This window comes from Trachurus japonicus, chromosome 3 (assembly GCF_045865225.1).
Source record: "Trachurus japonicus isolate A0001 chromosome 3, Traja_1.0".
NCBI lineage: Eukaryota > Metazoa > Chordata > Actinopteri > Carangiformes > Carangidae > Trachurus > Trachurus japonicus.
In genome coordinates this window covers 27007749-27076615 of record NC_140909.1, presented here as the reverse complement: position 1 = coordinate 27076615, position 68867 = coordinate 27007749, and the positions used below count along the sequence as shown (strand labels likewise).

Sequence of the window (68867 nt, the reverse complement as noted above, 5' to 3'; positions counted from 1 at the left end):
GAGACACTGGGAGCTTCTGCTACAAACAAGCTTAAAATATAGACTTATTTAATTTTTTTTCGGAACAGTTTCTCATGTCGGGGCTTCAATACAGGGACATTACAGACGAGCAGTATGGAGGTATTTGGATGTTTTTTGGTGTGTTTTTTTGGACGAAGAAAAGTGAGCACCATTCACAACCATTATATGGACAAATACTGCTGCGCGGACCCCCCTGTAACTCCGAGAAGGCACGGAGGACTCTGAAAATTCTCCCAGCCCTTAGTCGGCACGAGGGTGAGTAGATAATGTGTGAAATTTCAATTTTGGGTGAACTATCCCTTTAACTAATTCATCAGATTTCATTCCTGTTTATTTAGTGTGTTGTGACGCTGACGTTGACCTTTGACCTGATTCCACCAAAACCTAATTACCGGTATTCATAGTTGTAATTTAGATATCATGTCCATGAGAGTGAGGTGGATTGACAGATGACCTGGAAATATTATTACTCTGTGATAGGAAGGAGCAGCACCATCATTAACCCATTAGAAGTGGGTGGGGGCGTCGCGTGGCGTAGTGGTTAGAGCGGGCGCACCACGCAATTCTCGCTGCAGTCGGCCCTGGTTCGAGTCCCGCGTCGGGCGCCATTTACTGCATGTCATTCCCCCTCTCTCTGCCTCCCCGTTTCCTGTCTGTCTCAACTGTACTATCCATAAAAATATACTTAAAAAAAAAAAAAGAGAAGTGGGTGGAGTCGCCCTGTTACAGACAGGTGACCGCTGGAAAATAACCATGAACTTCTGATTCCACAGTTATTTTTTATGTAACAAAAAATGAAGGTTTTACAGTGTTTTTATTTTCTTCAAATTTTTACATTTTCAAAATAATGCCACTAGATGGCAGCAACAGATCAAACAGTAATAATTTTCCTTGTCTTTAAGTTCTCCCTCTGCTTCTTCTTAGAGTATTTTCTTCATCTCTGCTTAGCTGGGACTCCCAGTATGTTGCTGCTTTTACAGTTTTTTCAGTTGCTGACAAGCATTGGTCAATACTGAAGCTACCTTTTCAAGTGTCATACAAACCTGGACTACATGAGGTGCACTGTCTGTCCCAGAGTTCAGCTTCAGATTTAGGCCCTGGTCCAGGTCCAGGTCCAGGTCCAGGTCCAGGTCCAGGTCCAGGTCCAGATTCAGGTTCAGTTTCGGTTTCAGTTTCAGGTTCAGTTTCAGGTTCAGGTTCAGGTCCAGGTAAAGTTCCAGAATCAGGTCCAGGTTCAGGTTCAGTTCCAGTTTCAGTTTCAGGTCCAGGTCTAGGTCCAGATTCAGGTTCAGTTTCGGTTTCAGTTTCAGGTTCAGTTTCAGGTTCAGGTTCAGGTCCAGGTAAAGTTCCAGAATCAGGTCCAGGTTCAGGTTCAGTTCCAGTTTCAGTTTCAGGTTCAGGTTCAGGTTCAGGTTCAGTGTCTGTTTCAGTTTCCGTTTCCATTTCTGGAGGAAACAGCTGCTGCTGTCACAGCGCTCTGTGTGATGGATGTGTCTCTCTCTGTTGTAAACGATGGTTTGTTAATGAACAGATCTGTTTAGCCAGCCACTCCTTTGACCTTTGACCACACTCAGCAAATAGAACAGGAGGGATGGAAAAACACAATTTAATTCAGAGAAATGATTAAAAATGATGCATGAATTCAAGGTGGAATTAAGAGAGTGGGTGAAGTGTTCCATATTCAGTCTGAATCAGGAAGATGATGATGGATTCACTTGTTCATTTGGTTTTGTGTGCGTGTGTGTGTGTTTTCCAGACCCTCTATCCATCGGATAGAGACTCTCCAAGTCCAGACCTTTAAAAGTCGGAGTCAAGACCCTTAAAACCGCCAATACCCAGACTCTCCAATTCCAAACCCTCAAAATAAATTGTTTTTATCTACAGCTTTAAGTTTACATCGTTAACATTATAATCATCCTGTTACCTAATACTTACCATTATTAGATTATAATGTAGGCTACACAGGATTTTCCTGAAACCTCGGTCATCATGAAACATGAGATTCTTCGTCCAGAGTCTGAAGTGAAGCAGTAACAGTAGCTGGCGTCACAATCTAAGCTTCTCATATAAAAACCTGAGTGAAACATGGTCCTGGCTCAGACCTGTGATGGATTGTTAACAGTTAAGTGTTTAATTGTTGAGTATTTATCTGTATGTGGGTGTGTATGGGGTTAAACAGCTGATTAATAGGAGGCTGAAGCCTGCCGCTCTGCTCCATCTCTCACTGTTATGATAACGAGCTCATTCAATATGCAGATTGTGTCCTCAGAGGCCGCACACTATTAATTGTTCTCGTTGACTCGAGTAATTATTTGTTTGCAGATTTAATTTGGAGATTTAGACAATGTGTCGATGCCATATGATTTGTGTGAGCTGCCTGTGTGTGTGTGTGTGTGTGTGTGTTAGACATTATGTAATCCAGATCTGCTGCAGGCGTAATAGGACTTGATTATGTATGTTTTATACTGACCCCCTCCCTCACAGTGAACACTGCCCTAAAAATCAAAAGTTTATTAATAAACTTATAAAGAAAATAAAAAAACAAAAAATTCACACATTAAAAAAAAACAAAAAAACTTGTCCAGTCAAAATATCAGCTGTCAGTGATCATGTCACTGTTGTCTGTTTGATTATTAACCCTCCAATCATTATTATACATTTAGATAGAGACTTACATTTACATGTTTCATGACAAAATACCACTGATGCATCTTTTGTCTTCACTGAGAAGCTGATTCTCACTAAACCTGCTCGATGTTGAAATATTAATGTCTGTGTGTGTCTTCATGAGCGTCTGACTGTGTGTTTACTGACAGATACCTCCAATATTTCCTCAGATGAAGACAAACAGACAATGGTCTGTGTGATTTTGGTGGATTACTCTTTTAATCATGCAGCTCTCTGATCTCACAGAGCAAACATCGCTGCTCTAATTAGTGGTATTAGTGTTAATTAGCTCTCTGTAATCTGAAGTTAAACACAATGAACTACGTCATCTTCTGAAACTGTGACTGTGTTTGTTAATGAGATTTTCACCTTCTACAGAAACTGATGATTAGTTCTCATCCAGCAGATCTGAAATCACAAATATGGGGCAACACACACTTATCAACGCCACGCCAGCCTACATCTTTAAGTCACATATGGAAAACTGGTTTTACAGTGGACACAAAGTAAAGTCAAAAGGGTGTGGGTGAGTGTGTGACCTGTGTGTATGTGTCGGTGTGCGTGTGTGTGTGTGTGTGTGTGGTCCAAAAAAAAAAAATTAATTACTACAATCCAGCTTTTTTAAAATCTGCCACTTAATAAGAGCTGGGACATAATTAAATTTGCAGTGGAGTGACCTTGAGAGTTGAAACATAAAAACATGATGGATGGAAGAAAGACACACACACACACACACACACACACACACACACACACACACACACACACACACACACTGCGGATCAGCTGCTTTTAAAAAAAATCTTTTAATGAAACATCTAAAACAGTTGTGGTTTTCAAAGAAGAGGGAGCTTCTTCAGTTTCTGAAGATGATGATGGTGATGATGATGCAAGATGTAGGAGATGGGGTGAGGGAGAGAGAGATTACGGTGGGGTGGAAGGGGAGGAGGACTTGTGGTAAACTGAAGCTGCCTGGCTCATCAATCTGTATGTGAGGTTACAATGTTTATCATAAGCTACTTTAAAGTCCAGGAACCAATCAGATAATTTAAAATGAAAATTTAGCAAAACACAAAATGCATGTTGCTAACAATCCTGTAATGTGTTTCCTGCAGCTGCTTCAGTTTGGCTATAACCATCTAGTTTTATGAACACAGGTAGCCTACAGCTTGCAGCCTCCCCTTAGTCAGTGTTATTTGCTTAAATTTGAAAATGTACTTGAAAAAACCTTGTAACAAAGGAACCTTGAGGGTAAGATGCAGCCTATTTATGAGACATAAAAAGTAATTATCGTTATTCTGAAAATCTGCTTGCATGAGAGTGAAGGCAAACCTCGACGACATCAGCTCCTATGGTCCTAGTAAGTTAGTTAGGCTAATTAGTTTACTGTCCTTATTTCCCTAGTATACTGAAAATTCATTTTCACAAGTTCTGTAGGCTACAGGTATATTAAGTGCCTTATATAGCCTGTGACATTGGACAGCATGGACACTGAAAATGTATTTTTATATTTAGGCTATTTCATAACCATAATAAGTAGCTATAGACCTAGCCTATACTTAAGAACCATAAAAATCATTAAAGTCCTTCCATATCTTGTCAAAAAGACCTGGACCCAATACAATGGATGCTGTGAGCCTTTGATTAGCCCACCGTAATTAATTAATTAATTAATTAATTTTATTAATTTTATTTAATTTAACTTTTTCCATCATAACGAAAAGTGCTTTGACTCACTGAAGCACATTGGTGCACGAGGAACCATTTTACATCCCTAAAAAAAACATGTGTTTTTCTTCCTGCAGCCTAAACTGTGCCTTGACTGGTGAGAAAGATAATGATTAACAGGTGCAGTAGCCAATTGCAGCGCTTTTTTGACTGACGACAACGTCTCTTGATTGGCCTCGCACAAGCTCTTCAGACAGGCGCTGTTAACACGGAACCGGAAATCACAAAATTCACCAAAATAAAAGCGTTCACCAACATAAAACTTATAAAATAGATATTCATTTGTAATACAATAGAAGTAAAATGTTAACTTAATGGCTCTGGGACTTTCTTGTAAATTATATTCCTTAAATTAAAGAGTTTCACCGCATTTTATTAGTTTAGTGCTTTTATTTTGACGGAAAGGCCTGTCTCTCTCGCCTTGGATTCGTTTCCTTACCAACGTCCCCAGACTTGATTTTGGCGCTTGTTGTCCACACACCTGACCTGACCCTCGTGTTGTGAACTACCAAGAAAACATTTACCAAAGTAGATGAACGGAAACAACGCACTTCTGGTGACGGTGTTCATAACTGGGAATACTTTTATGACTCATTTTCTGTGTCACGGACTGAAGCGTGGGGAGACTGACCTCAGTCAGCTGGACCTTCAGAGCAGGAACAGGTCAGTGTCACCTTGCTGGTGTAGCTAGCTATCAAACTGACAAAAGGTACACGGACCCTACTGGTCGACTTTCAGGTGTAGTCTGAAAAATGACTTGTGTAGCTATTTGAATGTGAAGACTCTGACTGACCCAACCAGGTTGTCAGTGTTATGACAAATGTAGAAACAACAAGTTAGCCTATAAAGAGGCTAGACTAATCGCCATAAAAACTCTTTTATCCCTGCAGCCATAACTGTTAGCCGTTTTGAATTGCTCCTAAGCTTACACACCGTTTGAGTAGCTATTTAATTATTAAATCATCATAACATGTATCATTTGTACTACACTACACACCAGACCTGACTAGTTTAATCAACTAATCTCAGTCTTCAGATTGTTGATTGGTTGTCAAACTGTGTGCTCTTGATTGGTTGGAACAAACACCTGCCCTAAAGTAACTACCCCATCTCCCACTTCCATGTTGATGTTCTTATAAGAGTGAACAGGGTCGGTGTGTGTCCAGGACAAGTCGCCTTAGGTTCATGTTTAATGTGAATTTTGTTTCAAACTAGAGCTCAAAGCATCTGCTGAAAACATTGGATCTTGTTGTAGGTGGATATTGATTTATCCTATTTTCATTTTTAGCTATAACTATTGTGGGTACATACTTGTTTTGATGAGCACATGCTTGATTTACTACTATGTGCATTTTGATGTACACACATTCTCCAACAGAAGAATGCTGTATGACTTTTGTGCTGGGCACATGAGATCATTATTGTCATTGTAAGCACTACACAGAAATCAAGTGAATAGTAACAACAATATGGTAAATTTCATAGACAAAATAAAAAATGATACAGTAATGGATCTGTAGCAAGGAGTGACGGGCCTGGCTAAAGGTTCATGCTAAGCAATAATGATCTCAGTCATGTGATATTGACATTAAAACAAATCAAACATTGTCAAATATGACTAACAGATAGCCATCAAGCATTGAACAGCCGGTTCATCACTTTTGTGTCCTGGAAAACACTTTTTGCAGTTGCAATTTTTGCAGCCCATGTGTTGTTAAATTGATGATATTTTCTGAGTTTGTGGTGTTCATGTCTGTGTTATGCGTGTTAATCCCTCAGGGCCACAGCAGAGTTGAAGAGCGTTGCGGGTCTCTGACTGCAGCGGGGACTATCATGGATCTGCTCTGTGACACTGCTACTGACCGCCGGTGAGTGCTTTGGGACGGGGCCGGGGCTCACAACAGCACCCGCTAATCGTTGAAACAGCAGTGATAAGTGCTTCCACGTCGGAGTCTCCAAACCAGAAACGTCTGTAACCACATCGGAAAAAGTCTGCGAGTGCGTGTCACGACTTCCTGTATATGCCCCTTCAAATTAAAAGCCCTATAGCCTTTCCTATACAGTTCAGTCATATTGATTTTTTTTTTTTTTAAGTATATTTTTTGGCGTTTTTGCCTTTTTATTTTGATAGCACACAGTAGAGATAGACAGGAAAGGGGGAGGCAGAGAGAGGGGGAATGACATGCAGGAAAGGTCTGCCCGACACGGGATTCGAACCGGGGAGGGGACGCCTGCGTTGAGGACTGTAGCCTCTACATGGGGCAGCCGCCTTAACCACTGCGCCACGCACCGCCCCCAGTCATATTGATTTTGACTTAATTTTGACAAGACACGGCTCCAAATGTTTTTTTTCCTGCGACCAATCGACCAATGAAATATCACCATGATATTATGAATAGTCCACTGATTGTGAAGCAGCAATGAAACATCTGATTTCAGTTGTCGGCCTGAATAAAGCCACTGATGTGCTAGAATCAACCTGAGAACAGACTAGATCTGATCCTGAGTGCAGGCACTGGCCGACACTGCTGCTAAGTGGAGCTGACTTACCCCTACAAGAAGTGCCCTCAACACCTGGTCAAATCTGGCAGTTCAGGGTTTCCCCCAGAAAACTTGTTAAGCCCGGTGGTAGGGTGGCACCGGCGGCCCGCCCAAGCGTGTTTTTCTGTGACAGGGGCCTGACCCTGACCATTGACTGATGGCAGGGCCCTGTAGGTAACAGATTCATTAATGGAGCAGTAGCATTTAGAAGGCGTGATTCCATAAGGCCTTAAGATCAATGTTAAAAGTTGACTGGAAATTTGAAAATATTATAATTTATCATAAACATTTGTTATTATAAGACATTTATGTAACATATTTAAACACCTATAGCAGAGTCTTACAGAAAGGCACTCTTGAAATAGCCTACTGTTCAATCAACCACAAATTATAGCTTAAAAAACTATTTAAATAAATAACATCAACTCTTTGCATTAAAAACTAAAAAAAAAACTACTAAAAAAACCTAAAAACTACTGCCTGGTGTCTCCATTGTTGAAGTGTAGTGTTATTTCTCTGAATTTTTTTTCTTTTCTCCGAGATTTTTTGTATCTGGAGTCACGTTACAGAGGCTACACATGACGTACTGTATAATACATCCATGTCATGGAAACGTGACACTCACGGATCTACTGTTTAGACCAGAGAAGACAACGTGTGATCGCAAACGTTACGAGCTGAAAAATGAAACAATGGATCATTTTCACATCAGGTCAAAGCCCCGCGGCTCACAGGAGTCCGGAGCTCTGACGCTGCAGGGGATATCTATGGCAGGGGGCGACGTGCTAACAGCTAACAGCTAACAGCTAACAGCTACCAGCTGCAGCAGCTGACTGCCTCTTGGAGCCGTGGCTCCGCTCACGTTAACGTTTGGACTCGGTGCGCTCCTCTCGGTCAGCTGGTGAAGCAGCGGGCTGATGAGCAGGATGTCCGTGACGTGTCCCGTTATGCGCGACGAAGTTGTGACGTTGTCAGGTGATGAAAAAGACACCTGATCACGTGTTTATGGAGTATCAAAACTGATTAAAAAAATTAATAAACGATGCTTAGCTTGGCGGGGGGGCAAGGAAGGCCTGGCGGGCCGCCAGGCTTATAATACACTGGGGGAAACCCTGCAGTTCATTTGGCAAAACTCTACACTAATCTTTGTTTCAGTGAATGTCAGTTAAATACAGATAATACAGATCAATAACCGTTAGATTTTTCAGGCTGGTGTCACTACACAGCTATGATGAACCTATATGAGAGGCTGTGTCTCCTTCTTGTCATCACTGTCTCGTCTGAGTTGTGGTCACCTAACAAACCGCAACAAATTACATATTAACTTTTTTTTACGCTACGCTTGGCTTTTGTCTCTGTAATGGCAGCGACGTCGCTGCACAGTCAAATGTCCCATCTTGAGATAACTGGTGTTGTAAGTCATTTCTTCATGAGACGCTGGCGACCTCCTCTCAGAGTATTTTATGAATGTAATCAGACACATCAATCACAGTGAGGCAGCGAGGCCTGTGTTAATCCTCTCTGTCCGCTCACAGTTTGGAGTTAAATGGTCCTAAAGACTAATGAAGGAGCAGACTGAGCTGTGCCGCTGCAGTCTGACGGATTAATCTCCTCCATCACTGCTCAATCAGTGACGAGAACAAAGAGTCATTATTCAGTTCAACGTTAAATCACACTTTCAACACAGAAACAATTTCCATGAAAAGTGACCAGGCTGAAATCAATGATTTCTATAATTGGTGCTGAAGAAGTTTACAGTCTTTAAAATGTCTCCATGTCCTCTGTGTCCAGCGTCCTGCGTAGTCAGTTTTGGTGGAGTCTTGTTGTGCTGCTGCAGGTCTCAGGTGTTTTCAGAGAAGATGGTGAACTGTGAATGTTTTGATGGTGCCCACTTGTTGATGATACTGTAGCTGCGACTTCTACAGAGTTCCTGTAGGGTTTTATATTCACACTCACTGAGAGTCCGCCTTCAGTAAAGTGAAGTAGCAGAGAAAGCAAAGTGGAGTTCAGTTTGATTAGGAGGAGTTGGTCTGTGCAGGTTTTCAGGAGGTGGAGTACCTGGTCCACTGTCCTGATAAATGCAGTTTGATTCCCTGTAAATCTTTGATCTGCTTCACATGGTACCACTCATAGAGCACGAGGCTGCCAGCCAGGTTGGTTCAGATCAGTGCGCTGAAAAGAAAACAACCCAAAACAAAATCAAGTATAAAAACTGAAAGCTGACAAAGATACAGTAGAATAGAGTGAAAAAGCTTAAATAAGACGGGCAAACAGAAATAATAAGAGAACAAAATAATTAAGATTCAATTTACAACATAATCACAATAAAGAAGTGATTTATGACAAAAACTGGTCCAGCCTGAGTCATCAGTGACAGTTTCATCAGTAAAGTAAACACACACACATTTTATTAAACTACCTGTCTATGAATGGGCGGAGTCTGATTCTCACCCTTCTCTTTATTTAAATGGCTCTCAGGTAAATATCATCGACAGTTAGGTTGTGATGATGGTGGCAGCGGCGGCCTCAGTCACGCCTGTCGTGTTGAGTGAGTGCTCTCATTGAACTGTGACTCAGACAATCTGTCTTCATCTGAAGCAGCTCATCCTTCAGAGGAGGCCCGTCCCTGCTGGGACGCAAACACATCTGAGAAAGAGAAGGAAGCGTCTGATTGGTCAGAGTCAAGAGAGACTGCAGAGGGACTAAGGTGTCAGCACGCAGGTCTGACAGTCAAGACCTGGTCCAACACAAACCCCAGTCCAGTGTGCATGAGACCTTATAGTGACATCTAGTCCACACAGGTTAGGGACCAGGCCTGAGACACCGTGCTCCCCTCGTCCTGACTGCTGCCCTGACAACAGTGCTTTTAGGACTAGTTAAAAAATTTCCCTTAAACTTCCTCCACCGCTTCTCTTGTGCTCCTGTATTACCATTCACACTGAAATCACAGTCTCAGTGTCTACCCAAATAATCACAGCCTCATGCTAAATGTCCGCAAAAGTGAAATTCAGTTTGCTTTTAAAATTCAACAAATAATTGATAAGATGATTTATCGGACAAAAGAAAAATGTTTTTGAGTCAATTCCTTGTCATTTGTCAGAAAAATTGAGATTTTATTTTCAAACCATGTTGTCCAGACATGATGAACAAACATGGCTGCATCAATATGACAGGAGCAGCTCAGTACTGTCAGGGTGTCCTGGCTCAGCTCAGATTCTGGACCTGATCCATAACGTCCAATAAGGCGAGGAGAGTCCTGGCGATAGATTAGCATGTGTTTTATAATTGTGGGCAGCTTTTGGCTGCAGTCATAAATTTGACGATTGGACAAAGAGGAGTGTAGTGACACTGACTGACTCATTACTGACGAGACTAAACACAGCAGACTAACAAGACAAACATGCGCTGTATGTGAGAGAGAGGGAGAGTGTGAGACAGATGGCAGGTTAATGAAGGCCTCGTGTGGGTGACACCTCGGTCGATACAGTATTGGCGTTCCAGTTAAGCCGACAAACGAGCAGATTATTGTGTCGCCTCTTGTTAGTGAACAGATCGTTTAAGGCCGAGTCCGTCCATCCATCAGCACACACACACACACAGTGCAGGCTGAGTGTTGATGAAGTTGATTTTTGACCTGAGCAAATAAGAAGTCAAACCCGTGACCAGTGAATATGATAGGCAGCTGCTTGGTTTCACCTCAGGTGTTCACATCTAAGCAGGCCGTCCTCCTCTAGCCAGATATGTGGATATTGTTCCACACACGTTTCGTAGAAAATATTATTTTTGTTTGATGTTTAACTCAGCGCTGAATACTATACTTCACTGTTTTGCATAAACTCCATTAGACTTGTAAACTACTGAATCATAGTTATGTTTTTAGTTGTCCATGCCAGAGCTTGTTGTTTTTCTTGGTGTCTGTCAGCTCTGTGGGATGTCTCCCTAATGCCTCTTTTATACTCATTTGATTAGATTTTGATGGTCACAGGTCAAGGTCAGTGGGACATCTCAAATCTCTCCACTTCACACAATAATTATGATGACATTTTAGACAAATGCATAATAAATCTATGACGGTGGATAAAAAGGGCACAATTAGACAGGAGGAGGCGGTCATTCTAGTTTCTTTTAGATGTTAATTTCAGGGTATCCGCGGGGTCTTGAAAAGTATTAAATTGTGATAAATCAATTTTGGGAAAATTAAGACCCTTAAAAAGTGTTAAAAAGTATTTTCACGACATTATAAACTAAAGTCTTAAATTTTGAAGATATTTTTTCTGAATTAGCTGTCCAAGAGTTTGAGTCCTAAAAAACATTGTAAAAGTGTGTGAATTTATTCATTTTATTAAAAAACAAAGATGAACCGGTTCATAAAAAAGAAAAGAAGATTGTTGTTTTTGTTTTTTGAGAGTGGAGCAATGTTGCTTTTTTTTCATAAACTTTGCCTTTGATTTAACTGTTAAGTTAAATGTGTCACTGGTGTAAATGGTTACAGCTTGAAGTGGCGGTGAGGTATTGAAAAATATTAACTCATTGGCTGCCATTGACGTCTATAGACGTCAATCTAATTACAACCGTTCACTGCCATTGACGTCGATAGACGTCAATTGCGTTTTTCAACGGGAAGGGCTGGAGGACGGTCTGGCGGAGCTTGTCCATCAATATCAGGCTTGTAAACTAGTGTAATGACGTGTAGTTGCCCTGTAGGCCCTGTAGGGGGCAGTAGTGCCCTCTTTGGATGAGAGATCAGCATTGATTATGAGAAGAAGAAGCGAGATGACAAGAGCTATGCTAAAGAAACTTATGCACGGAGCCTATGTGTTCCGCACGTCGGCACATTATGTACCGTGTGTGTCGCGGTAGTTCGGAGAGGAAGAGGGTCGCGATCGTGAGAAAATGACGGAGATCATTGAAAAAGACACCGACGCTGGACACCGGCGATCAAGCCGGGCCGAGTGGTGAGAATCAGCAGCTGACGGTGTCACCACAGACCAGAGCCCAGCTCAACTGACGGCTCGGTGGACGTGACCCGAGCGATTCCTTCCGGATCAACCAGGAGCAGCAGAGACTCGTCCCCACGCTCCAGAAAGACATGAAGGTAATAATATAATACATCAATGGTAAAAATAATAAAATAAACTAACTTGCTAGCGAGCTAACTTTTACTGCTTAGAGAAGGGCGGATCGCTTTGATCGGAAATGTTAAAAAAAAAAAAACTCCACATCACTTGACTACATCTATAAGAGATGTATTTTTATGGTAATTCTATATATTTCTATAATTTACAGGTGGTGGATCGAGCAGTGGTCGACCATGGGGCAGAGGTCATGTGACAGCTACAAACGTACAAAAAAGTGAATGCATTTTTACTGATATTTGTAAATAAATTATTATTTTGCCATCAAAAGTCGTTTCTCAGTGTTGTTTTTGTTGTTTTATAGAAGGAGAACACTGTTCAGATGTGTGAGGTGTCACTAAAGCAAAAAATATCAACGTCAAAGTCACTGTTCTGCTTGACATGTTTCTTTCCACAAAAAGCTTGTTTTCTCAGTGTTTTGGTCAAAAACTGCTGTTTTTGGCGAAACCAGCCTACGTTCTACTGCTGTTTACAAAAGAACGGAAAAAGGTAGAAACAAACTTTTTTTCCCCTATTGAACAAAGAGAGTCTACTCTTTCTCTTGGTAGTTTCGGTGTTTATATAGTCATAGAACACAATATTCTGTGGGTCTTATAAGATCGTTCAAAATGCTCTAAAACGGCTGGCAGTATGGGCGTCTCTTTTCTGAAAATGGCTGGCAGCCAATGAGTTAAGAAGGTCTTGAAAAAGTCTTAAAAAGGTATTAGAATGAACTTCAAGATTCCTGTATATACCCTGAATTTGGTCTGGTTGTTATTTAGTAATTCATTATATGGTTAGATTGATGTACATTGGTTTGATTATATAATTTATTTTGAATTGCCATCCAGTATTTGTTGCAATCTGTTTGTTCTCAGTGGAACCTCTAATGCATTGATCCTCCTTTTATTTATCATCTTGACAGTGAAACTGTTGCAGTGCTGAAGTGACTCTCAAACACACTAACCAGCTGGCCTCTGTTGTGATTTCTAATAACTGAAATTGATCTCTTTCACTGAATTTGATATCAAGTATTACATCATTAAGCGCTGTCTACATGTAGTGCGTCATTGTGTTTCATGTTTTAGTGGTTTAGTGGTTTCTGGTTCATCTCCTACAGTATGTGGAGCTGCTGAGTCAGGACGACATGTTGAAGAATAAGCTCAGAGGATTCCAGATGTTTGTTGTTCAACAGCTAAACAGATGAGAAGAAGAAGACGTTAAGCAATTTAAAGTTGCTCAGGTACTGGAATACCTTGAAGCTGCTGACTGAACCTGAGCTGCATAAGGAACATCTACCTGAACAGGTGAAGTAAGTCCAGTCACAGCTCAGAGACAGATGTTCCCTGAGTGAGGGGGGTGGGTGCTCTGGGACCCTCAGGCCTCATAGAGCAGCCTGCTGCATTCAGGGATCTTTCACAGCAGGATAATGGAGAACGTCCTCCCTGCGCGTATTTAACAACCACAGGCTCAATTTGGTTCCATCGCTGCTCTTGGGTCCCACGCTCCCTGAACACATCAGAGCAGTAATGCTGGCAGATTGTCTCACTAACAGTTCAGGACCATTTGAATGGTCTGCAACGCCCCCCACCACCTACCCCCAAGTCTCTCCTGGCTCTGCACACACCTTGTTAAATCCCACTTTGTTTGCGTCCCTCGTCCTCTGACAGTTAAGGAAGTGACGAATGGCCATTATTATGGAAAGAAGGTTACTTTTATACACGGCTCGCAGCGCTGAGGGGGGGCGCCACCAGCTGCTCCATCACTGTCAGGGAAACTAATGATAAGATATCATAAGACACAGGACGGCCATGTTAAGATGGAGTGGTCTCCCGTTGGGTTTTCATCAGCCGCCGTCTGTCTGCGCTCAGCATTCATCTTGATTCTGCATCCACTCGCACTTATTCTGCTTCTCACCTGCAAAAACACATCAAACACTCTCTGTAGATTTTAAGTGGGAGAATCAGCTCAAAGCTTTCAAATGAATAATGATGATAAAAGTGTCATTCTTACTTTATTTCTGCACACCTTCACTGTCTTGTAAACAAAGCTGCTTCTCTGTGTTTGTACATCAGGCTGTGACAGACATGAAGCTCAGTTTACACTGAAATCAGCCACTTCTGATTCAAAGAATATGCAAAGAATCTGAGATAAACTAAAGATGAAGAAGAAGTTCAGATTCTTCTCTAGGGTTTCTTTGACCTGGTTCTTTCTGTGCTGTGTCAGACAGCAGAGGGCACTGTGTTTATGGGGGTGTATAGATAGTTTGGGCTTAATAGCCAACGCGGGAGTTCCTGGTAAAGGGGAGGGGGGTAGGAACTAGGGCTGGGCGATACACCGATCTTGATTCGGGATCAACTTCGATTATCGGCTATGGTTATATTTCCTCGATATCACATGGCAGTAAAAAGCGTGACAGCAGCCTGTCACCACACCCTGCCGTCTGATACACCGCCTACCGTGATGGGGATCGTGTGGAGCCGATGGCAACGTAAGTGATGGGGATCGTGTGGAGCCGATGGCAACTTAAAGCCTGCCACACACATAAAGATAATCGAGCTGATTTTGCCCCGATTTTCCCCCTTCCGACCACGGACAGACATCGCCCGATTATCTTAAGCTCTTAAGATTATCTTATAAGATTCTCTTGTAGTGTGTGGTGTGTTAAGAGTCAAAATTCCCCCGACAATCGGCTCGTAAAACGTTCGGCGCCGATAATCGTAAGTATTAAACATGTTCAATGTTTACGATTATCGGGGCCGACAACCGTGGCCGTTTCAATCAAAAGTCATCTTGTGTGTGGAAAGCCGGTGTTGTGCGGAGAAGTGCCTGCTTGCCGAGCTCTGCTCACCGAGCTCTGCATGCTGCTCGCGGCAACAAGCCACTTCTCCACACAACACCGGCAATCCACAGAGAGCCACAGTGCAGCCCTTACATGAGGTTCACACACACATTCACGCACACGGGAGATTTCCTGATAGCCGATAGCAAAGACGGTAGCGCTCATAGCCAGCAACAGCCGGCAATACAGCAGCCATGTTTAAACGATCATGTGACCGCCGCTCACAGCCCGTCATGTGACAGCACACGGGTCCCTATTGGACAGCCGCTTGACTGCTCGGCGTCCGGAGCCACAGACACACAGCCACACACAGATGGGATCGTTGTAAAGGCTGAAGTGTCCCGCTTTCATTTAAAAAAAAATTACGTCGCTCTCATTGTCCATTCCGGAAATAGACCCGAAAGAGTAGCTACAAGGACACACCCATGGTATCGCTGCTGATGCCGTGGATCTCTTTCTGAGTTTTCTGACCAGAGGGTCAAGATTCTGAAAAATCTTAATGTGTGTGGTGTGCTGTGTTTGGAATATCGCAGGACACCACACACACACATACGATCAAAACCGTGCAATCACAGATTTTTTATCTTCATGTGTGGGGTCTCGCAGATAAAAAATCGGTTGAGATTTATAAAATCTTTATGTATGTGGCAGGCTTAAGTGATGGGGATCGTGTGGAGCGGTCAGTTCGTCTGTCTCGGGTCGTCATGTGTAAAGAAGCCCTGCAGTTTGGATTCAGAGTCACCTGATGATAGGACGGTCACAAAGTGGAGGAGAAAAGTCCAAGTGTAAAAAACACTGAGCTGCTTGTCTTGCTTATTTGGGTCGTGGCGGACATAATGAATGTATGGCAAACAAACACTGCATGTCTCCAAAACTTATCAGGCAGGTTTCCAGGATAGCCTACTCATTTCAATTCTTTTTTTTTTTACTGTTGTTGTTGTTGTTGTTGTTATTGTTTTCCCCACAGTATAGACACTTTCTAATAATGCTGGGTTTAAAGGTGCCGTTTTGATGGCTGGGTGACTGCGTGGTCGTGTAGTTGTCTGTCCACTTATCATACATCTTTTACTACTACTATTGTATGTCTTTTACTGGCTTATTCTTTTTTTTGGCTGCTTAGACTTAAAAAAATGTAATAATGCTGGGTTTAAAAAATGCTGCTTTCTCTTGGCGTCACATCCTGCTTTGATTATGCCCAGTCAGCACAGAGTAAACCTCAAGCCCCATCTGGGAGTTTTTCAAGGTCGCTCTGAGGCCTTGTCCACACGAGCCTGGGTATTTTTGAAACCGTGAACATATGTTCCCGGTTGTATGTCCTGTCCACACGCAACCGTGCTTTTGGAACCCTGAAACCGTGGTTTTTTGAAACCGGAGTCCGGGTGCGTGTGGACACTGCAACCGTGATTGTTTTTCTCGTTTACGTCATAGCTGCACACGTGCTGATGTAAACACTGCCAGCCCGCAGAGGTTGTTTGCAGCGGTTTGCAGGAGTTGACGTGAGCTCGCAAAAATGGAGGTGACAAAGTGGATTTTTATCACTTTTTTAAAAAATTTTTTTTTACATCATCTAAATGCTATTTGTATAGTTTTTCGATGAGAAAAATATAACGAAACGGTCGTCAGGGCGATCCTCTTGTCAGCTCCAAACTCACCCTCAATCACAAACCACAGCTGGTTTTCCACACAGCATCATTTACAGTAAGAAGTGACGCTACAGATCAGCTGGCCCGCTGCCGGTGTGTTTTTAAAATTACAGAACTACTACAGTAGCGCCGCAGTTTCTTATTCCCCACATTGTTTGATTGAGAGTTTTTCGGGATGATTTTCGTGAATGAACAGGCAATAGCCTATGTTACTGTCAGACCGGGTACGACGGGGGGGGGGGTCGCACTGCTGTCATGCAGTGATAAAAAGAGCCTATGCGGAGATGAGGAACGAGCCAAAAGCCGAAAATGTATTTGTGACGTCCGCCGTCGATATAAAGTGGATATGTTTCATTCATCCATGTTTTGACAGACAACACAACAGCCAGTGATAATGAGTTGCGCCGCACCGACAGCTCAGCCATACAGCCAGGTGATGCACACAGCACAACAACACAGCGCAGCAACATGTGCAGGCTGCTGCAGCAGTGCACGTCAAAGGGACACCGCCGAAAATAAAATAAATAGGCTACACGTAGTTTTGAAATTGTTTTTGCGCATGTTTTCATCCATAAAATGACCAAAAATGAACACTATAAGCAGATTTCTTGATAACGAATTATTTAAACAGCATTTGTATAGAAATGATTCCGTCCCAAGCCTTTTGATCCATAAGCGGTTTCCACTGTATTTTGATTGGTTAAAACAGCCTTCCACACGTGCATTGCGTCACTTGGTAGCGGATTTCACGGTTGTGTGTGTATGGAGTGTTTTTATTACACCACTCGTGTGGACGCGGAGCAAAACTCCGGTTTCAAAAATACCCGGACTCGCGTGGACTAGGCCTGATACCCCGACTAGGCAGGTACTCATTAAGCCCCGGTAAAGGTTTTGGGTGATGGCCCTTTGGGGGCGGTTCCTGTAGTAGAGACACACACCAACGTCCCTAGCCCCATGGGGAAAATATTATGCACCGACATGAGAAACATTACGTCTGTCAATTAATTTTGGTTTATTTACTCAGCACTACATCACATTTAACTCATTTTTAGCCATAACTCCCACACAGTTCAAATCAAACAAATGAAAGATATTCCATGATGAAATGAAATGATGATTTTGTATCCAGAAGGTCAAAGGTCAACTTTACTGTTATGTCAAATGTTCTGCAACAACACTTTGGGCAAATGCTCAAGGCTGGAACTCAAGAAGAAGATATGGTGTCTGGTTGGTGAAGGGAACAGACATGAGATGGTACTTCTTTAAGCTTCATGAAAGGTTCTTTCTCCTGACTGACTTGAACATATCCCTGGTCTCCAGGTGCGAGCCCACTGGCCTCTCTACATTTTTGTGTGATATACAGCAACATGGAACTTTTTATTTATCTTTCATGTCTCTGATTTGCAGCCTGGTCATGGTTGTGAAGCTTCACTGAGGCTGAAGAGAAATTAAAGAAAGTTTTAATGAGAGTGAAACGGATGAAGATAAGCTGTTAGTCCAGGGAGCCATGCTGCATTCAGGGTCTGTAAAAACCCTCCGTTGTCGCTATCTCCTCACTGATGGACGGATTAGAGGCTCAGATTGTTTTCCTGCTGCAATTTCATTGAAGTTTCCACTGAATTAATTGAAAGTGTGCAGTGACTAAGCCCTGGAAAAACACTTTTAAACACGGAGTCCCCAAGTTTTCTCCGGATGAGTCCTAAATGTGAGTTTGTGGTTTGCTGATGTGTTTGAAGAGGATTTTGATTTAATTACCACATGCACATAGGAACCGGATGGAGCCGCGCTACTTTTAAATTAAAGTTAATATCAAAACAAAAGCACACACTAATCTTTTGATAATTGAATCCTTATTTATCTGGCAGTTTTTATTTGTATAGTCACCGGCAAGAGAAATGAAGTTCTGCTGCAAATATATGCACAGGGAAAAACCTTGTCTCCTATGATTGTGGGAAATGCGAACCAATAAGTGTTAACAGAAAGTCTACAAGTAGACAATCGACTGCTGCTTCAACACAAACACTAACACTGCAAAAGCTGCTGAGTCTGGTGTCCCAGAGGAGGTTTAACACAGCAACTCTGTCATATATCACAAGGATTAATGAAAACATAAATGGATCTATAACACAAATCTATTTAAGTTCAGTTTTTCTGTTACTGGTTTCAGGCATTCCCCTAGAAAACTTGTTAAAGGGGACCTGTTGTCAGTCCCTCCAGGAATTCGCGATGTCGCGATCGCAACAATTAACGCAAATTCAACCAATCCCCGTGAATTTGTGCAATCTTGCAATTTTGTACAATCACCGCAACTTTTCTGCAAATTGGACCAATCGTCTGTGCTTTCCGCGAGTTACACAGCAGAGAGTGCGAGTCGGGACGGAGCGGTGGTTGAAAGTGAGTGCACGGAGGAACGCCGTGGCTGGGCTGACAGCAAGAAACTTTATACAACGTGCACAAAGTGATAAGTAGCCTAAAGGAACACGAACTGAGTCGAACGCGTTGAGTGTGTGAGCTGTTGTTGCTGAACGCCCGAGGCTGTCTGTCCCCCGCAGCACTCGCCTAGGGAGAATCCAGAACACCACTGCAGGGCCGGAGTGGAGCAGCCGGCGGCCAGGATCCCCTTCCCCCATCCTAAGGCCCTGGCCCTGGCCTTGAGTAGCCACCCTCCCCTTTTTATTAAAACTTTCGCTGTCTCCCGCAATTTGATTGCAACAAAAGCGCTTAAAACATCGCCACATACACCACAATTTTTTCAAAATGTGGCCGCAAAATCAGGCATTTTAGGCCTGGAGGGACTGTATTATGCTCCTTTTCCACAAATTAAAATAGTTCCTGAGTGTCTTGTTTCGGTCAAAATACCCCAAAGATCAAACATAACAGCACTCGTTAAAAATTAAATAAGTCTATATTTTAAGCTTGTTTGTAGCGGAAGCTTCTCAAAGCTCCTCTTCCTGGTCCGTCCAAATCTCGCGTGATTCGCAGTAACCGCACTGACGCCGGCGCAAATCACGCGAGATTTGGACGGACCAGGAAGAGGAGCTTTGAGAAGCTTCCGCTACAAACAAGCTTAAAATATAGACTTATTTAATTTTTTTCGGGACAATTACGCAATTTGGGGCTTCAGCACAAGACGGACATTACATACGAGCAGCATGGAGGTATTTGGATGTTTTTTTGTGTGTGTTTTTTTACGAAGAGCTCTGGTGTCCCTTTACAACCGTTATATGGACATGCACTGCTACACCAAGACCCCCTGTAACTCAGAGAAGGGACGGAAGACTCTCAAACTTCTTCCAGCCCTTAGTCCACATGAGGGTGAGTAGATAATGAGCGAAATATCATTCTAGGGTGAACTATCCCTTTAAAGGTAGGTCATTAAGCATAAAATCCCCCACGAATATTTAAAAATGATTATCAATATCAATTTTTTTTCATATAGCCCAGCCCTTGTTGAGCTTTAATATAAACATACTGAACTGTGATTTGGTTTGTGGAAGTTTAAAATGGAGCACTGTGTGAATTTGTAAAGACAAAGACATAAAGCAGTCTAAATGTGGCCTGACCACCTGTGGTTTTGTTGTACAGGATGATTCTCTTTGCTTCAATGAGTCTAACGGTGTCTCTTTAAAAAGTTGCTGTGACTCAAAAACCAAACGACTGCGCTGTGTAAAGACCATTATTTCCTTTTGCTCCGTGCCATCCTTTGTCTTTATTATTGCATAACAGAGGAGTAAATACAACAGATTTATCCTCTCTAATGACTTCCTTGTTGACTGTCCTCCCTCGACGCAGCTGCCCCGGGTTGATTAATGCGGCGGTGCTCGGCAAGTCCGAGCCGAGGCACCGGGGGAGGACAGAAGGATGTGACAAAACAACAACAGGAAGAAAACAAAAAGGTTGTGGAGAGATCAAGGGGGGATTGTACGAGGTGCGCTGTGTGTGAGAAACATTAAGAATGTAATGTGCTATTACTCTGTGAGCTGCCAGCCGCCTTCCTCTGGGCTCGGCTGATAATAGAGCGGGGCTTTAGGACTCGTCTGACAGCGAACTCACCACCGCCAACAAGAGCACTCGACATGCTGCCACCTTAATACCAACCACAACCACAGCTCCTGGGACAAAAATTGACATCGTCTGGAGAGCAAAGCAATCAGCCAACCCGGTATTACCAAGCATTTATGTCTGAGCCGAGTCCCGCACAGTAAATCTTGACCTTAAAGAAGCCTGTTATTCCATTTTCCTTTCAGACAACTCGGTAACTCACTGGAAGCGCGACGGCCAGCGGGGATTTCCTGCTGGTTATCTGTGGGTTTAATTCACTGATTCACCAATTTGTTTCCTCCTGATGCTGCCGACGACGAGCAGCCTGCAGCGGCATCAGAAACACATAACGAAAAACAGGAGGACAGGCAGTGACATGTTGATATATGATCCAACAGAGCCGCAGAGCTCCTGTTTTTCAGAGTAAATACTCTGGAGATCAGCTCAGGTAAATGTGAGAGTGAGTTGGCTGTGAGCTGAGGATCAACAGTGACATAAAGCAGAAACACTTATTACCTTATGAGACTTAGCAGCTGCAGGGTCCACTATCTGCAGGGTGAGGAGTCTGAGAGCTGCAGTCTCTTTATTTAGAAACGGCAGACGAAAGAGGCAAAACATTTTTTTCATTCAGCCCCAAAGCACAAAGTTGCTAATTAGCTGCAAAAAAAGTCAAGCTGAAGCTGTGTGGAACATTGTTTCTGCACGTCTGATAATTAACCAAAGTACTGGACAAATTAAAACAGGACCTGATGATGGAGCTAGATGAGAAGTCAGAGAATGAGCAGAAAGAAATTAAACGGAGTCAGAGTTGCTGCTGTCTGAAGAAGAAGAAAAAGGAGAGTCACGAGGAAGAAGCAGAAGAAGAGTCATGAGGGGCTGTTGATTAAAGGCAAAAAAGCCCCTAGAGGAAATAATTATTTGATCCCTCGCTGATTTTGTAAGTTTGCCCATTCACAAAGACACAAACAGTCTATAATTTTAATGGTAGGTTTATTACAATAGTGAGAGATGGAATATCAAAAAGAAAATTCAGGAAATCACTTTAAATAAAAGATATAAACAGACTTGCATTTTATCGAGTGAAAGTATTTGATCCCCTGCCAACCATCAACAATTCTGGCTCCCACAGACTGGTTAAATACTCCTACTCCTTAGATACACTGAAAAAAACTTGTTAGCTGCAGCAAAGACACCTGTGTGTCAATCAGTCACCAATCACCTGTATAAAAGACACCTGTACATGCATTCATCAGTCAGACTCCAAACTCTCCACCATGGGCAAGACCAAAGAGCTGTCTAAGGACATCAGGGACAAGATTGTAGACCTGCACAAGGCTGGATTGGGCTACAAGACCATAAAGCTGGGTGAGAAGGAGACAACTGTTGGTGCGATCGTTCGAAAATGGAAGACGCACAAAACAACCATCAATCGTCCTCGTTCTGGGGCTCCTTGCAAAATCTCACCTCGTGGAGTATCACTGATGATGAGGAAGGTGAGAAATGATCCAAGAACTACACGCGAGGAGCTTGCTAATGATCTCAAGGCAGCTGGGACCACAGTCACCAAGAAAACCATTGGGAACACACTACGCCGCAATGGATTAAGATCCTGCAGTGCCCGCAAGGTCCCCCTGCTCAAGAATGCACATGTACAGGCCCGTCTGAAGTTCGCCAATGATCACCTGAATGATTCAGAGAAGTCTTGGGAGCAAGTGCTGTGGTCAGATGAAACCAAAATTGAGCTCTTTGGCATCAACTCGACTCGCCGTGTTTGGAGGAGGAAAAATACTGACTATGACCCCAAGAACACCATCCCCACCGTCAAGTATGGAGGTGGAAGCATTATGCTTTGGGGGTGTTTCTCTGCTAAGGGGACAGGACGACTTCACCACATTGATGGAAAGATGGACGGGGCCATGTACCGTAAAATCCTGAGTGACAACCTTCTTCCCTCCGCCAGAGCACTGAAAATGGGTCGTGGATGGGTCTTCCAGCAGGACAATGACCCAAAACATATGGCCAAGGCAACAAAGGAGTGGCTCAAAAGGAAACACATTAAGGTCATGGAGTGGCCAAGTCAGTCTCCGGACCTTAATCCCATTGAAAATCTGTGGAGGGAGCTGAAGCTTCGAGTTGCGAAGCGACAGCCTCGAAACCTTAAGGATTTGGAGATGATTTGCAACGAAGAGTGGACCAAGATTCCTCCTGATACGTGCACAAACCTGGTAATTAACTACAAGAAACGTCTGACTTCTGTGCTTGCCAACATAGTACAGCGGTTAAGCCCTCAAATCAAGGGGAATTGTGCACTTTTTGAAAGAAACATGAAACTTCTACCATAGTTAGTTTATGCCATGAGGTTTATTTTAAGATCGGGAGGGAAGTCGGATTTGACCTCTGAGGCCCGGGAGAGGTCAAATCCAAGATGGCCGCCAATAATATTCAAAAATGCCTATCGCTGGAACCAAACACAGTAGAAAAACACTTAAGGTGTCATTTCCCACTAACTTTTGGGTGCCCATTCTGTTGGTGATACCTTTGAGACCAATAGAATTCAAGAAAATGCATTTAGATCAATGTGGAGGTCAAATTATGCAGACATAGGGAGGCGAACGGTGCAAAAAGGTAGTTTATTTCCAAAATAATAGCCTAACAGTGATGATGATGTTAATAATGATGATAATAGTGCCAATAATAATAATCATTATCATAATAAGTTCTTTTTTTTAACTGATTTATTATTAACTCATTGGCTGCCAGCCATTTTCAGAGCAGAGAGCTGCATACTGCCAGCCGTTTTAGAGCATTTTTTACAGATCTTTCAAGACCCACAGAATATTGTGTTCATGTAAACATGTAAACACCAAAACTACCAAGAGAAAGAGTAGACTCTATTCTTTCATTAGGAAAAAAAGTTTGTTTCGACCTTTTTCCATTCTTTAGTAAACGGCAGTAGAACATTGGCTGGTTTCGCCAAAAACACCTATTATTGACCAAAACACCTGTTTTTGACCAGAACACTGAGAAAACAAGCTTTTTGTGGAAAGAAACATGTCAAGCAGAACAGGGACTTTGAAGTTAATATACAACAGAAACAACATGTCTATAGACATCAATGGCAGCCAATGAGTTAAAGAGACACTGTCTCTCGGCTCTGTTCGTGGCACTAGTACACCACAGCCGCTTGTTACTCTCTCCCTGGCTCTCAGGCTCCGGTCCACTTGGTGCTCCTCCTCCTCTATCCTTGCCTGACTGAGGGCTGCCACCGTGCCCCTAGTCCACCGGTGAGGGATGAGGGGGACTGCCAACTGGGGGCCCACGCCCTCAGACCGACAAAAGCTTGGATCATGGGCTGACTTTCAAGAGATCGCAGCGAGGGAGCTGCTCCGCTACGTACGAAACCCTGACCCAGAATCAGGTCGTCTGCAAGTGATTTAGCACCAGGTTCTCCACAAACATGCGGTGCGAGATTGGAGAGGACCGGCGGACCACCATCCGGCCACGCGCCAACCCTGTCACCAACGGCTCTACTCGCTGTAATCAAAAGCCGGTTGTCAAGGGGTTTTGCTAGATAGTAGGTAGGGACAGTGGGAATCTCGTTCATCCATTCATGTGTGTCACTAATTAGATGACGAGGCATTTGGCTACTGGGTCATACGGTTTTCCGTGTTTACCTGCACGTCAGGCGCCATCATGAGTACTACGACATGATACAGCCCATACGGACCCATTTCTGCATCAGCAGCTGGTCCGCCACCTTCTATAATCATTACGAGCCCAAACTGCCCCCAGCTGACCGCCAGCCGGTGGGATGCAGCCAGGCGGGGTTCCCTTATAGAGGGCCAGCCAGCGTCGTGTAGAGGTCCCCTCAGGGCACCAGCCACCCTTGCGGCCGTCCCTCATCCCTTTGAGGACCAGCTCGGCTCCTGGAGAGGGCCGTAGTCCTCAATCCTGGAACGGCCATACCTAAAACGTGACGTCAGTCGACTGCCTTCCACTGATCGGGCAGAGCGTTGTCACTGGAAGAGTCGTGAGCGCGATGTCCGACATGAGAATTCATCTGTACCGAGACAGTTGTTATTCCTTCACCCGAGTTAAATGATGCTGTGTGGAAAACCACGCTGTGGTTCGTAATCGAGGAACAGACAAGTTAGTTTGGAGCTGACGAGAAGATCGAAAATAGAGAGAGAAACAGTGTGGCCTTGCGATCCCCCACCCCTGCTGAGGAGGAACTAGAGAACTCAGCTGTAATGGAAAAGCACCTTTACTGAGCCGTGCCGTGACTGTGTAGTGGAAAAGTGCCAATAGTTACTCCGTTTACCTGCACTTCATTAAATTTCTTCACTTTGACATTCAAAGTAGAGTTCTCAACGGGCCTGAAAATTACAACCCGACCTGACCCGGCCCGTGGGTTTTAAGCCCGGACCCGACAGAGCTCGATACACCAGCATTAGTTGTCTGGCCAAACCCAGCCCAGCCCAACAAAAAAAAAGAAAACTAAACTAAAAAAGTGACATGCTTTCTTTGCAGCGAGAGCAGATGGTGCCGGTGACGCAGCAGCACCTTATCAGCGGGTGAAACTGATTCAATTTCGGCCACAAAAACATTGTGGTTTTTTGGAGATACACACAGCATCTCGTGCCAAACCAAACCGACCCAACAGCCTTACCCGGGTTTGGGTTGAAATTGAGAACTCTAATTCAGAGTAGGCTACTGGGCGAAAGCACATTGTGTCAACTCCCCCCCATGGGCCTTCGCAATGCTTCCACGCAGCGTCGGACACCACCCCTCTCTCCGCGGAAAGAGGAGGGCGACAGTATTATCAAATTGCAGATTTGCACCTTTACATAAATGCATTTTCTTGAATTCTATTGGTCTAAAAATATTAACGTCAAAGTCACCGTTCTGCTTGACATGTTTCTTTCCACAAAAAGCTTGTTTTCTCAGTGTTTTGGTCAAAAACAGGTGTTTTTGGCGAAACCAGCCAATGTTCTACTGCCGTTTACTAAAGAATGGAAAAAGGTAGAAACAAACTTTTTTTTCCTAATGAAAGAAGAGAGTCTACTCTTTCTCTTGGTAGTTTTGGTGTTTACATGTTTACATGAACACAATATTCTGTGGGTCTTGAAAGATCTGTAAAAAATGCTCTAAAACGGCTGGCAGTATGCAGCTCTCTGCTCTGAAAATGGCTGGCAGCCAATGAGTTAATAATAAATCAGTTAAAAAAAAGAACTTATTATGATAATGATTATTATTATTGGCACTATTATCATCATTATTAACATCATCATCACTGTTAGGCTATTATTTTGGAAATAAACTACCTTTTTGCACCGTTCACCTCCCTATGTCTGCATAATTTGACCTCCACATTGATCTAAATGCATTTTCTTGAATTCTATTGGTCTCAAAGGTATCACCAACAGAATGGGCACCCAAAAGTTAGTGGGAAATGACACCTTAAGTGTTTTTCTACTGTGTTTGGTTCCAGCGATAGGCATTTTTTAATATTATTGGCGGCCATCTTGGATTTGACCTCTCCCGGGCCTCAGAGGTCAAATCCGACTTCCCTCCCGATCTTAAAATAAACCTCATGGCATAAACTAACTATGGTAGAAGTTTCATGTTTCTTTCAAAAAGTGCACAATTTCCATGCTTAGCCGCTGTACTAACAAGGGTTTTGCCACCAAGTACTAAGCCATTTATTATCAGGGATCAAATACTTATTTCACTCGATAAAATGCAAGTCTGTTTATATCTTTTATTTAAAGTGATTTCCTGGATTTTCTTTTTGATATTCCATCTCTCACTATTGTAATAAACCTACCATTAAAATTATAGACTGTTTGTGTCTTTGTGAATGGGCAAACAATTATTTCCTCCACTGTATATAAAAAAAAGAAGAATCATGAGGAAGAAGCGGAAGAAGAGTCACGCGGAAGAAGAGTCCTGAGGAGGAGGAGGAGGAGGAGGAAGAGGAGGAGGAGAAGAGGAAGAAGAAGACTGTATTTCCAACTTGAAGCCTCCATCACAGTGCCAGGCTTGTGCAGTTGAAGGTAGAGTCTGTAGATTTGTTCGTTGCAGTTTGTAAACACAACATTAAAACTGGGCTCAAAGCATGTGCCCCCTGCCCCAGTTGCCAAAACAGCCTTCAAAGTTCTCATTTGAATATTTACTACTACCACCAAGTTTTTCACCCACGGCAGCTCCTCCCGGGTCCGCACCCTAGGCGTCCATGCTCACCGTGGCATAGCCCTCGAGGCTCCCAGTCTGCAGGTGGGTATGGTCCTGACGCTCTAGCGCCTCACCATTTGACTTGACGAAATCCAATTACTTTGTTTTTTTAAAGTATTTTGGGGGGCTTTTATGCCTTTTATTGACAGGATAGCTGGAGAGAGACAGGAAACTGGGAGACAGAGACACCAGGTGGAATTGAACCCAGGCACTGCGGTGAGGACTCCCCACCCAGAAACTTCCTGACCAAAACATCAAAATAGAGGTGGGGAGGGGGGGGGGGGGTTCTGCAGACACAGTCATCACTAGGGGTGGGCAAAAATATCGATATTGCAACATATCGCGATACGATATCGATATTCAATATTTAAATATCAATATTTAAAAAAAAAAAAAAAATTCCAAATAATAAATCATGTTTCAGACGTAAATCCAGTACGACTTCCGCACCTCTGCTCCGTGAGGTGTCACTGTACTGCTACCTCAGACAGTGTGTTGTACATGCAAATATGTTGTTGTAACTTGCACTTGTATAAAATGGCATGGATAATTTGAATTACATTGTTTTGACTCAGTTTGTCCCACAAATTATCACTATCATCTGATGTACATACAACTCGGATTTTAAGATGCATAATGCCTTTTACATTCTTCAGTGAACTATGTAGAATATCGTAGAATATCGCAAAATTTGGATCGCAATATCGTATCGTATCGTGACTCAAGTATCGTGATGCGTATCGTATCGTGAGGTCCTTGGCAATACCCACCCCTAGTCACCACCACACATGTGAAGAAGTCCGTGGTGATGATTAAGCAGGATTTCTTTTGTACAAGTCTATTTTTAGTTTTTAGGGAAATCCTACAGACTCTACTTTTAAATATGGCAGATATCACCTAGAAATCTTGTATCTCCAAGGTATTTCAGTTGCATTAGATGACAAAGTTTATTTAACATATTCAGTTTTTCCTTTCCTCCCCTTTCCTGCTTGATCTCTCCTTTCCTTCTTTCTTTCTCCTCTTTTTTTGTTCTTTCCTTACTTGTTTTGTTTCCCCTTGCTTTTAGGTGATCTGATTATAATAAGTTAGAGGGTTCTCCCAGCACACCTGAATTCCTTTTGTCTTGACCTTGTGACCTTTTCCCCGTGACGTCCTAGGGGCAGTGTTAATGAAAGGATAAAGAACATCATGTTGTGTTTTTAGCTGTGAAAGGCTGTGAGTTTTTGGTCTGATGTCTCCTCAGTTGGCGTTCAGAGACCCGCCGGTCAGTAAACACCTCCCAGGTTGACAGCGACTGTTGAGCTAACGTTGAACTAACGTCCTCACTGGCGTCGTTTGAGCCATTAGAGCTGTGCACTCAGCCTTCAGTCGGAGGAGACAGCCTCATTTCCTCCTCCATCCTCCTCCCAGGAGCACGACAAGCAGTTTAAGTGATTTCTCTCCGAGCGTCCCCATAAGTGCAGCAAATATCCTACTTTAAAGCCTGTGAATTGTAAAACATGATAGTATGTGATGTTTCTTTTTTCCTCTGACGCGTCTTTTTAAAAAGCTCAGCGATCGCCGCCCGCCATCCGAGGAGATGAGCTAATTAAATTGGTACATTTTACAAGTCTTACTCAATAAATCTGAATAAATTAACAAGGCATTACTAAGGCTGCTACATTAAATTTGCATAGTGCATTTAATGAATATGCAACTGCGAGTGGAAAGGTCTGCCACTGTGAACTCCAGCGAATTAGCATAACTACTTCCAGCATGTTTCTTAAATAATGCTCTCATTTGCACATCACTGAGTTGGCTAATTCTGGCTTCGGCGAGGGCGGCCTCGTAATTAAAGAATCCCACTTTAATTTTTAATGAAGTTTATGTTACATCAATCCTGACAGTAATGAGGAGGACGTGGAAACAAAAAGGCTGCTAATAATTAAATTCACACACCAGTTTGAGGGATAATAACTCCTGAGGAGGAATTACATGACTAATTATTAATTAAATATTCATGGTATCATACAGCAGAGAGAGACGGAGATGGCGACGGCATGCTGTAAGCAGCCGTCTCCACGCCGGCAGAGCCCAGATGCCAAACGGCTTTTATCAGTGAAGGACTTGAGAGGTTCCTAACACAGCCCCACACTGCCATTAATTATTACGACCTCTATAACAAAAGAAGGCTGTAATTGGTGGTAATCTGTGGTGGCGGCTCAGCGACAGATCCTTCTGATAGCTTAACCCAGAGGAGTCAGACTTCACAGACTCATCCATCAATCAGTCTGTCACTGAGACTGAACCAAAGTGCCTCCGTCAGAGAGAATCAGACAATAGACTGAAACAGTATATTTTCTTCCATCTGTCTTATTTTTTCTCAATTATTCAACAGTGACTTCTTTAAAAAAAAAAAAAATCAAACTGTTGCTGATTTTCTGTTTGCAGGAAAGGAAAATCGAGCTGTAGGACTCAGGTCTAGTCCCTTTTCTCATTCATACCCCTACACCTTGCAACAGATTGACAGGGGAAAGGATAGAAATACTCACCTTACAAATTGAGACCACAGCTACAAAAATATTTACATCTCTTGCTTATGTAGCCATCTTGCTGGTGATTCGCACCTTTAATAGCAAGTGGTGTTTGCTGATCAACAGCAGTTTGGAGGCTTTTGTTATTATCGACTTCCAGAATCCATTGGCCACATCAAAATCTGTCTTAAAATCTGTCTTAAAATTATGTTGTCTTGGACAGGTTGTCATGGACAGGTTATGAGGACATTAGTTGACAGACAGGTAAAGTACAGTATACAGTAAGCCTCCCGTAGGTGGCTTCACCACTGGAAGCCGCTGCAGATTACACAGTTGTGTTTTGCACATGGTCAGTCTCCTGGTGGTCTTTGTGTTCATTTTGGTTGTTTTGTCTCTTTGAGATTGCTTTCTGCCTCTTGGTCTTTTGTTTTTGCACTTGGTCACTTATGGCAGTGCTTCAAATGAAGTTTTCCTTACTGAAAAAATGAGGAGCACCAATTTATGTTTTTTTGTTTGTTTGTTTGTTTTTCACTGTAATAATAAATTGACAATTTACAGAAAGTGCTGTTTAAGTTTTCACAAAAAACTCACAAAGTGAGATAGTGCCTTAATAGAAAAAAATGTTATGGTATAGTGTTTTTTGTATAAATATAGACAACAAGTAATAAATTAACTAATGCAGACATAAGGTATCTGATCGTTACAGCACAAAAACCACAACAAAACACGTAAACAAGGAACTCCCTTGTCCTCCCTTTAGGTGGTAGAGTGGGTCGTCCAATGATCAGAGGGTTGGCGGTTCGAATCCCGCTCTGTCCCGGTTGCTGCCGTAGTGTCCTTGGGCAAGACACATTACCCACCTTGCTCCTGGTGGGTCGTGGTTAGCGCCTTGCATGGCAGCTTCCGCCATCCGTGTGTGAATGTGTGTGTGAATGGGTGAATGTGATGTACTGTAAAGCGCTTTGAGTATCGTTCAGGTACAGTAAAGCGCTATATACTGTAAATACAGACCATTTACCATTTAGAGCACAACAGTGGTCACAGACTCCTCTGAAGGCCAAACCTGACTGAACCACATCTGTACAATCCCCTTATAAGGTCTTCACATGCAGGGACCCTCTGACATCACATTTGATTCTCCTTAAGGCTACAGGCTAACTTTTTTTTTACATGCATGTAGCTCAGTTTATCTCTCACTGAAAACTTTAGGAGAAGGTGCAGAAAATTTTGATTCACACCTTCAATCAAACTTTTGCCTTTCTACGAGTGGTTTTCAATCTTGTTCAATCATTTTGTCTCAATGGGATTATTTCTGGTTCTGTGGTCATTTTAACTCTTTGACTGCCAAAGACGAGTTATCTCGTCTTAGCGAATCCAAGCGTAGTCTGCCAAAGACGAGATAACTCGTCTTAGCGTTTTTTTAATGGCAACGCCATGTTGAATGTCTTGCCCTACTCCTCTGTGAAGATCAGACTTGTATCATCAAAATAAAGTGCAGAAAAACACATTTGGATTGAGAGATATAAAAACTATAGCGTGTTTTTCCCCCCTCACGGAGCGGAGCGGGTGTCTGACTGCAGCGCCGCCGCTCCGTGACACTCTGGCCGCTGGTGAGAGCTTAGGGGGCGGCGGCGGGGCTCATGGCGGCTCGGCAGCTCCGTGCAGCTCCGTGCAGCTCCGTGATACAAAGCACAAACGTTAGTAACAACAACCCCGTCGATCGCTCGTCGTTAGTCATCAAGAGCGTTTGGAAAGTCGCCAGATTTTGCGAGAAATCACTCAGATAGCAGCTTGGAAATCCCCGATCTAGTGTGGATGAGGAGCGGACGGCGCCGGCGAACTGGCGAGAGCTAAAGATGGTGGGAGTGTCTGTTGTGAGCGTGCATGTCTGTGGCTGTGAGTTCAGGGGGCACGTCAGCCAGAGCTGCTGTGTGTGTGTGTGTAGATGTGTGTGTGAGACAGAGAGAGTGAGTGACCGCTGCCTGCTGACCAGAGGAAGCTGGATCTGATCTAAAGCGCCGTGTTTCGGCTACAAAAACCTGTCGAACTGATCCGCGCGCGCGCGCGCACACACACACACACACACACACACACACACACACACACACACACACACATACACACACACACAGACACACACGCACGCACACACACACGCACACGTATGCACACGCACACGTCACGTACGCACACACACTAAAAAAAAGAAAATAAAAAGTTGTAACTCAAAGAAAAGAAGGAAAAAAGGCTGCAGTAGTGTGTGTCAGTAGCTAAATATTTTGTCTATTGTCATCAAAAGTCATTTGTCAGTGTTGATTTAGTTGTTGTTTACAAGAGAACAACTGTACAGATGTTGAGGCATCACTAAAGCAAAATATAAAGGAGCCAATTGTACTGATTCACCTGAAAATGACGGCCGACACAAAAACCTCTTTTTCTCAAGATTTTGGTGCCAAAATGGCATTTTGGGCTAAACTAACCTATATTCAACCGCCAATTTCACAAGACTGGAACAAGATAGAAACAAACAGTTTTTTTTTCTGGAAACTAGAGACCCTCATCTTTCCTTTGATGGGTTGAATGTGTATGTAGTAACAGTACATAATATATGGTGGGTCTACGGAAATCAGTCAAAAAGCTGGAAAATGCCTGGCAAGCTGGAGGAAGCTGCTGTGAGAATGGCTGGCAGTCAAAGAGTTAAATACCTAGCTTTTTTGCATTTGTATTTTTTGTTGTTGTTGTTGTTTTTGCATGTTCAGAGTGATTTGTGTCCCGTTATATCCCATCTTGGGTCAGTTTGAGTTGATTCAGTTGAAAACCAACAGTTGTGAAGATCAGGGCCGCCCCTGCCTACACGCAGATCACGCACAGTGCGTAGGGCCCCGCGATCCAATAGGGGCCCCGTTTTGCACAAAGGATGCGCATATGTACTTCCGTGGTGCGCGCTACTAGATCAGCTGTCAGCGCGAGGCAGGAGAAGAGGGAGAAGTATGGGATTATATCACTGCCATAAATAACGCACGCGCAATGAGACTCGCGCGCGAGCAAATGAGATCCGAGCGCGCGGAAATCAAACACCCCCGCGCGCATTTCCTCCCCCCGAGCACTTTTCCAAGCACTCGCGAGCAATTTTGTATCCTGCATCTCTGCCCCCTGGAGCAATATTGTAGCCTGCAAGGAGAAAAACAGCTCGCGCGCGCGCAGAGTCCGCTCGCAGTACTTTCCCCTGCTCGCGCGCACGCAGACTGCTCACGCTCGAAACTCTCCTCTCCTCGCGCAGAAAACTGTCCCCTGCTCGCGCGCGAGTGATTATTTTTAGGGGGCGGTTTTTGTCAGTAGGGGGGCGGGCCTGAGGGCATGCCAATCACCGTTGTATCCCCCAATATAATTGGTTGGGTGTATTGGCCAATTGGACAGCAGGGTACGGCAACATTACTAGGACAAACGGGACAAACCACACAGCCCTGAAGGCCTGAATGACATGTGATTTTGTGTCTTGACTTCAAACTTGAAAGGAGCTGGCTTAAGTTCAGGAAGTGGCGGAGTTGTGCATATAGACTGCAGCAAATAATAAAATAAAATAAAAATAATTAAAAAAATAATAAGAAGGCCGTGGTTCCGATCCGACCAGAGGTTATCAATGTTTTAGATCTAAACTCAGCACGTCCGGACAGTGTTGTTCGGCCTGACCATCGAAAGCTCTGTGGCCGGAGCAACACATTTATTTAGAAATGTAATCACTAGTTAACTTCAATGAATGTGTGCTCCAGATCCCTCTATTACTCTTTTAAACAGTAAACATTAGTTGACTATATTATTATTTTTTTCCATCTTCGCTGAGCATAAGATTTGTTCAGAATTAAATAAAAGTCTCTCCCATATAGACACCTGTCCCAAATATAGCAGCTGGAGAAATAGCCTACTATATTGACACACATCTGCTTCCATCCCATCTATTTTTTAAAATAATTTTTGGTAACACTACATAATATGACCCGCTTCTTACTGTGTACTTACCGTTCTATTACTTTACACCAGTTCCACAGGTGCAGGCTATTCATTCTCTCTCAAATGCACATCTATGGAAGTCTTGTATTGTCATCCCAGGACGAAACACAAACAATACATGATGTAATAATATACATATCTTTAAATGCAATAATGAGTCATTCAGAGATTTATAAAATGTTTTCATTACTGAATTACACAGAAACCACACAGCAGGTGCTATTCTCTCCTCCATACTTTGTGAGTACAGTTATGTAATTAATTACTGTTTAGGTAGAGCCTACAGTAATTTCCCTGGAAGTACAGCCTAACAATGGGGAACCAGTCTGGATTATGAAATTAGCATTGCTCTCTGGTCCTTGGTGTGTATTTTGGCACTCAGATGTTTACCTCTAGAACAAAGTTACTTCAATGCTTCACAAGATAACATCATCTGAATATAATACAAAGACGAACAAAGTGTTATAAACTGTTGAATTCAGTTTTAATCCTTTATTGTGATCTTTTTCACTGGAGTGTGGCACTCAATGATGGAGACTGAAGAATGGATGGGCTCCTCTGGATAAAAGGGTGATCTTGATCCAGCTGCTCGGGTCAAGGCAGAGATCAGGGTCATGGGTGGCTCGCCATCTCCCTCGTCAGGTAGGCCTACCGTTTCCATGGGATCTCAAAAACCTCATCTGTGTAGAAACAGAGCTATTGCTATTGTATATCACATACTGTACAGTAAATACATCACTGTAACACAAAGTGAGAAGATTAATCACTTTTAACCGTGCAGTTTTTCTCATCATGGAATAGCCTACTTTATCCAGTTTTTACCTTTCACATCATGAATCATTAGCCTTTTAAACCATAACTTGTAATTTTTAAGCATATTAATCAGTTACAAATTATACGTACTTTTTCTTAAACTATTGAGTGAATGTTTTAACCATTTATTTAACATCTTCAATGTAGGTATAAATACAAAATCAATGCTATTACCACACTGTTTCACAACTGTAGGCTGCACCAGTACACACACTGTTAACGTTACTCTTGACTGATTTCATCATTAATAACATTCATAACCAATAGTAAAGTTAGGTAATGGAGCTAATGTGTACAGTACTAACACAAATACAAACGGATACAATCTCAAAGCAGAACAACCGCAACACTTTACAGATCCCGGTTAGCCTGGTGCAGGGGAAAACACTATCATCTTTAGCACAAGCTAACATCGCTAGCTGCATTAGCATAGCTACGTAACTCACCAAGACGTTTATAAACGCGCTGAAACTGCCGTCGGTTCATCCCTCTCGTCTCCGCTGAGTGTTTGTTCTCTGTTTATATCATATCACATCGTAGACATTGCGTAATTTCCCTCATTTCTCCACTTCGTCTCCTCCTGTCGTCCCTGTGGCGGTGTCAACAAGCTCCGTCCTCGCTGTGAGGTGGGACTTTCTACCTTCTCAACAGGCAACCAATGACAAGTGAGCTGCTTCTGGTCTGACCAATGACAGATGGTCAAAGGTGAGTGACTGTGATTGACAACTTATTTCATCCTATTTGATTCTAACCTGTCTAATTACGCTGCTATTATTGATCACATAAGTTGTCAATCACAGTCACTCACCTTTGACCATCTGTCATTGGTCAGACCAGAAGCAGCTCACTTGTCATTGGTTGCCTGTTGAGAAGGTAGAAAGTCCCACCTCACAGCGAGGACGGAGCTTGTTGACACCGCCACAGGGACGACAGGAGGAGACGAAGTGGAGAAATGAGGGAAATTACGCAATGTCTACGATGTGATATGATATAAACAGAGAACAAACACTCAGCGGAGACGAGAGGGATGAACCGACGGCAGTTTCAGCGCGTTTATAAACGTCTTGGTGAGTTACGTAGCTATGCTAATGCAGCTAGCGATGTTAGCTTGTGCTAAAGATGATAGTGTTTTCCCCTGCACCAGGCTAACCGGGATCTGTAAAGTGTTGCGGTTGTTCTGCTTTGAGATTGTATCCGTTTGTATTTGTGTTAGTACTGTACACATTAGCTCCATTACCTAACTTTACTATTGGTTATGAATGTTATTAATGATGAAATCAGTCAAGAGTAACGTTAACAGTGTGTGTACTGGTGCAGCCTACAGTTGTGAAACTGTGTGGTAATAGCATTGATTTTGTATTTATACCTACATTGAAGATGTTAAATAAATGGTTAAAACATTCACTCAATAGTTTAAGAAAAAGTACGTATAATTTGTAACTGATTAATATGCTTAAAAATTACAAGTTATGGTTTAAAAGGCTAATGATTCATGATGTGAAAGGTAAAAACTGGATAAAGTAGGCTATTCCATGATGAGAAAAACTGCACGGTTAAAAGTGATTAATCTTCTCACTTTGTGTTACAGTGATGTATTTACTGTACAGTATGTGATATACAATAGCAATAGCTCTGTTTCTACACAGATGAGGTTTTTGAGATCCCATGGAAACGGTAGGCCTACCTGACGAGGGAGATGGCGAGCCACCCATGACCCTGATCTCTGCCTTGACCCGAGCAGCTGGATCAAGATCACCCTTTTATCCAGAGGAGCCCATCCATTCTTCAGTCTCCATCATTGAGTGCCACACTCCAGTGAAAAAGATCACAATAAAGGATTAAAACTGAATTCAACAGTTTATAACACTTTGTTCGTCTTTGTATTATATTCAGATGATGTTATCTTGTGAAGCATTGAAGTAACTTTGTTCTAGAGGTAAACATCTGAGTGCCAAAATACACACCAAGGACCAGAGAGCAATGCTAATTTCATAATCCAGACTGGTTCCCCATTGTTAGGCTGTACTTCCAGGGAAATTACTGTAGGCTCTACCTAAACAGTAATTAATTACATAACTGTACTCACAAAGTATGGAGGAGAGAATAGCACCTGCTGTGTGGTTTCTGTGTAATTCAGTAATGAAAACATTTTATAAATCTCTGAATGACTCATTATTGCATTTAAAGATATGTATATTATTACATCATGTATTGTTTGTGTTTCGTCCTGGGATGACAATACAAGACTTCCATAGATGTGCATTTGAGAGAGAATGAATAGCCTGCGCCTGTGGAACTGGTGTAAAGTAATAGAACGGTAAGTACACAGTAAGAAGCGGGTCATATTATGTAGTGTTACCAAAAATTATTTTAAAAAATAGATGGGATGGAAGCAGATGTGTGTCAATATAGTAGGCTATTTCTCCAGCTGCTATATTTGGGACAGGTGTCTATATGGGAGAGACTTTTATTTAATTCTGAACAAATCTTATGCTCAGCGAAGATGGAAAAAAATAATAATATAGTCAACTAATGTTTACTGTTTAAAAGAGTAATAGAGGGATCTGGAGCACACATTCATTGAAGTTAACTAGTGATTACATTTCTAAATAAATGTGTTGCTCCGGCCACAGAGCTTTCGATGGTCAGGCCGAACAACACTGTCCGGACGTGCTGAGTTTAGATCTAAAACATTGATAACCTCTGGTCGGATCGGAACCACGGCCTTCTTATTATTTTTTTAATTATTTTTATTTTATTTTATTATTTGCTGCAGTCTATATGCACAACTCCGCCACTTCCTGAACTTAAGCCAGCTCCTTTCAAGTTTGAAGTCAAGACACAAAATCACATGTCATTCAGGCCTTCAGGGCTGTGTGGTTTGTCCCGTTTGTCCTAGTAATGTTGCCGTACCCTGCTGTCCAATTGGCCAATACACCCAACCAATTATATTGGGGGATACAACGGTGATTGGCATGCCCTCAGGCCCGCCCCCCTACTGACAAAAACCGCCCCCTAAAAATAATCACTCGCGCGCGAGCAGGGGACAGTTTTCTGCGCGAGGAGAGGAGAGTTTCGAGCGTGAGCAGTCTGCGTGCGCGCGAGCAGGGGAAAGTACTGCGAGCGGACTCTGCGCGCGCGCGAGCTGTTTTTCTCCTTGCAGGCTACAATATTGCTCCAGGGGGCAGAGATGCAGGATACAAAATTGCTCGCGAGTGCTTGGAAAAGTGCTCGGGGGGAGGAAATGCGCGCGGGGGTGTTTGATTTCCGCGCGCTCGGATCTCATTTGCTCGCGCGCGAGTCTCATTGCGCGTGCGTTATTTATGGCAGTGATATAATCCCATAGGAGAAGAGACCTTTTTTTGTAATCTGACAACGCACACGCCGTCATGCGTCGATCTGACCAATCACTGGTCAGATGCATGCGCTGCAGGCACTTGTCAAGCAGCTGCAGGTGAAGACGTGATCATGGCTTCGAAAAGAACGAGTCAGGTGCGAGCAAGAGGGGAAAAAGCAAAACAAGAGGAAACTCGTGGTGGGCACACAAGGTGGGCATTTGTTGAAGTTAGTGCTGCTGGGTCGTATTAACGGCGCCGTTACCGCCGTTAATGTCCGTTAATGCTGCTAATGGTGTTAACGCCAGCACTAGTAAAAATGTAAAACTTTGTGGCATAAGCAAGCACTAAACCTCCATGCTCAGCACAGCTGCTGCTGCAGGTAGGAGGAGAGATGCTAGCCTCCAGACAGTACTGTAGATGTGGACTGTGGTCTGGAGATGAAAGTCATTTTCCAGTGGCCCTTACCATTTATTAAATGTCTTGTTAACACCTTTGTCTGCATATTCACCTCTGTTGAAAGGCAGTGGTAAATGTATCAGTTGTTGGTCGTATTTTCGGCTAAAGTTTATAATCTATTTTATCACCACACAAGGATCTGTTGGTGAATTTAATCTATGACAAGCAGCTTTGGAGGAGATATTAGAGATAAATATTGATAGAAATTAGTGTATTTGATACTTTGGTTGACAGAAGGAACTAAATTTTGAAATATCAGTCTCTTTGGTACTGAATTAGTATGTTTTATTAGGATTGTAGTTGTAGCCTATATAATAATAATAATGATGATAATAATGACAGTAATAGTAATAGGTATAAGTATAGAACTGCTAAACTGCCAGTATTAGTGGTTGTAGTTTGCATTATAATTGATTATAGTAGGGCCCGACAAAATTTTTACGCTTAGGGCCCAATTTTGGTCAGGGACAGCCCTGGTGAAGATCCATGTGAAAAGTTTACAATCAAACTGAAGGATAGGTCAAAAGGCTTTTCATCGTTATATCTATAACCATAGATAAGCCTCTTCACTCAGATTATGTTGAATGAGTATGAAGTTTGTGTGTCATTCAGTGGATGATGGGTTTGATGCATCAGATGCTCTCTGGTCCAATCAGAGCAGACGGTTTGCACCATTTTAAAAAGTTAATTTCAGGGGTAATGAGTACTGAGCTCCCGCTAATTCACCAGCAGTCTGTAGACGGAGGGTGGAGGGTGTTGAGCTGTGAGGAGGGTGGTCCTGTCTTTTCTCATTACAGACTTGTGAAACATTCTCATTGCTAGTGTATTTAATTGAGCTGCAGAAATGCAATATCAGGAGGACTTGGGGATATATAAGGAGCGTTCCCATTGGTCCCACTGAGGAGCTATTGATGTCCCATAAATCCCAGTCAGGAGAAATTTAATTGAGTTATACCACGCTGAATTACCTTGCATCTAAATGGCATCCAGGTCCGGGCAAATGGAATAATTAGGCCCTGGCCAAAATGTTATGGAGTGTTATCCCAAGTGACGCGGGGCTGCAGATATTCATGGATGTTCAGTCGACCGGCTGCGTTTACCAAGAAGCACATCAGATAACAAGGCTGGGTGGGGAGCACTTGGTGAGTGTAGAGTCAAGAGGCTGTAAATAACAGCTGCCTCTGTGGAGGCAGCAACATACAGAACTCCCTCAGGTTTCTCATCTGCTTGTTTTCACAAAGTCCAACACGGTCTGATATCAAATATTTCAAATAATGCAAACGTGTTCTGTATCAGTTTGTGAGGATTTTTTAAAACCTGTCTTTATTTGGTTCAAATTTGTGGATGAAGGCGCCACCACAGGTCTAAATGAGCATATACCATGGCTACTATTCTAAAGCCTTACCACATCGTAGGCGTAGGCCGCGTCAGGCACGTATGACTAGTATGAATAGAAGTAACGGACCGTAGCCAAAGACAGTCTGTGTTTTTACAATGTTAAAAAATGGACTAGTTGAATTCACATGTTTATGGTTGACTTTCACGTCCGGGGAGGGTTAACAATGGTAGAGGGGATTGAGCAGTGACTTTCACCTGAAAAAAAGACGAGGAAAAGACAACATGCAGAGCTAACTAGGAGGGACTATTTTTTTCACAGTGAGGCTATTCTATTGGATAATATGTATTTCTGGTTGAATAAAACTACATGAAATTGATTGCGTATTCCTCTTTCATATTGCCTTTATTGGTAACCGTTTTATAAAAGCAATATATCACGACAGGCCGTGGTATATGCTCATTATACCACTCTAAGGGGGTTGACCCTATCAATGTAAAATACACACACCCATATACACTACTCACAAAAAGTTAGGGATGTTTGGCTTTTGGATTAAATTTCAGAATGCATCTAAAATGCACTATAACCTTTACAGGTGAACTTAATTCGACCTTCTCTAAACTTTTGAATGCACTTCTTCAATGTTTCAGTACTTATTGAATAGGGGTGCAACGGTACAGGTAGCCCACGGTACGATACGTACCTCGGTTTTTGGCCACGGTTCTCGGTACGGTTTCGGTATGTGTTTTGTGCAGAGAACTTTTTTTTTCTCCCAAAATAATGTTTAAAATTTATATTATTTCTTTTTTTTTTTTTTTTTTTAAAGTATATTTTTTGGCTTTTCATGCCTTTATTTGATAGGACAGTTGAGAGTGTGACAGGAAATGGGAGGCAGAGATGGGGGGAATGACATGCAGGATAGGGCCGTCCGACGCGGGACTCGAACCGGGGCCGCCTGCAGCGAGGACTATAGCCTCAACACATGGGGCGGGTGCTCTACCAACTGAGCTAAACTCCGCCCCAAAAAAATTTATATTATTTCTAATATTAGGCTAGTACTATTTATAGGTATTTCCTTGTGGAGCTCCCCTCTCTCTCTCACTCACACACACACACACACACACACACACACACACACACACCTGGGGTCCGTTTCAGGAAGCAGGCTCAACAAACTCTGAGTCAAATCCCGAGCTCAGGGTCGATTGAGCCTGAGCTGGAAAACTCTGAGTTTTCGGTTTCAGAACAGCTGATCAGAAATAGTTCAATCAACCCAGAGTACGTTGAGGGAGGCGCGTTCACCGTGCGCACAAGAAGCCATCATCAGCCTGCCAGGGAGCAGGTTGCTTCACAGCACATGTTGCCGTAGGTGCTGGCAGCCACCACAGTCTCTCACTGGGAAAGAAGATGTTAGTCTATTGTGTTTTTTTAAACAGCCTTTCACTACCTCTCATCCCTGTCAGTCAACTCCTCCTGCTGGACATCGTCTTTCTATCGCGCGCGGGCACGCGGATACGCGACCACACACGTGCAGTGTGCATGGACAGAGTTGTGCTGGAACTCTAATAAAAGCTAAATGTGCTAAATCGCGCTAATAACTAATTAATTTTCCCCGCGATTGCGATCAGTGACCGCTCATGCTGCCGCCTGTTTGTTTTCTTTTCTTTTTTCCCCTCTTCTGTGTGTGAGCTGCTGCACTTTCAGTTGCATGGGGGGAGTCACTGTGAGTGTGTGGAGGCTCAACAGTGATTGGACATCGACTCGCGGGGGCGGGCTTTCGCCTTAAACGGCCAGGCACACACACACGGCACAGCTGCCTGTAAAGCAGTGAGAGCTGATGCAAGCTGAATCTGAAATACCGCGGTCCAAGAGCGTATTGCACCGTGCAGGCCGTACCGAACGGTTCGGTATTTTACCGAGAACCGTTGCATCCCTATTATTGAATAACATGCTGTTCTCTAACAAAGTGATTAACCACAAAAATCACAAGCACCGCCTGGAAACATTTGTGTGCTTGTTTTTTGATTTTGGTTGACAGTTTTTTTTAACATATTCAAAATAAACTAATAAATAAAATAATTATCTTACGAAACATGAGGAATTTAATAGAACTTTGAAAGCACACAGGTAGCATTGAGTTGAGAGAAAGAGGAAATGCATTCTTTCAGAGTAGGTATCGACTGAAGAGTGAAATCAATCAATCACCAAACAACAGAATATTGATATTTAATGAACATGAAGTAAAGTTAGTAAGTTCCACACCATCTGAGCATAGCATCAGTGTGGTTGAGTTTAGAGAGAGATCCTGGTCACTGTGGTTTCCTAGTGCAACAACAGGACCATGATCAGGACTTAAATCTGCCACCCTTCAGACATCAAACAGACATCTTAAAAAATGTATACTGTTTTTTTAATATATATTTTATGTGTAGATTAGGATGTTGAATTTAGATTACATCTCCTGCCACCTGTTTTTAGCAGCAGTTCAGTTTTCATCAGTTAATCAAGTGAAATCTTTTGAAAAGCAAAAACTTTATAAACCACATTCTGATTTGACTGTTTTCACTATGAAATAACTAGTATTTTTTGAAGTAGTTTTATTTATTGTGCTGGTAATTTGGAGTGAATCCTCAGCAACAGTGTCAGGAGCTGAAACTTGTTCATGCTGAAGTGTCCAGCAGCTTCCAGGCTATGGAGCCGGAGACTTCCTCTGTGATGAGCTGGTGTATTTGCAGCATGGTGCAGTAATAATCTGTCAGAGTGGCTCTTAACGAGTGCTGACGCTTCACTCGCTGCTCTTCAGACGCTAATCGGCCCACTAATTAGCAGCTCTCCTGAAGACCACCGCTCGTTTACTAATCAGCCCCCAATTTGCTTAATCAGCAGTTTAATTGAAGTAATCGGCTCCTGCACACAGAGTCACTCAAGTGTGAGTCTGATTGGCAGACACAGATCTTCTGAACCTGGAGACTCTGCTGTAGCCCACCAAAGGCTGCAGTTTCAACGCCACACATTGTTTTGTATTATTAGTTTAAAGTTATTATTTCAAATACTTGAATGAGCATGAGTGGTGGTGTTTTTATCCTTGAATTGAGTGAATGTTGGTCTGTGCCTTTTTTTTTTTGGGTAACCAATGACTGCCAATCGCCCAATAGGCAGCTGGCTAACAGTTAGACTAGTAAGAGTAGCTTGTTCCAAATTCTGATTCACTTTGCAAAGTAGACCTGAGTACACAACTGTAACGGGACAGGATTGGGAGTGATTTATTTGGGACTGGGACGGACAATTTTTTGACTTTGTCACGGGACGAGGACCATTTTTTTGCGGGAGCAGGATGGGACAGGATTGAAAAAACACTCCCGTGTCAGCCTCTAATCCCCAGTAACACCTCAATTTTATTGTGAGTTTTTGCAGTGCATTTGTTGTCAAATTGAGTTGTTTTCTGAATGTGTAGCAAATATGTTTCTTTGTTTGGGTTTTCTTAAGTTGCAGTGAGAGGGAAATTTTAAGGATGATTTCCTGAGGAGATGAGAAGAAATCAGTTGATGCAGAGGGATATCAATGATGGATGAATCTAGTAGAAACTGAAAGGTTGATTCTCAGTTAAGCATTTATTAACCATACTGGGTCAAGAGCAACTTCTCTGACATATCTTGCAGACTCATCTGCGCATCTGTTGTACCACAATTCATCCTTAAATACATCCCAAATCATAGCTTAAATTTTTAACAACAAAGAAAACACTTTATTCTCCATAACTTGTATGCCATGTATGCCATGTATGGCATGAACAAATCCATGAATGGGAAAAGATAAAATTTGTGAACAAATGTTCACAAATCCAAATCTGTCCTGAATCACTATCTAATGCTTTTAATGTTTTCATCTAACTTGGACTGTGACCCTCCCAGTGCAATGTGTTGCTGGTGGTGTGAGGGCTTCTCCATATTCAAACAGTGTAATTGAGTGAATTACTTTGTTGTGACTTGTCTCCTCCTACTGATAAATCATCATCTCTAATAGAGGCCACCAGCTCCAACTGGGGGGTGGTGGATGGTAGTGGTGAATGGGGAGTCGGTGGCAGCATGCTGGGTGATAACGGCCATGACACACTCAGTAGCACCCATTCACTTATTTCATAATAAGGGTCCGGCAAACCTATGGTGGTGACAGCAGCAGCAGCAGCAGCAGGGTGGAGGTGGGGGTCAGGGGGCTTTGTTAATCTGTCACAAATTAGAGGCATGGCAGCGCTCGTCAAGTCAACAGCAAAGGAGCCACACAGGTTCAGGTTCATTATTTGAGATTTAAGAAAACACACGTTCACATTTTACCATCAATGTATTTTAACGAGGAACAACTAGGTGAATGTACACATTGGTCAGTGTAGGGTGTTTTGTTATAATGTTGCACCGTGTAGCAAAATCTTGGATTGGATTGTGTTGAGAAGAAGCATATTTAGGGACTGTCACAGCAGAGACCAGGTTCACATCCACAGTTCCACCTGATTCAGTAAATCCCCCATTCAGTAAAAGCTGATTCAGTAAATCCCCAAATACATGTTCCTAGCCCATCCTCTTCCCTCAAAAGTGGCCAAAGGCTTTATCCTGGGGCCCCTCCTCTTTGTAATATCACCAACTTGGGTTGAGTGTCCTTGTTAACGAGTGAGGGAAGGATGGAGATTGACAGGCAGATCAGTGCAGTGGTCGCAGTCATGAGGTCAAAGCTCTTGATTTACCGGTCAATCTAAGTTCCCATCCTTACTTATGGTCATGAACTTTGGGTCATGACCGAAAACTGGATCTTGGATAAAAGTGGCCTAAAATGGGTTCCACGGTTGTTTGAGGTTTCATAGTCGAGTGTACCACCGTATACCAATTACCAAAATTTTTAGTGCTAATTTCCTTTATTTCCCACAATCCTTGAATGCTTTCTGTCATGGAGTCATCCATGGATGAGGAGTACGCGGAGTCTGCGCAGTCAAAAATATTTTGCACAGACGTGTTTGGCAGGTGTCTGGCAGACGTCCGCCTTGAGTGCGCTTTGAGTCCACGTAGGTTCCACCCTACTATGTGGGCGTCTTAGGTGTTCAGAAATGGCTGTTTGTCCTGTTTTGTCGCGCCTCCTTCCACGAGTTTCCACACAAGTTTACCCGAGTAAGGAAAAAACTTTATCGAGCGGGCGGGATATTCAATGTTTGAGCTCGGTGTGTGTGTTTGTATGCGCGAGTGTGTTTAGCTAACGTAGCTAACTGTTAGCTAGTAGGCTTGCTACATTATAGCTTGCTAACTTAGCTGGTGAGGCTAAGTGATGGACCACAGGCATCCGGAGGAGGAGAGTGGAGTAGGGACAGAGGAGAGTTTGTGTCAGTGGTGGTGGACGAGTCTCCTCCATCATACCCCTCGTTTTTCTCAGACGTTTGATTGACGGATGACGGATCCAATATCACTGGCTGATGAATCGTGAGCAACGTGATGCATAATTTGTGTGCCTGCATTATCCAATGCGGAAAAAAAACTACCCCACTTTCACCCCGGATTTACTTGAAAATAGAATTTTGCACAAAGTTTGGGCTACATCGTCTGATAGATGAGTGATTACACTAATTTTAAGACCCATAGTGGGCTCAAAATCAATTTTCTTTTCTGAATACTTTTAAGAGATCGGGTGAGTAGCTCTGTCACCCTGGAGGAGCTCGTAGTAGAGCCGCTGCTCCTCTACATCGAAAGAGCCAGGAGGTGTTCCGTGCATGCCCCACCCTGGGAAGATCCAGGCCTGGGAATTCCTTGTGATCCTCCCTGAAGAGCTGGAGGAGGTGTCAGGGGAGAGGCAAGTCTGGGTGTCCTTGCTTAGACTGCTGTCTCCGCAACCCGGCCCCTGATAAGCGGAAGAAGACGGAGCGGAACAGAACAGGTCAAATTATCATCGTTGCTACTGGTTCGTGTGAAACTCACACTGGAATACTGGCTTCATACCTGAGTGCGGATGTATTGGCTTAACCTGTTAATTTATTAGGGAAAGCAGATTGTCTCTCTACAGTTGATCATCTATAAAATAAGTATAGAAAAAAGACTATAACTAGACCACAGCTGCAAAAAAGACGACGAGGTCAGTGACACTTTTATTTCATTATATTGTTTTCACCATGGGAAGTTGAGGCTGAGGGAGCCGATCATCAGTGCTCGAAAACCCCAGAGTTGTGTGGACGGAGGAGAAAAGAGACGAGTTTAAAATAAAAAGTAGTTTATCTTACTGCACTTTGTCCTATCAAACTGATGTAGTATTTAGGTCTTACACTCTACTATGTTAAAGCTTCAGTCCCTCACTTAAAAGTCACTTTGGATAAACACGTCTGACAAATACAATACATGTAATACGTATAATGTCATTAAACTCCAAACTCCTACAACTGGCCAGCTCAAATCTTCCACTCGTGTGTGTGTGTGTGTGTGTGTGTGTGTGGAGAGGAGGGGAGGGGGGGGTCTGCCTCCTCTCTCTCTCAAGTGCTTCTGAAGTGCTGGCTGGATGATGAGGAACGTGCTGAAGTGCCGCCACCACTGCTACTACTCTGCATTTTAACAGGGCCACACACACACACATTGATAGGGTCATTCATTTGTGCTACATCTCATCACTGGTGCAGCTCAGTCTTGATCTTCAGAGATCCTCAGCAACACTACAAGAGGAGGAATTACTCCTTAAAATATTGACACGATGCAAAGATAGCGACATTTTATGATCAGTGACAGGGATGTCCCTTTATTCATCCTCATCCAAGTCCTTTAATACTGGGTTGGTCCCAGTCAGATTCAGACTTAAATGTTGATCAATATGTTTATTTTGACTCAAGCATTGACACATTTGTCTCAGTTATCATCTTAAATCTGCATCTGAAATTAGCTCATGAATGAAATCATGTAATCTGTAATTCTCACCTCAACATCCAATGTGGTTTAATCTGCTGCTGAATATTGTCCCCAACAAAAATATTTCCTTCTGTTTGCTTGATTGAAAGCTGCAGCACACAGCAGATTTTTATTTAAAATAAACCATAGTGAAACAACATACAGTATGTCTCTGTAGAACCCAGTTAAGTCATGTTGAAGCTGCAACTCTGAAACACAGAAAACAAACTGTTAACACAGAATCTGTATCTTCATCAAGTGTCTCTTTGGTGTGTTTGCTAAGTCGCATAGTGATGTTAACTCCTAGTTACACCTGGTTAAAACTAGATCAAACTCTTAGTTGCTATTAGTTCACCTTCACCACTCTGCCAAATATAAAATATTTCTGTGATGTCATAAAGGGTGAGGGGCAAGAATAAAAAAATAGCCCTCTGTTTTCCAATGGAGCCAATGGGGCAGCCAGAAGATTCTCCCATCACTCAGAGGCTCGTAGATTCGCTGAATCTCTGGTTGTCACGTTGTGTGGAGGGTGAAGTCTGAGGCTGTGAGGATGAGTTAAACAGAAATGTTTCTGATCATCCGATCAGCTCCCACCAATGTGAAAACCTGGAAACGATCATGAAACATAAACGAGTAACAAATCTGCATAAAAGTTTTTGAACATTTTAAAGTTTGAATAGAGATTTTAGCTGTAAGTTTGAATGAGCATTAGGGGCTGAAAAATGTACTTTCAGTACATTCATTTAAATGGGGAATATACTGTATTGGAAAAAAAATGTATCAAGAGCTTAATAGGTTACATATGATAAGTTGTTAATAATAATAATAATAATAACGATGATGATGCTAATAATAATACTAAATACTAGAATACATAAAAATTATTTTTTGAAAGAAAAAAAACGACATTGATTTTACAGCAATCCCAATTCAGTTCGTTAATTAACCTGCTGATTAATGAATGGATCACACACACACACACACACACACACACACACACACACACACACACACACACACACACACACACACACACACACACTCCATTTGCTAATTAATTGAATTATTGAATATTTATGACTGCTAAAGTTTGATCTTCCAACCTGCTGTTTATCATTATTATATGATTGTTAGCAGTACTAGTAGGAGCAGTCGTATGTTGTTTTTCACTATAGAGAATTTCATGCCAGAATAACATGTTTAATATATTGTATTTTATATATGATTTATATGTGTACATTTATAACATCTTAGTGTGGACATAAAATAACTTTTAGAGTGTTGGTATTTCTGATTGGCTGCTGTGTAACTATGATAAAGCTTTGGCAGGATGACCGAGACGCTTTAAAATTTAAAGCCTGTTCTTCATTTTCGTCCACTCAGACTAAATATTTACATTTGATATAAAACACTGAACCCCGCCCCCTTCAGAGAGGAGGACAGGCTGATCCAGCAGAGCTTCATGGGAAATCCTATGCAATCAGTGATAAACATCCCCATTTAATTATATTATTCTTATGTATAATTAATCTTATGTTGTTGTTGTCATTAGTTGTTAGTTGGCTAGTGTTTTATATAAAAGCAAGATATAGAAAAAAAATCACTACTTCTAAGTTATAATGTTTTATCCCTATAAACAATGAGACAAAAAGCAGACTAAAATGTGAAAAACCACGAACCAGAAATCTGTAAAAGACTATCATTTTAAAATTAAATCACGTTTGTTAAAAGAATTATTTCAGTCATCATTCATTAATTTTGACAACTTTATCTTTATCACAGTTCTAAATTGAATTGACTTATTTAACCGTCAGAAAAAACATATTGGGAAACATAACAGTTAAGGCACTACCATATTTATACAAAACTATAAATTATTTATAACTAAAATAATTAATGTAGAGATGTGACAGAAACAATAAAAACAGACAGAGGAATAGCAGCAGAAACCACAGTGATACTGATGATATTGATAGATGATTGAGACGCACTGAGCCGATGAACTCTTCATTGAGTTTCTCTCTTCATGAATTCACTGCAGAGTTCAGCGTCTCTGTTGTCGGAGCGTGTCTCTGCATCCTGAACGCTCTCCATCAGATTACCAGCTCACAGGTCAGAGGTCAGACGTGTGAAAGTCCCCCCCTCCCTCCATGTCCTGTGGGAATATTAAAGCCTCCAGCTCCTCCAGTTTAAACCCTCCTCTGAAACTGTCTCCTGCCGTTTGTCAGCAGCGATTTATCTGATCTGCGCTGAAACACAATAAAACATATGTCGCATTTTAAAGACAAAGTGTTTAACACATGACAATACAAACACCATCAGCTGCTTCAGTCATCTGCCATCATATTAAAGAAGAAAAGTCCGATTTGTTCTTGTTTTTTATTTTTTAAATTAGAGTTTTGTTTTGTTTTTTACCTTTTGTGTGCATTTATTGTTTATTGGTGATTAAGGGTAGGATTTTAAATCCATCAACAATTTAGTGTTTAATTCAACATTAACGCGACAGATGTATGAGACTAAGATTTACATAGTATTATTGTTTTTTGTGGTGTCATCGTGATACGCTATAGCTTACTGAAATTGTTAAAAGGCAAATTTTATTTACACGTCTTTTTAAAAACAAAATAGAATATGATGTTAGATGCCGACACAGGCGCGTGCTTGTGCGCGTGTAGCGTGACAAAAACTGTCCCCAGATTATTTTAAAATTAGGAATAATAATTCAAAATGTCAGAAACATACTTCTGCCTTTAGATTTTAAATGGTTAGATTTCTTTTTTAAAACTAACAAGCAATTTTTGATTAAACAAAAGAAAGGGGGAAAAAATGCAATAAATGAAAAAGATGGTTTCAAAGGCAAATTATATAAGTGTGCGACAGCAGGAAAAAAAAAACATGAAATTGAACCCAAACGGACCAAAGTAAAAACAAAACCTGAATTATCTCGTTGTCATTAATGATTAACAGCTTCAGTGTTTAAAACTGACGTAATAAAACCATTTAAATTAGCGATTTGAAAACCAGTAAATTTATCGTTTAATTAAAGCGCCAGATTCCCTCAAATCATCTCCACACTTTTGATTCAGTAACAATAATGTTAATTACACGTGTAATTTAATAGGCTAAGTCAGCCTGTCCATACATATATTGATCTATAAATTATCAGAACAACTGGCACGTTATTTCCGGAGCTGTTAGTTCCTGCTCCGTGATGAAGCTCGGGAGACCGATTAATTAAAAATCTGATCAACTGTTAAACTCATCCTGGTCATCACGAGGCCGTTCAAACCTAAATAATGTTGTCTTAAATATAGGTCTATATTATTATTATTATTTTTTACAATGAAACATTTATCCTACTCTGTCGTGATGATGGAGGAGCTGGTCGAAGGAGCTTCTTCACACTGTAAAGGGGAAAAAAACGACATAAAACAAAAACTAAACAAATTAAAGCCGCTCAAACAGCAACTCCCAGCGGCTCTATTTGTCAATGCAAATTGGTGAGGGGCACCAACATCCCCCTCAACACACACACACACACACACACACACACACACACACACACACACACACACACACACACACACACACACACACACACACACACCTCGCGAGTTGGTAAAATGTTGCCAAACACACCAACCTGCCTCCACAGAGCTCAGCCTCGCTCCGACACAGACATCCACGACTATCACGCTTCTCTGCTCGGCTTTTCTCGGCTCTGTTTTTTTTTGCCGCCGCGGCTTCAAATGAGAATGACTTGTGTTGGCTCAGTAAGTCCATGTAAATACGTGTAAATGAAACCACACTGTGCCCCCCCGTTCCCTCCCGTGAGCCCCCTCCCTCCCGCTCCTGTGATCATGTGATGGTGAAGAAGTGGCCCATTAATGAAGCTCCTCTCCGGGGGTCTTTTCTGCTCCTGTCACCGTCGTCCAACCTCAGACAGGACAGACCGGGAGAGGAGGGATACGGAGGAGGCAGCAGCAGCCGCTTAGTGCAGCTCGGCAGCGGGGCAGGAGGAGGACTGGAGACCGCGCTGCACCTGCAGGGGAGCACACATCGGGCAAGCGTGGAGGAGAGGAGGAGAGGAGGAGGAACCAGCCGCTGCTACTTTAACTTTTCACAAACTTGTGGTTGGCAGCTGTGGCTCCAGCTCTGTGCGTAAAGGACGGGACCATGCGCGCCAGACACCTGGCAAGTTTCAGCTGAGGTGCTGTGAAGAGTTGAATTGTTCGGACAAAGTTTGTGAGAAGTGAGGCGAGTCTTCATCTCTGCAGACTGACACTGAACTGGTTCCGACCCGGCTCGGCACGGCCTGGTTCAGCTGAATAATGCCTCGCCCGGGGAGGAACACATACAGCGACCAGAAACCCCCGTATTCCTACATCTCCCTCACGGCCATGGCCATCCAGAGCTCCCCGGAGAAGATGCTCCCTCTCAGTGAGATTTACAAGTTCATTATGGACCGGTTCCCGTACTACCGGGAGAACACGCAGCGGTGGCAGAACTCCCTGCGGCACAACCTGTCTTTCAACGACTGCTTCATCAAAATCCCCCGCAGACCGGACCAGCCCGGGAAGGGCAGCTTCTGGGCCCTGCACCCGAGCTGCGGCGACATGTTCGAGAACGGGAGTTTCCTGCGGCGCAGGAAGCGCTTCAAGGTGGGCAGCATGCAGGCCACGGACCCCCTGGCGCCCAGCAAGCCCCAGGACGCCGCCCACTACCTGCAGCAGCAGGCCAAGCTGCGGCTCAGCGCGCTGCACGCAGCCGCGCACCTCCCGCAGATGACGGGCGGATACAATCTGAGCTCCGTGTCTCAGCCGTCCGGCTTCAAACACCCGTTCGCCATCGAGAACATTATTGCCAGAGAGTACAAGATGCCGGGCAGCTTGGCGGCCTTCTCCACCGCCGGGTACCCGCTCCACAACCAACTTACCCCGGCCTGGCCGCACATGTACGGCTCCGGGATGATGGACACCGCGGCTCCCATCTCCATGGCCAGCGACTACTCGGCCTACGGCATGCCGCTCAAATCCATCTGCCACGGCGGCCAGACACTGCCCGCCATCCCGGTGCCCATTAAACCCACGCCCGCCTCGGTGCCAGGGCTGCCCGGGCTGCCCACACACATCCCAGCTTTCCTTGCGAACTCGCCCCAGTCTCTGAGCCCCACCTCCCCGCAGACGGCCACCGGACAGAGCAGCCCGGCCGCGCCCGGAGAGGCGCTGCCCTCCTCGGCCTCGTTGCAGTCCGTGGTGGCGGTGCACTGACGGGAATCTGAACTCTGCTCTCTCTTTTTTTTTTCTTTTATACACATCTATAAAAACATTTTAAAAAGGGAAAATGACTTCAATTCCAAAGCGGTGTGTCACCTCCAGGACGCAAAAGTGAAGATGTGTGACATTGTTATTTTTTCTCCTGAAAAGAAAAAAAAGGAATGAATTATCTGAGCCTCTAGTAAATCAAAGCAGGTTGACCTCTGACCTTTCACAAAACAAAATAATCACATTTTGCTATAACATTATTAGTTTAGTGTCAGAGAGTAACACTCAGCTCCAGTCTGAGGGTTTCCTCCACATTCCTCCGCAGCAGCCTGACTAAGCGGTGACTAATTATCCTGATCTTTTGTGTTTTCAGCCTTTTCTTCTCAAACTGAATGAAAAGTCGCAGATTAATGACTTTTTAAGTTTTTCTCTCTCCCTCTGTGGCCTCTGCTGTTTTTTTCCAGCTTCTGCAACAAAAAGTTAAACTCCAGAAAAAGACAAAAATTAACTTGCAGAATTTTTCCTCAAAAAAAAGAACAAATATACAAATGGAAACAAAACAGGAAAAAAAATATTCTCATTAAACCTGCATTTGGTAAACCAAATTAAACCCCCATAATTCTCTCTCCTTTTTTATTGATTTTTTTTAATGATGGATATGAACAATCGCAGAGATAAGATGATTAAATAAGACTTGAAATCATATATTTATGTTCGAGGCTCTGCACAGTGTAAAAAGAAAACCACTGGAGATATTTGAGTGTGAATGCAAGGATCTATTGTCTCTGATGCACTTTTTAAAAAATGAAATCTAGATGTTTTTTATTCCATAGCCTGTCGGGTTAATTTAAAGGGTTTTTAAAAAAAGAAAAAAACAAAACAAAAACAAACTGTGGTGTTGAACTGAGCCGCTGTCTGTGTTTACTGCTGCATGCTCCAACTGTCTGAAAAAGAAAAAAACTTCAGTGTTTGTAAGGTTTTTCTTTTTGTTATTGTATTTTTTGTTGTTGTTTTGTTAATTTTTTTGTTTTTGTCGTTGGGCTAAAAGCATGAACATGAACAGCAGGCTTTTTATTCCCTGCGCTCTGTCTGCTCATTCACATCCATTAAAAAAAAACATTCTTGTGAAAATACACAAAATGAAGTGGCCTGTTGTGTACCTGCATGCACACACACATACAGTACACACACTTGTGCTGCTGTTTTTTGTTTCCTCGACATCCAACATGAAATAAACCTGCTTGCTCTTGTCAGGTAAAAATAATTTTGGACAGAAACTGATTTTTCTTTTTGTTCTTGGAGCTGGTGCAGTTTTTAATTTCCCTCATATTCTGTGGTGATTGAGTAAAATCTGCCACAGGCATCTGATGTGAGCATCATTTATTTACACAACAAATTTTTGCCCTTGTTTATTGCACTATAGCTGCAAGTGACAACAACAGACAACAACTTTAATTATGAATTAATTTGTCTCAGCTAAATCTCTCATTTTGTTCAGGAAAACAGATCCAGCTCTTAATCAAATAAATAAATAAATAAATAAATACATAAATAAAAAAAACAGGTGATGACAAATATTCAACATTATTCCTCAATTAATAAATTAAACAATTAATTGGTTGATATCTGTTTAAGTTTCTGTCAATCAACTAATTGCAGGACAAAGATTGGGGAAGGTGAAAAAAAGATGATTACCTCTGAGGTTTTTAACTTGCTGCACATGGAGCTGATCTGAACCTTCATATCAATGTGGATATGTAGGCCATGCATGTGTAACAGTTTAACAGTGGCCAAAAAATAAAATAATGATAAATATGTTTTCTTTTGTAATGTAAATGTTTAAAATCTGTAAATAGAAACTCTAACCCCTCCTACCTGTTGACCAGGTGTCACTTTAGCTTGCCAGATCAGGACTGTGATTGGTTGACTCAGTGGTGACTGAGCTCAGCTTCAGTGAGTTCCTGACGTCCTGCAGGATCAGACACGACGCAGTCTAAATCCACCTCACCTGGATCCTCTGAAGCACATCATATTCTCTAATGTTTATTTTTCTCTCACAGAAACTGGATATAATTCACAGTTAATTTGATTTTGACCGGATAATGATTTTCATAAATCAACTGATCAATAATCACTAATAATAGCTCTGGGCTATTGATTGGTTTCTGGGTGTCTTGTGCAGTGTGAATGCCCCAGGGGCCTCCCAAGGTGAATCCAGCTATGGTCAGTGTAGGTGGCTAGGATGTGTCCTTAAGTTACACACCCAGAGTGTGTGTGTGTGTGTGTGTGTGTGTGTGTGTGTTTTAGCATAATTGCATATGCATAATATTTTAGTTTAATTCCCTCAGCCTCTGGTGTGTTACTATTCAAAATAGCAAATTAAGAAAAGAGTTGAAACACGTGAGCCGCAAAAAAACAAACAACAAAAAAAAGGTTTATGAGGTGGTTTCATACTGTTTGACAAAACAATATTAACAAATGTGAAATGGAAACACTTCAATAGATTTATACACACATCTATGCAAGTATATGCATATATAAATACAAATTGGAAAAAGAAAAAGGAGACATGGTGGTGAATACATTTGGTCCCAGTATTTCTATACAGCAGGGAAAATAAGTATTGAACGCATCAACAGTAGCAGAGACAGGATAACTTTCTAAATACTGACAGATTCCAGCTGCGTTCCTGAATTTCCCTTCCTTTTTGCACCTCCCCATTTTCTTCATGAGTTCAATACTTATTCCCTGTGTCATTTCACTTTATTACACACAACTTCTTTCTTGTATGTGTGAATTATTTTCCCGCTGTATGTACAGTATCTGTCTACTTCAGTGACTGGAAGTGATGTTCATAAAACTCTGACCACTTCATGATCCAGTGTTTATTTTAGTTCGCATGGAGGCGACAGTAGATCTGTGTAGAGACCAGCAGAGGATCTGATAGTTTTCCAGAGTCTATAAAACACGTCAGTGTCTGTGGCTCAGATCAAGCAGACACTGAATCCACTTCACTCCTCTACTCTGTGTTGTTGTTGCAGTTTTGTTGCACAGCAGCATCTTTAAAATAAGAAATAGATTTTTTTTTTTTTTAAATACAGTAACAAAAGATGTCCGTATACTATATCAATAAATATATACTTGTATAAGGAAATATGTAACAATATGTTCCACTACTCCAGAAAGGTGACAGAGCTGCACGGTTACCGGTAATCGTTATGTGATTGAAATCACAATTTGGCCGATAATAACAATATTCAATGTGCTGAACCTGCAGTTGTCTTGTTTGCTGTATGTAAAATGTATCACAACATTATTTTGCATTGTCAGTACATAGTAACACATCTGAAGAAGACTGCAGACACAGAAGCTGTCAGGTAAAAGTAAACAAATAGCTGTAAGAAAAAAGAAAAAAAAGAACAGTGTTTATTGGCAGGCTAAAATGAAGCTCTTTCTAAATGTATTTAAAGTAATGAGAGTACTTGAACATTGGAATTACTGGAAATGCATATCCCTAATACAGTAAATGCAATAGTATGTGGGCATATGGTGTTGGTGTATAGTTTATAGTTGAACCGACAGTCGATTCATTGTAGACAGAACACAAGTAGTGAAGTGTTGTACTGCCGTGTCTGATGTTGTGGTGTTGTATATTTCTGCTGCATTGTTGCTGAAACGTAACTATAAAATCTGAGGTGAAGTCGGTGACCAGCAGCAGGTGTGTTTCCCCTGTAACATGTCAATGCTGCATCGGCTCTGAGCTCTCAGTATGTCACATCGCTGCACAGAGTTGTGTGTGTGTGTGTGTGTGTGTGTGTGTGGGGCATGAGAGGTTAAAGTGTGTGTGAGTGTGATGGCTGCAGATTGTTCCTCCTGCTTGTCGTCTCTGTGTCTGCTGAACTTAATGGACTGTGCTGCAGCAGTTTCTCTGAGAGTGGACAGCCGGGCTGTGTGGAGGAGAGGAGTGTGAGGAGCGTCTCCCTCTCCCACAGTGACGGAGGTCTTGTGTGTAAACACTGGCCGCTCTGTGGACGGAGCTGAATTAGCAGCAGGCAGCGTCTGGGCGGCCGTGAGGGATTAGCCAGTTAACACCTCCCTGGTGCCAAACACAATTGTGCGCCATCAATGCGTATAGGTCTTTGAGTGTGTTGCCGAGAGACGGCGACTGTCACCGTAAAAATGTCAGTTTGTGAACACTCACACCCCTACCCCCTCCCCCTCCTCCTCCTCCTCCTCCTCCTGAGCTTTGTGACCACACAAGTAAAACAAATGACATTTAAAGAGGCAAAGTCCTCGCCTGCCGTTATTGACATTCCTGCTCAGAGTAGAAGAAAATAGTCTGACAGGAGTCACAGGCCCTCCACCAAATATTTACTGAGGTGAAGTGATGGAGGAGGAGGGGGAGGAGGAAGAGGTGAAAGAAGATGATGATGGTGAGGAGGAGATCTGACTTATCACCATGATTTTTCTTCGTTTTTCTTCTGTGGCAGCCGTCTTGTATTCAGGTCGTCATTCCATCTCTTTCTCTCATGGGCACAACGTCTCTTTGACTAAACTTCTTGAATGGAGATGGAAATTGTTCAACTGTAACCAAAAGTAATGAATCTGAATTCAAATGGAGAAAACAGGAAAAGTCAAGTCAATCAAACCACAGGTGCCCAACAGAAAAATAGGATAAATAATGACACACAAGATAGAAAACAGGAACCAAACGAATCTGCATAACTAAAACCAGATCGATTAGTGATTCATTGATCTGTTCCTGCACTGGGGTTAAACTCCAAAATAATTGTTGTCATCAGTAAATAGGCTGTTAGACCAACGTAACAGTGTGATCCTCAGGCTCTGCGTTGTTTACATTCACTACCAGAGCAATGGTAGTGAATGTCTGGACCACAGACTGGTTGAAGATTTGACCACAGAGGATCCACCTGCTGGAGCGTCTGTGGTCCAGGAAAGAGATGCATTTAAAGGAGGCTTTGAAATGAGATGGTCTGGATGTTGAGACGCAGCCTCTGAAGTGTCTCCAGTCAGGAGACAATCTCACACAATACCAATGAATCATCCACCATGTGAAGTCAAAGCTCAGGATTTATTTTTCACTCTGTTTGGCCTGTTCATCAGCCACGATTGTATGAGTGAAAACAGCCCGTCAGCGCCTGTGGACCGTTCTGGGTATAGATAATTGTCAATAATGATTAGTTTGAAAGCTCAGAGGCAGGTTTGTTTAGCAACAATAACAATGCAAAAGAACCTTCTGCCTTAATCTGTGTAAAAAACAACTTTTTACTCAGGAGGAGGAAACATCAAAGGGGCAGCAGCTGTTCTGTTTGACACCTCGTGCAAGCAAAGTGAGAAAAAAGGGACTCTGATGTAGGGGAATCAACTTGTGGCCCTTACTCAACTGTGGAGAGCCTGATGTTTACTGACCAATATTTCAGACATGTCAAATTTACGGGATGCCCAACGAAGCTGAAATCCAACGCAACGCAAAACTGAGTCATGTGGCTCAAAATGCAGGTCAATAATGGACTGAAACCCTACACTGTAAGGATTTACACTCGGCTGATCGACTCTGTCTGCACTTTACTGCCTCCTACCCCAGCTGAAAACAGCAGTCAGAAGCTGATCTCGTTTTAGCTCTAAACTCTGTCACTTTATCGACATTTCAAACATTTTTAGGCGAGAAAGTAGCCATTTAGATCAGCAGTGTGTCGTTAATTTGTCTAAATACCAGCTGTTTACAATTTTGTTCGGACGAATTTGGCGCTACTCAAGCTAGCCGTTGTGACCAACACACTTCCGGTTTCTTCTGGTTACTTTTACAAAATAAAACACCCATTGCCCTTTACATACAGAAGTGCTTTTACTTTGAAATAGGAAGCTAACCTACCCTTGATGTAGCTAGCTTGAACCAAAATAAACCGTCTTTGCTTGAACCCTCCGTTTTGACTGATCTCGTCCCGTTACCAGCATTTGACCGCTCAAGATGCCTTACCGGAGAGTTTTGTCAGCTCTGAGACAAAGATCAGCCCGCCAGTTTCTGTTTAGAGTTGCTGAAGAGTGTCTCTGATGACTTTAGGAGGAGGCAGGCTAACACTACCTATACACTTCCAGCGTTTGAGCTAAGCTAATTACGGGTGATACGGGCTCTCCTTCGTTTCTGCACACACAGTCAAAAGGATGGTGTCTATCTGCTTGTCATGGACTCGGGAGCGAGGCAAGACACGTAAAAAAAAATGTTGGCGTGTCCCTTTAATTGTAAGTTAACACAGTGCGCTATAGTTGCACTGTGTATGTGCATTGTGGATCAGAACACTCCTTTAGTGTCTGGGTTGGTTGTAATATCAACACTCATGAACACAAGCTCACAATTATCGTTCTTGTATGATGATGTAATTCTGGCGTGACCCATAACGTTTCCCTCTCCCTGTGACACAGAACTGTCCGCTTCCTGTTGCCGCTACAGAGAGAACGAATCGCCGTGGAACTAGTTTGTGTAGCAGCTTGAATTCACTGTCTTCATTAGAAATGCCACAGCCGTCCTCCGTCTGCTCCAAGCCTAGAACGTTCTCCTCGTTGCCGCCGTTCGTCACTTCTGCGTCACATTTTAGTTTCGGTCCAGTGGAATCGGACAGAACCGAGTCAGCTCCCAAATATCACAAACGCAATTAAAGCTGAATATCAGCTGGAAGTCCGACGTCGACGACGCTGAGCTGTAATTAATCATGAGCCCCTCGTTGATGTTGGTGTTTGTTAATTAGAGCTTTGAGGGGGGGCGTGGCGGTGAGACGTTAATTAACAAACAGCTTCGTTAGTGTACAGGCGCATGTAGAGAGGGATCAGACTGAGGCGGAGAACAACAAGAGGCAGAGAAGAAGAAGAACACAGTGATGATGATGATGGTGGTGATGATGATGATGACACACCGGTGCACAGAGCGTCCCGCCCCGTGGGTTATTTACACTGATGAATGAATTCATCAGATGATGAAACAGAGTGAAAGAAGAAGAATTTCAGTAATAAGGTACAAAGATGAGGAGACAGGAAGTGACTTCACAGCAAATCTCTCAGGCAGACGAAAGAGAAGGAGACAAAGGAGGAAGAAAGAGATGGAGAAGAAGGAAAGAAAAGGAGAGGAAGAAGGAGGAGGAGATGAGGAAGAAGGAGGAGAGGGAAGATCCTATCACCACCGTCTACACTTTATGATTTTGCATTATTTCACTTATTTAGCTTTTCTACTGATGTTGTCTTGTTCAGGCTCTTGTCTGGTAACATAGCAACCTCTGTTTGTATTGCTGCTGTTGTCATTGTTGTTTTTGTGTCTAATTTGAAATTTAAAAAAAAGACTGAGGGTTATGGTGCGTTCCAGGCAGGCTTTTGAACCCGTAAGTCACGACTTCAAGTCACCAGTTATGAGTTTGTAGCGTTCCAGGCAAGTTACGAGTTACTAACTGGGAACTGGGAGTAGATCGATCTAGTACGAGTTTGACTGTACGTTCTAACGGGTAACCATAGGAACAGGTCGGAAAAACATGAGTTACGGGTTGCCTGGAACGCACCATTAGATTGCGTTGTTGGTCTGAGTTCAGGTCTGAGTTCATGTGAGTGGAGGATCACAGTGGATAACCAGCCCTTACAGGACATGGTGTGAGCATTGTGATGTGTTCAGACTCTGTGGGAACTGGCCTGGATCTGGTATCTGTAATAATCTGTCATTTTGTGTTTATCTGATCTGCGTTACCTGCTGAGCTTCTCTTGGTCCTGGTCTCGGGTCCTCAGGTGGTGACCAACCCTCTTGGCCCTGACGTGGAAGCTGGTTTTCCTGTTTAAACTCTTCCATACCTCCTCGGGGCTGGCGTGGCCTTTCCCCACTCGGTGCTTCTTTTCCTCCTGACAACTCATCCATCTGCTCATCTCTGCCCTCAGAGCGCCTCGCCGCTTCTCAACACCTCGGCCTCAATGCTGGCTTTGAAGTGTCCTGGTTAGGTGTTAGTTTATGGCCGATGGTGGAGATAAGAGATTCCTGAACGGGTCATAAATTAACATCATCACACTTAGAGGAAAAAAAACAAGCTGGAGGCAAAAACACACAGAGGTCATTAAAGTTGACAGTCTGTTATCACCTACACATTCTCCAAATACAAGAGGAGGCTGCTGCATGAGACCTGCAGACGTCAGGCTGTAAAAGCAGAGCTTCACATTCACTGGTGTTCAAACAATAGAGAGATAAACTCCTTTCTGGTTTATTTCCTTCTGAAAATCAAGTTTCCTCACTGAGACTCAGCAAAACTCACTTTCATGTGAGTTTTAGTTATCACTGATGTCTTCATCGGTGCAATAATTCATTTAGTTTGGGAGCGGCAGTGATATTTTGCTGGTGACAGATGGTAGAAGGAGGTTCTATTGAAAAAGAATAGCAGCCTTTTAATGGAACAAATGAATTTGAACTAGTTTTCATTTTAACCATATTAATTTATCTTTGAACTAGTCCCTTTCAAGGAGTGAACCGACACCACATGTGTGTTTATTGACTAATCACTGACTGATCGACTGATCGATCAGTGACAGACTGTATAAAGTTTTCCTCCGAGTTCATTAGTTCACTCCAGTTTACGGCCGTGTTGAAGCCACCTGACGGCTGCAGGGAGCAACAGCCTTCCCTCTCCTTCTCCTTCTCCTCCCCATCATCATCATTATGCACAGGTGCGTTATGGGAGGGCGGAGTCGCCTGCCACAAACCATTTAGAGGGCACGGAGGAGGAGGGGGAGGGAGGGTAGTTAGTGGGTGTGTGAAAAGAAAACGACACTAATTCATTGGCAATAAAAAATCCCCCCAACACTCCCCCTTCCAGTTCCCAGGCAGCAGCGCCCCTCCCCTCCAGCGCCACCTCCCCCCCTCCCCCCACAGCTAATTGTCAGACATGTGGGGGAGGAGCCACCAGCCGGCAACCACCACGGCTGACGAGCATCATAACAAACAAACCGATAAACAGAAGAAGAAACAAACGGGAAGTGTGACAGACTCATCAGAGAAACCTCTTGGTTTATAGATGAAGTTCCAACTCAGCTCTGTAATACAAACTCCAAAATCCACATGTGCCTCCACACACAAAAACTACAAAACAGCTGCTAAAATCACACTGGATTAAAAATACAGAACAAACTGAACCAAATAAACACAGATAATTAAAATGAGGAGACATACAAGCTAGGGTTTGATGCTCTGAGTCTCTTTTTCTCAGTTAGATCGGTATCAGTGTGCGTTGGCTGATGAGATCGGATGTGAAGATTTTTATATTGGTTTGCTCCAGATACAACACTATAGGACTGATGTTTGTAATAAGCAAGTGTATAATTATTCATTAGAGCAGGGCTGCGGGCAACGACAATGGCAACTGTACAGACGGTGCCGTTGCCCCCGTTGTCATCATTACCGGTACTGGTACCGTTGACGCCGTCGGTACCCTGCCGTTGCCGTCACCCTTGCTGGGAGCTTTGGAACTTTTTCCCATGCTCCGGCGAGCTCTGGAGGGGAGGCTGGCCGGCCGTGCAGCCCAGCACAGGGCATTCGTGTGTGAGTGAGAGGAGCAGGGAGACTGGGCATGAGCTGGTGCCGGAAACGGCAACAAATTCACATAGGCTACTCTGCTTCTCCGGGGACGACACGGGTAGCAGTCAATGCCCTTCTCAACCATAGTACCAGGACAAGTATGTTTGCTTTGATTTAACAGCAGGACTCCAGACTAACATTTCCCCTTCCATGTTTCACCAGCGTTACAAAAAAAGAGAGGCAAATTTATTGTTTGCACACGTGCAAGTAGATGAAAAATTTACTTGCACTGTCCCAAATTTTAGGGGCATAATGCCCCCATTCAGCGGCAGTCTGGAGCCCTGTTAAACAGTGAAACACAATAATCAATAGTGTTATTTCAAAATTACTTTGTATGAGTGTTTATTTTGCACAATTAGGCATATTTAATTGAATGCACTGCAACATGAATGTTTAGTTTTGGCCTGTGACCATCTGCCACGATTCATTTTTGGCCCTTCACTGAGAAGAATTTGGCCACCCCTCCATTAGAGGCCTTTGTCCTTTTTCTAATCATCTTTATTAGTTTTATTGACATTTATTCAGAGTTTGTTGCAGTGTTGCACTCATTTCAAATAATAAAAGTTATTTTATGTTAAACAGTAAAATTTATAGCCTGTGTGTTTATGTTAACATGAGGAATATTGGCTGATCAATACGTTATCAGAATTGTTTTCTGCTTGATATAAATTATGGGTCTCCCCCAAAACTCCTTGATCAGTCAGGTCCTAGAATAAATGCCCTGAGGAAACAATAATAAAGGGTTAGGGTTAGTTAGTTAGTTATCTGTAAGACAGACTAGTATGTGGGATTGATCTGGATCGGAGGTCAAGTGTCAACCTCAGAATCACTGAATCCAGGTTCATCTGCACCACGTGGCTCTGAGGGGGGCGGGTGCCTCGTTATTTGGGTCACACATGAAATCAAACAGATTCACCTCTAGCTGAGACAGATGATTTATTCAGGCACTGGCAGCCGCTCTGCTCGGCGACAGATTGTGTTCTTGGTGATCTGCCTGACGGCGCCGAAGGGAAACCAACAGACAAGGCTCAGCAGAGACAGAGCTGAACCCGCCGAGCTCCGAGGCTTAACAACGACAACTCCACACACTGCAGCGCCTCGGTCACACGCCTCTGTTTCTGTGCAAGTTCAAAACACAACAATGAGGACACCTGTCAGTCAGGAGTTTGAGCTCTTCTCCCCACTGGAGGAATAAGGCTAGCAGTTTCCATCTGCTTCTAGTGTTTTTATGCTAAGCTAACTAACATCCTCAAATTTGACTTCGAGTGAAATAGAGTGAAGCGAATTTTCATAAATGTTGGACTGCAACTGTGAGATATTTAATGAGTTTCAGTCTAGGAAACAAACCTGTTAAGAACAAACTGCTGCTAAAACCCATCTCATCCAGACTATCACTGTTATATAACAAAAATTAGTGTCTAAGGCTTGTTACAAAAAGTGCAATACATATTCATGTCCTTCACAGGTCCTTGTTTATTTTCTAACTAACCAACTCACTCAGATACAATGCGTCATGGAGCCTACCTGTGCAGAGGAGTACCAAGTGAGTTGGCTAGTTCTAGTCTTCCAGATAAAAAAAACTATTTTTTGACCAGCTGATGCATTGTACATTTTTACTTTAGATCGTAGGCTGCTCTTGAACTGGTGTATTATTTTGAGACGGGATTTCTCGTGGGCGATGAGAATATGCAGATTAATTGTCCCTCATTCACAACAGTGTAGGCCTTCTGCCTGTGTCTTGGTGCAGCGCGATGCGCCAGTGTTTTTCAGTGGGGGAGAGCAGATACGTGACTGAGAGTTTGAATTTGAGTTACAGTAAGATAAATAATTAAGGAAAACAATCAAGGCATTGAGGATGGTTGTAATCCAGATTGTCTGGCCGGCCAGCGTCAGTTTTTTCGTCAGGTTTTTACTCATCAGTTCATAATGAACAGAGATTTTGTTTTAGTTTTTGTTGTCAGTATCCTACTTCTTAAAATGTACGTTCTCGTTACGTATTAGTCACGTAATAAATGGTCGTCGAGAAACGTTTTCGCTAAGTTTTAGTTGACAAAATTAACACTGCTTGAGCCCCTTTCCCACTGGCCAGAAAACATGTTTAAACCTGCCAGTGGGAAAGGAGCCCTATGCCAATTGTAAGCAGGTCGACCTGCATTTAAAAAACCCACGTTATGTGACGTCGACTCGCTAACTTTAGTGGGAAAGCAGCATTAGAGGCTGAAAACCTAGTGGTGTGGACTGTTGCTATGACAAAGCAAGGAAAGTAAACATGAAGTCACATCACAGAGGCTGTCTTTACACTGCAGGTCTTGATGGGTTAGTTAACCAGTCTAGTTCAAAATCTCCCACCTCCCTTGTAATTCACATGTAATTGAAAACTCAATGAGTCTTAAGTGACTGTGTCTGAGAGGTTGAAGTAAACTATGTCTGTTTGACTTTCACCCTGTCTGTGATGGATCACGTCTCTGTAGCTGCCGGCAGTGAACTGAAAGTCAATCACCTCAAACAACAGACTGGAATTAAAACTTCGGGAGAAACATTTTCAAAGATCCCAGTGAGACTCATAGCTCAGTGTCAGCAGAGATCAGCTGCATGCCGACTTTGAAGTGTTTGTCAGTGAGAGCAGGTCAACTAGACAGAGTTCCCTCACAGGTGAGCCATCAATCAACCTGCTCCTTCCTCCTGCAGCTCCGCCCACTAACGCTACTGCATCTTCAAGCTCTGTGATCAGCGGGTTGTTGATCTGGTTTGATTATGTAGTAAGAACATTTTATTTATCTCATTGGTTACACAGTACCTCTACAAAAGAGAAGAGTCATCACAGATATCTAGAGATTCGATATCAATCAATCAACATTTATTTATTTATTTATTTATTGCACCCTTCCACATCCAAAATGGTGACAATAGTGTTTATATAAGTAAAATAAAAGTTAATAGCTGAATTTTAAAAAAAGAACATACAATAGGAATATAAGGCACGGACACAGAAAAAGATTTTAAAAAATTCTAAACAAATATTGAACAAGATGACGATGCATAATGATTATGTGAATACAAATCACTGAGTCAACCTGAATCCCAAGAAAAGGAAAAAGTCAAAGTCACAAACTGACTCCACGATTATTAAAACAGCAGGTTATAATTCTTCTTCCTGTGTCTCTGCACTACATGTTCACCACGTTGCTCCTGATTGGACATGTGGCTCTGACCCCTCCCACACCTGCAGTCATGGTCTGGTGTGTTTGAGGCGAGGGGGTGGTGACGGTGGGTTGCACCATCAAAGCTGTGGCTTCTTTTCTTTCTATCTTTCTTTCTTTCTTCACTTTGTTTTTGTCCTCCTTTTTACGAGCCGCCGTCTTGCACCTGGAGCCTTTTCATCAGGCCGAGAGGACGATCCAGGGCCGCACACATTCACATTCACCCAGACAAGGAGAAGATTAGGCTCCATTCAGCCTCCTTTCTCTCCACTGAGGCTGAAAGACAGGACAAGGGGAGGGAGAGGAGAAGGAGTGAAAGGACTCTTCTGGTGGTTTCTGCTCCTGAAGGCTGAAAAGGCAGAGCAAGCCGAGAAAAGGAAGAGGGCGGAGAGAGACTCAGCTCTTTGTGTTTCTCTTAACCGCTAATTCACAACTGATTCCTCTTAATGCACTCATGAGGCTCTTTTAATTGTCTGAGTTTGTATTCAAATGGTCTTTGTAGCTTTTTAATTACACCATCTTTTCTATCACATAATTGAAACAAGAGCTGTTTAAACACTTGAACGCTACGATACTGATGAATGACAGTGATGTGTTCACTGATCAAGTGGCATTCATCCTAACTGAGCTGAAATTCTCCCTTTTCCTCAAGAAACATTGCAACAGCTCCTCGTTCAGATGCTTATGCTCTCCTGTAGATGAGCTACAGTATGAAAGTGATGATCTTCTGGCTTTCCCCTACCATCATCAACAGTTCACATTTTAATTTATTCAGTACTTTGGTTTATGGCCAGTTATCTGGACAAATGATGACTATCCATCATCCTCAGCTGGACTTTGTGGATAAAGCTAATGAAAAAAGGTTTGTTATGTTCATACGTAGGGTGTCATCAGAACTTCGGTACCAGGTCGCTGCCAACAAATATAAAATACGTAGATAACTGCTTTTTTTCTGTCAGTACCGATACAAGTTTGCTCTCGATGGACCGTGACAGATGCTGAACTGGCACAAGTGGTGTAGTGTTTGTGAAAACAGATGTGTGAATGTGAAACATACTGGCTGAAAAATGAAACAATGTATTATTTTCGCATCTGGTGCACATCCTTGGACCACACCAGTGAAAACAGCCTAAAAGTGAATTAATGAGAACAACAGTTCTCTTGTTTAACTACTTGAAGGAAACAAGTAATGACTGTATTTTAGTTTTTGTTGAGCCATATTTAGCCTACCATTTTAACACTGTTTTTAACTTCATGTTGCGCAATATTGAGAAGTTGTTGAAGCACAGTGGGCTTAAAGGGACAGTATGTAGCTTATTTGGCTTTTTATTAGCAAAAATCAAATATTGCTTTCATAAATACATATTTACCGAAGTCTAATCACAACCGCATACAAATGAAAGCTGTCTCGTAGCTTAGAATGAGTTGTTTACAAAAGTGGTAGGTGCACCCACCGGAGGGTGTCATGTTGCATCGCCATCTTTGAATACGGTACGCGAAAGCGGACAAACCTGGCTCAAACGCACTATTGAGTGTCTGTGCTTGTGCCCCCGAAGTTTGATCGACGTAGTTGTTTTTGTTTTTTCTGTTACAAAACACTCACGATGCTACAGTAGTTAGCATTAGCATCTAGGCTACATCTTACAATGTTGAGCTGTTTTTATACAAAGTGCAGCCAAACACCAGGCTGAAGAGAGAGGGACAGCCCATTTGGCCATGAGTGTTACTGGGTTGAATCACGTTGGCTCCTAAACTGCATTAATTTATTCTTTAAAATGGTAAAAACACAACAATTGCCTGATAATGGGCTAGTATTATCACATGTGCAATAATCATAGGCCTATTGAACCTGCTGCAGTTTGGTAAAATATTTCCACCTTAGCAGCTGTTTCTGTAGGTTTTCAATGTTTGATTTCAGTGAACTGACTTTTAAAATCAACATCTGCCTCTATAGTCAATTTCACTCGTAGTTTAATTTATTGTCAAATTTTAGTGTTGCCTGAATTGTAGAATCTGCCAAGGTGCTTGGGAATACAGAAGACATGTGTCAGTGTTATATGTAGCCCTGAAGCCTGAGGATTGAGGTTTGGAGTTGTTACAATCTTCTGTATAACATTTACTGACATACAATCATCTGAAAACAAATAGATACACAGAAGTATTTGAGTCCACCAAAAACACATTTTCAAATGTATTGTCCTTGATGGTATTGTTGTGTTAAAGCTGAAATTTTCCATGGTAATGTTTGTTATTAAGTTGTGACCTGAGCATTCTCTTGCTGTGAGTGTGAAAAGTTTAATATTATGATGATTTTTGTTTTTCATCTTGATAGCTGGAGGTGATTCATGATGAATGAGAGTTCTGATCGATGCCCATTGCATTCGCCTCCCTTCATCTCTCCAGGTTTAAGAGTAAACCTCTTAACACAGTAGGGTTTCTGCTGGGGAAACCTGCTTTCTGTGCCCATGTAAACCTCTAATCAGGACTCTAAAGGGGTTTTTATGAGGGCACATTTGCATGACAAAGTCTCAGCTCAGGGAAAGTATCACTGTGGCAGCAGAGTAGCAGAATGAAAGGGCAGATAATAACACAGTGCTGTGGGTCATTGTACACAAAATAATTTATTCCAAAGTCCAAGTGAAACGGAACAAACTGTGTTAATCTGTTATAAAAGTTAAACTAAAAAATAAACAGACTCCACTCAGCGTCTCTACAGACCCGAACTCCTGTCCTGTTTGAGCTCTGTCCCCACTGCTGTCAGCTAATCCACTGGTCAGACAGTACATGTAAGCGAGTTGTTGCAAGTTAAACATATCTTGGACCTATCTCTGTATCTTAGCCTGGAAAAAACAGTAGGGCTGACCCGATTATCATATTTTGATAATCGAAGCTACGTGGACAAAAAATAAAAAGCTTTGGCGGCCGGCGGGGTGCGTGATCGTAACGTCTGACCGTGGGCGGGGGGTGCGCGAGCGGAAATAATGAAAGTAACGGCAAACAAACACTGCATATCTCCAAAATCGGGCAGGTTTCCAGGATGCCAAGTAGCCTACTCATTTTAATGTAACAATTGCCGATGAGAACCGGTGTCAAAAAGGGAAAAAGGAGGAAAAAAAAAAGCTTCAGATTTTTTGGGTCAGCCCTAAAAAACAGAGTGTTAAATAATAACAGAAGTTGATGTGATGCATTAGCTGACCTGAATAGCTTTATTCAAATTATTAAAAAATAATAATATTGTAGGGGGTAATACGTAAAGGTAGCTGTCTGATAGCATGTCAGTCAGGTACCAGAAACAGTAGTTCAGGTTAGCTAATGTTTTAATTTTAAGTATATTTATTGGGTCTTTTGCCTTTAATTGATAAGAATGGGGAGGCAGAGAGAGGCGGAATGAAATGCAGCAAAGGGCCATTAGATTTGGGATTCAAACCAGGGCCGGCTGCAGCGAGGACGGTAACATTTTAAACTGCTAAAACTGTTTAGTTCAGGTTATATAATATTTCAGTTCAGATGAGCTATCAGTTATATTTTTACCTTTAAACAGATTGGCTCTGACCTTCAAGTTCAATCTTACCGATGATTAAGTTTAGCAGCTAAATTCAGAGGCATCGTCAGTGTTGTCCAGCAGGAGGAGGAGCAGACTAACAGAGATGAGAGACAGTGAAACACTGTTTTTGTTTAGTTTTTTCTGTGAGAGATGGTGGGCCCAAATTAATGGGAAAGACTGATCTTCTTAAAGGGATAGTTCACCCTAGAATGATATTTCGCTCATTATCTACTCACCCTCATGTTGACTAAGGGCTGGAAGAAGTTTCAGAGTCCTCCGTCCCTTCTCTGAGTTACAGGGGGTCTTAGCGTAGCAGTGCATTTCAAGGCAACGGTTGTAAAGGGACACCAGAGCTCTTCGTAAAAAAACACACACAAAAAAACATCCAAATACCTCGCATGCGCAACCAGACTGAGACTCGGTCTCAGTCTGGTTGCGCATGCGCGCTGGCAGCGGAAGACCGGACAACAGACACAGAGCTAATGCTACAAACATGCTTGGAATGTGGACTTATTTAATTTTTTTCGGGACAATTACGCAATTTGGGGCTTCAGCACAAGACGGACATTACATACGAGCATCATGGAGGTATTTGGATGTTTTTTTGTGTGTGTTTTTTTACGAAGAGCTCTGGTGTCCCTTTACAACCGTTGCCTTGAAATGCACTGCTACGCTAAGACCCCCTGTAACTCAGAGAAGGGACGGAGGACTCTGAGACTTCTTCCAGCCCTTAGTCAACATGAGGGTGAGTAGATAATGAGCGAAATATCATTCTAGGGTGAACTATCCCTTTAATTGGACTTGTGGTAAAATAGCTAAACCTCGAAAAATGTTTGAGTTCTGTGCTTGTAGGTCAAATTTAGACATAGGTGAGGTAAAACAACGATCTTCAGCCTCATTGTCCTCTCTAACAGTAACCTTTTTCATAATTTCAAAGTGTGCTGTCGTTCAGTAAGTCAGTAAGAAATGTTAATGGTTGGGAAATGATCTCACTGGCCTCTGCTCCCGCCTGGTCGGCAGTTAAGTTTAGTTTTCTCCTCACTCTT

The 68867-nt window shown here is 42.6% G+C and overlaps 1 protein-coding gene across 1 annotated transcript; it reads left to right on the top strand.

Annotated features, from left to right (window-relative positions):
- The first annotated feature begins 50043 nt into the window (after window positions 1-50043).
- On the top strand, window positions 50044-51561 carry LOC146990076 (forkhead box protein B1-like). The gene has a single exon (XM_085773130.1). The coding sequence runs from the start codon at window positions 50532-50534 to the stop codon at window positions 51468-51470; it is 939 nt and encodes a 312-aa protein (XP_085629256.1). The 5' UTR covers window positions 50044-50531; the 3' UTR covers window positions 51471-51561.
- The last annotated feature ends 17306 nt before the right edge of the window (window positions 51562-68867 follow it).

Coding starts and splice junctions, on each gene's coding strand:
- LOC146990076 (XM_085773130.1), top strand. CDS start 50,532: ATGCCTCGCCCGGGGAGGAACACATACAGCGACCAGAAACCCCCGTAT.